Source organism: Vulpes vulpes, chromosome 4, assembly GCF_048418805.1.
Source record: "Vulpes vulpes isolate BD-2025 chromosome 4, VulVul3, whole genome shotgun sequence".
Classification (NCBI taxonomy): Eukaryota; Metazoa; Chordata; class Mammalia; order Carnivora; family Canidae; genus Vulpes; species Vulpes vulpes.
The window spans coordinates 58208766-58269713 of record NC_132783.1 but is presented as its reverse complement, the minus strand read 5'-3'; the positions used below and the strand labels follow the sequence as shown (position 1 = coordinate 58269713).

The window sequence follows — 60948 nt, the reverse complement described above, 5'->3', positions numbered from 1 at the left end:
AAAACTTATATCCTGTTCTATACCCACAATTAGGCAATTTGTGCTTTGCTTAATGGTTGAACCTCAGTACTTGACAAGGCAATATTGACATTATTATGATTATGTGAATATTGTTAAGGGCATAGCCAAGCTTCAGTTTTCTTTATCCATTCACTAAACCCTTACTAATTGCTAGGTGCTTTTCTAATTGCTCTACAATTGCTAACTAACTCAGTCCTATAATAGCCCTATGGTGAAGCACTATATTTAATCTTATTTATTAGTGATGAAACTGCCAGGCAGAGAGGTTAAGCAAGTTGCCAAAGATCACAGAATTAGTTAGCTGGTGAGTCAGGAATTTTTTTTTCTTTGACGCTTCTATTCATTTTTTTTTTTTTACAACAGTTTTTCCCCCTTGTGATGAGAACTTTTAAGACTTACCTTCTAGGGGTGCTTGGGTGGCTCAGTTCGTTAAGCATCTGCTTTCAGCTCAGGTCATGATACTGGGATCCTGGGATCCTGGGATCGAGTCCTGCATCGGGCTCCCTACTTAGCAGAGATTCTGCTTCTCCTTCTTCCTCTGCCACTCTCTTGCTCATGTTCTTTCTCTCTGTCTCTCACTCTCTCTCAAATAAATAAAATCTTAAAAAAAAAAAAGAGAGATTTACTTTCTATTCAACATCCAATCCTTGATACAATATTATATATAGACTATTGTTCCCATGCTGTATATTGTATTACCATGACCTATTTATTTTATAACTGGAAGTTTGTACCTCTTGACCCCCTCATATATTTTATTCATCCCCTGACTCCTCCCACCTCTGGCAACTACCAATCTCTGTGTCCATGAATTTTGTTTTCTTTGTTGGTTTGTTTTGTTTTTGAATTCCAGATATAAGTGAAATCACATCGTATTTCTGTCTCTAATTTGCTTCACTTCACAGAATGTCCTCAAGGTCCATCCATGTTGCAAACAGTAAGATTTCATTCTTTTTTATAGCAGAATAGCATTCCATTGTACATGGATACCACATCATCTTCTTTTTTCCTTTTTTTTTAAGAGTTTTATTTTTAAGTAATCTCTACACCCAACATGGGACTTAAACTTAACAACCCTGAGATCAAGAGTTGCCTGCTCCACAGACTGAGCCAGCCAGGTGCCCCTAGACCACATCTGCTTTATCCATTCAGTCACCGATGGAAACTTCCATTGTTTTCATGACCTTGCTATTGTAAATAATGCTGCAATATACATACAGGTGCATATATATTTCCAAACTGATGTTTTTATTTTATTTGGATAAATACCCAGAAGTGAAATTGCTGGGTCATGTGATGGATTTTTTAAAATAAGTTTGCAGGGATCCCTGGGTGGCGCAGCGGTTTGGCGCCTGCCTTTGGCCCAGGGCGTGATCCTGGAGACCCGGGATCGAATCCCATGTCGGGCTCCTGGTGCATGGAGCCTGCTTCTCCCTCTGCCTTTATCTCTGCCTTGTCTCTGCCTCTCTCTCTATATATGACTATCATAAATAAATAATAAAAAAAATTAAAAAAAATACATTTGCATACTGTGTTTTATCTTTTTTTTTTTTTTGACAGGAAAACATAATACTGCATCAATTTACATTCCTATCAATGGTGCCCAGAGTTTCCTTTTCTCTATACCCTCACCAACACTTTTTTTTTTGTCTTTTTGATAGGAGCCATTCTTCCAGATCTGAGGTGATATCTCACTATAATTTTGATTTGCACTTCCCTGGTGATTAGTGATGCTGAGCATCTTTGGATGCACCTATTCGCCATCTGTATGTCTTCTTTGGAAAAACGTCTATTCAGTTCCTCTGCCCATATATTTTTTAAAGATTTTATTTATTTATTCATAAGAGACACAGAGAGAAGCAGAGATACAGGCATAAAGAGAAGCAGGCTCCACGCAGGAGCCCGATGTGGAACTCAATCCTAGACCCCCAGGATCACGACCTGAGCCTAAAGCAGACGCTCAACCACTGAGGCACCCAGATGCCCCTCCCATATTTTGATTGGATTGTTTCTTTTTGGTTTTGAGTTGTAGGAGTTCTTTATATATTTTGGATATTAACGCCTTAATGGATATGTAATTTTCAGGTAGCTATTCCCATTCCAGTAGATTGCTTTTTAATTTTGTGGATGATTTAGAAACTTCTCACTATGGATGTAGTTCCACGTGTTTATTTTTGCTTTTGTTGCCATTCCTCCTGGAGTCAGATCCAAAGAAATGTTGCTAAGATCAATATTAAGGAACTTACCACCTATATTTCTTTCTAAATAATTTATGGTTCCTGGTCTTACATTCAAGTCTTTAATCTATTTTGAGTAATTTTTGTGTATTATGTAAGACAGTGGTTCAGATTCATTCTTCTGCATGTGGCTGTTTAGTTTTCCCAGCACCATTCATTGAAGAAACTGTCTTTTCCCCACTGTATATTCTTTCCTCCTTTTTCTTAAATTAATTGACTATATATGCATGGGCTTATTTCTGGGCTATTTTATTCCATTCATCTGTCTATTTTTATGCCTATACCATACTATTTTGATTACCATAGCTTTGTAGTAGCTTGAGATCAGAGTGCACTGCCTTCAGCTCTGTTTTTTTCTCAGGATTGCTTTGGCTTTTAAGCATCTTTTGTAGTTCCATACAAACTTTAGAATTGTTTCTTCTATTTCTGTAAAACGTACCATTAGAATTTTGACAGGAATTGCACTGAATCCATAGATCGCTTTAGTAATACGGACTTTTTAACAATATTAATTCTTCCAATCCATGAAGACAGATACTTTCTCATTGATTTGTGTCTTCTTCAGTTTCTTTCATTAATGTCTTATAGTTTTTAGTGTATAGGTCTTTTACCTTCTTGGTTAAATTTATTCATGGGTATTTTATTCTTTTTGATGCAATGTAAAGGGGATTGTTTTCTTAATTTCTCTTTCTGATAGTTTATCTTTAGTGAATAAAAACACAATAGATTTTTGTATACTGATTTTGTATCCTGCAACTTTCCTGAATCTGTTTATTAGTTCTAACAGTTTTCTGGTGATGTCTTTAGGGTTTTCTACATATAAAATCATGTCATTCTCAATAAATGACAGTTCTACTTCTTTCTTTCCAATTTGGATACCTTTTATTACCTTTTTCTGCCTAATTGGTTTGGCTAGGGCTTCTAATACTATGTTGAATAAAAGTGGTCAGAATTGGCATACTTGACCTGATCTTTTTTTTTTTTAATTTAAAGATTTTATTTATTTTAGAGAGAGAAAGAGAGAGTGGGGAGAGGGCAGAGGGGGAGGGAGAGGGAAAGGGAGAGAATCTCAAGCAGACTCCACACTGAACACAGAGCCTGTGACCTCGAGATCATGACCTGAGCCAAAATCAAGAGTCAAATGCTTAATCAGCTGAGCCACTCAGGCATCCCTGTCTTCTACCTAATCCTAAGGAAAAAGCTTTCAGCTTCTCACCATTGAGTATGATGTTGGTTGTGTGCATGTCTTATATCGTCTTTATTATGTTGAGATATGTTCCACCTATATCTACTTCGTTGAGAGTTTTTATCATAAATGGATGTTTTTTCTGCTTCTATTGAGATGATTGTATGACTTCATTTTGTTAAGATGGTGTATCATATTGATTGATTTGTGAATATTGAACCATTTTTGCAACCTTGGAATAAATCCCACTTGATCATGGTGTATGATCTTCTTAATGGATTGTTGAATCCATTGATATTTTGTTGAGCACTTTTGCATTTATGTTCATCAGGAATATTGGCCTGTAATTTTATTTTTTTGTGGTGTCGTCCTTGTCTGGTTTTGGTGTCAGGGTAATGCTGGCCTCATAAAATAAGGTTTGTTTGTTTTTTTTAAAGATTTTATTTATTTATTCATGACAGACATTGAGAGAGAGAGAGAGAGGCAGAGACATAGGCAGAGGGAGAAGCAGGCTCCCTGGAGGGAGCCTAATGTGGGACTCAATCCCAGGATCCCAGGATCACAACTGGAGCCAAAGGCAGATGCTCAACCACTGAGCCATCAGAATGCCCCATAAAATAAATTTTGAAGCATTCTCTCCTCTTTAGTTTTTTTTTTGGGGGGGGGATAATTTGAAGAGGATAATTATTAAATCTTTGAATGTTTGGTATAATTCACCAGTGAAGCTGTTTGGTCCTGAACTTTTGTTTGCTGGGAGATTTTTAATTTCTTATTCAATCTCCTTACTAGTAATTTATCTATTCAGATTTTTTTGTTTCTTCATAATTCAGTTTTGGATGATATTTTTAGGAATTTATCCATTTTTTCTAGGTTCTCCAATTTGTTGGCATACATTTGTTTGTAGTAGTCTCTTATAATGCTTTGCGTTTCTTTGATATCTGTTTTAACTACTTTCTCATCTGCTTTTTAAAAAAATTTGAACAACCGGGGATCCCTGGGTGGCTCAGCAGTTTCACGCCTGCCTTTGGCCCAGGGCGCGATCCTGGAGTCCCGGGATCGAGTCCCATTTTTTTTTTTAATGTTCTCACTTTTATCAAATTTGCATATTGATATATAATAATGTAGTATTTACATATTAAAAGGGTAACATCTGGCAACAAATACAAGAAAGGTAACAGTGGTTTATCTCTGTTGCTGAGATGATGGGTGATTTTTCACTTTCTTCATACATTCACTTATGACCACAGTTTTTTCATTGCACACACAGACTTCCTTGCTTTCAAAGGAAGGCCCAGGGAGCAATCCTGGAGTGCCGGGATCGAGTCCATGCCTGGAGCCTGCTTCTTGCTCTGCCTGTGTCTCTGCCTCTCTCTCTCTCTCTGTCTCTCTCTCTATCATAAATAAATTAAAATTAAAATTAAAAAAAATTGAACACCCTCTTTTTTTCTTAGTCTAGCTAAAGGTTTGCCAATTTTGTTAATCTTTTCAAAGAACCAGCTCTTAATTTCATTGATCTTTTCAATGGTCTTGTTAGTCTCTATTTCAATTATTTTGGCTCTGATCTTTATTATTCACTTGATGATACTAATTTTGGGCTTGGTTCTTCCTTTTCTAATTTCCTTTGGTGTAAATTTAGATCATCTGTTTTTGTTTTTTTTTTCTTGAAAGAGGCCTATATTGCTATTAACTTGCCTTTTAGAACTGTTTTTGCTGCATCCCATACATTTTGATATATTTTATTTCCCTCTTTATTTGTCTCAAAGTATTTTTTATTTTTCTTAATTTCTTTGTTATCCCAATGATTGTTCAGTAGCACGTTGTTTAATCTCTACATATATGTGATTTTTCCAGTTTTCTTCTTATGATTGATTTCTAGTTTCATATACCATTGTGGTTGGAAAAGATGTTTGATAGGACTTCAATCTTCTTAAATTTATTGAGACTTGTTTTGTGGTCTAACATGATCTATCCTGGAGAATGTTCCATGTACACTTGAGAAGAATGTGTATCCTCTGCTTTTGGATGGAATGCTCTGTATATATCTATTAAGTCCCTCTGGTCTAAGGTTCTATTTAAGATCAATGTTTCCTTATTAATTTTCTGTCTGGATGACCTATACATTGATGTAACTGGGGTATTAAAATCCCATACTATTATTGTAATGCTGTCAATTTCTCCTTTTACATCTGTTAGTATTTGCTTTATGTATTTAGCAATACATAAATGTTGGGCGCATTAATATTTACAATTGATCCCTTTATCATTATATAATACTCATCTTTGTCTTTTATTAAAGTCTTTGTTTTAAAGTCTATTTTGTCCAATATCCATGTAGCTACCCCGAGCTTTCTTTTGATTTCTATTTGTATGAGACATCTTTTCCTATCCCTTCACTTTCAGTGTGTGTGTGTCCTTATATTTGAAAGGGGTCTCTTGTGGGAAGCTTAAAGATGAGTCCTGTGCATTACTTTTTTTTAACATTTAATTATTGATGGGTATTTACTTATTACCATTTTGTTAATTGATTTTTGTCTGTTTTATAGATCCTCTCTCTTCCCTTTTTCTTTTATTGTTTCTTCCTTTGTGCTTTGATGGCTTTCTATAATGTTTTGCTTAGATTCCTTTCTCTTTATATTTTGTGTATCTACTATGAGTTTTTGCTTTGTGGTTACCGTAAGGCTCATATATAACAATCTATTTTAAATTGATAGCAGGTTAAGTTTAAACACATTCTAAAAATCTACATTCTAATTTATCCCCTATATTCTTTTTAAAAAATATTTTATTTATTTATTCATGAGAGACACAGAGTGAGAGAGAGAGAGACAGAGACATAGGCAGAGGGAGAAGCAGGCTCCACACAGGGAGCCCAACGTGGGACTTGATCCCTGGACTCCAGGATCACACCCTGAGCCAAAGGCAGATGCTTAACTGCTGAGCCACCCAGGCATCCCTATCCCCTATATTCTGATTTTGATGTCATATTTTACATCTTTTATTTTGTGTATCTCTTTTTTTGAGAGAGAGAGTAAGCTCACACACATGAGGTGGACAAGGGGCAGAGGGAGAGGGAAAAATCTCATGTAGGCTCCACACTCAGTGTAGAGTCCAACGTGGGGCTCAATCTCATGACCCTGAGATTATGACCAGAGCCAAAATCAAGAACTGGGTGCTTAACTAGCTGAGCCACCTAGGTGCCCCTATTTTGTTTTTCTCTTAACTATTATAATTAATTTTACTGCTTTTTCTTTTAATCTTTATATAGCTTTATTAGTGATTAATCTGCTACTTTTACTATATATTTACCTTTACTAGTAAGAGTTTTACTTTCATATTTTTTCTTTTCTTTTTAAAAAGATTTTATTTTATGTAAACATATTTTATGAAACATTGATCCATTCATTTATTTGACACAGAGGGAGAACACAAGCAGAAGGAGTTTCAGAGGGAGAGGGAGAAGCAGACTCCCCACTGAGCAGAGAGCCCAATATAGGGCTTGATCCCAGGAGTCTGGGATCATGATCTGAGCTGAAGGCAGATGCTAAACTGACTGAGCCACCCAGGTGCCCTCATATTTTTTTCTGATTACTAATTACTACCCTCTCTTTTCAGGTTGAAGGAGTCCCTTTAATATTTTTTGTAAAGCTAGTTTAGTGTTGGGGAACTCCTTTAGCTTTCACTTGTCTTGAAAGCCCTTTATCAATTCTGAAGTATAATATTACTGGGTAGAATATTCTTGATTGGTAATTTTTTTCATTTCAGCACTTTGAATATATCATCTATTTTCTTCTGGTCTGCAAAATTTCTGTTGAGAAATCTGCTGATAACCTTATGGGGCTTCCCTTGTATGTAACAAGGTTTCTCCCCCGCCCTTACTGGTTTTAAGATTCTCTCTTAATCCTTAACGTTCAACATTTTAATTATAATTTTAACTATAATGTGTCTTGGTGTGGGTCTCTTTGGGTTCACCTTTTTTGGACTTTGTGGGTTTCCTGGATCTGGATGTCTGTTTCCGTTTTTAGATTGGGGAAGTTTTCAGCCATTATTTCTTCAAATACATTTTCTGCTCTTCCTTTCTCTCTTCTTCTGAAACCTCTATAATGAAAGTGTGATTCTGTTTTTGATATTGTCCTTAGGTCCCTTAAACTATCTTCACTTTTAAAAATTCTTTTTTGTTGTTGTTGTTACTCTAATGATTGAGTTCCACTACTCTGTTTTCTAGCGCACTGATTCTATCTTCTGCTTCATTTTCTCTGCTGTTGAACCTCTGTACTGTATTTTTCAGTTTGGTTATTGTAGTCTTCAGTTCTGTGACTTCTGTTCGGTATTTTTTAAAAAAAGATTTTATTTACTTATTCATGAGCAACACAGAGAGAGGCAGAGGCATAGACAGAGGGAGAAGCAGGCTCCCTGCAAGAAGCCTAATCTGGGACTTGATCCCAGGATCTGGGGATCATGAGCTGAGCCAAAGGCAGACACTCAACCATTGAGCTAGGTGCCCTATTTGGTACTTTCTTATATTTTCTATCTCTTTATTGAAGTTATTGCTGTGTTCATCCATTCTTCTCCTGAGTTTGGTGAGCATTGTTATGACCATTATTTTGAATGCTTTATCAGGTAAATTACTTATTTCTCTTTCATTTTTTTTCCCTAGGATTTAATCTTGTCCTTTCACTTGGAACATATTTCTCTGCTTCCTCATTTTGCTTGACTCTCATGTTTGCTTCTAAGTATTACGCAAAACAGCTCCTCTCCTCATCTTGAAGGGGTGGCCTTTTGTAAGAGATAAATCAGTGTAACCTTGTACTAGCTCTTTGCTGTCTCTCAATCTTTTGTGATTGTTAAGCAGTGTGATTTATTCTTGATAAATTCCAGTTGTTGAGGATGCACTGAGACCTGTGAGTGTTCCAGAGGGAGGGGGGGTCTCAGTCAAAACCTAGTTTCAGGCTGGTTGGAAACTAGACCCTCAAGCAGCAGCTGTTAAGGTATGCAAATACATATAGTCCTGTGAGACTAGTCTCCAGATCAAATGATCTAGAAATGCCCCTTAGTGACAACTGAACAATTTGGCACTCTAGACAAGTAAGCTCCTTTCTAAGAAAAGCTATAATAAAGCCAAGTAAGAGCTCAAAAATGGTATTCCCCTGGCCTGTATTCCCTGAGAGCAGTTCTGTAGCCTCTCTACATGTGGTAAACCTGAAGCCTGCCCCTCAGTTAAAGTTCCAGCTCAAGAACATAGGCCCTTTTCACAGGAAGTCTAGGATTATATATTAGTTTTGTTGATTCTTCACAAATGTATCATTATTATTTTCTCTAAAATGTAGAAAAGCTGTCTGCTTTTGGTCACTTTTTGAGTCTCACATTTTCAAGAGCTCCTGTATATATAAAATTAAATTTGGGACTCTTGGGTGGCTCAACGGTTGAGCGTTTGCCTTTTGCTCAGCACGTGATCTGGGGATTCTGGGATTGAGTCCCACATCAGGCTCCCTGCATGGAGCCTGCTTCTCCCTCTGCCTATGTCTCTACCTCTCTGTCTCTCATGAATAAATAAATAAAATATTTTTAAAAATTAAATTAATTTTGTTTTCCTTCTGTTAATCTATGTCAATTTAATTATTAGGCCAGCCAAGAAGGGAAAAGTTCCTTGCTTCACCCCCAGTCTAATTTATTACTGTATAGTTTTCTTGACTGTGTCTCTCAGAGTTTTGACCCATATATACTCTTGAGGGCTAGAAATATTTTTTAACAATAGCTATCTTTTAACGGTCAGTAATTTGTATCTTTTGCACGCAGTGAAAACTGCAAATTTGTAGGGGAGGATTCTTCTTTTGTTCTGGGAGAAACCATTTTGTTTTCAGTTTTAGAAAGAAAAGGTAGTTTCTTGATTTGAACTAATCATCAAATGGTTTAAAAAACATCTCTTTAATAGGTCTAGAGTACTCAAAAGTACCTAAAGAGTTTGGTTTTAAACATAATAACTTAGTAGTCATATCTGAACCTGAGTACACAAAACAGGAAGTACTTCCCTTCACCAGCCATTCCCGGGTTGGCATCAACTGGACTGAGAAGACTTGGTATGCACTGTATCCTGCGAGTGCATAGATGGGGATAGTGCTGGAGCAGAGACTAAAGGAACATAAAGGGATAATCATTTGGGGGAAAGCATATTGGTTTCTGTTCTCAAATTTAAAACTAGAGATTCGGGATCCCTGGGTGGCGCAGCGGTTTAGCGCTTGCCTTTGGCTCAGGGTGCGATCCTGGGGACCTGGGATCGAATCCCGCATCAGGCTCCCGGTGCATGGAGCCTGCTTCTCCCTCTGCCTGTGTCTCTGCCTCTCTCTCTCTCTGTGACTATCATACATAAAAAAAAAAAAAATTTAAAACTAGAGATTCGTCACCCTCAGGGATTCAGATAATCCATCACTATTTTGTTTTAATCAATAAAAACAAAAAGATGAATAATGAGGTGAGCACTTTTGAGTATCCTAATAATATAAGGCCAGTCTTCCTGCCAGTGTTATCCCCCTGGCCACCACTATCTTTGGGAATATCTGGACTTTGATGAAGTTGTCCAAAGACCAATAGATCAGGTTAGGATGTTAAATATACTGTTTAATAATCTAGAATTTGGTTCCCTGGTGGTGATTTGGGAGACATGGTGAGCAGGGGAAGAGTGCAGCAGGGAGATGATTTTCATAAGATGGCATGAAGAAAAGAGAGAGAGGAAGACATATTTTGAAGGTGTCTGAGTTGAAATAGAAAAGCAGATGGGAAAAAGACTCAAAGAGAAGGATAGGATCGCTGGGCACCTGCTTTTAGTTTTCTCTGTTAAACAGTTCTATATTGAGGTTTATTTCTGAAGACAGGAAGTAGCAGGAATGAATTATTCTTAAGTGTCCTTGCTCATCCTCAAGCTTATGCTATGTGCTGTGTGGTTTTCAGAGCAGGTGCCCCACCACTTGCTGTTTCTGCTGAAGTCACGTGGTCGCCCCCTTGCCCGCGTTCCTAGCTTACAGGTGTGTGATTCTTCTGCCAGGCTCTCTCTGAGGGTTGTGGCTTTATGAGAAGATTTGCCTCCAGATGCAGATATTCAGCCCCCACTCTGACATCTTGTGCAATTTCATTTTCTTCTCTATCACCGACCAAAAATTCTTTCAACAATAAAGGAAACAACTGAAGGGATTACCTTGCTGGCAAAGTCCACAAGGCTGCTAGGCCTCACTGCTCCTGAAGATATCCCTTATTACTTATTGTGTGGTGCTGTGTTGTAAGGACTGAATTATGGAGCATATTTCCTTTCCCCATTCACAGTGTTTGTGACTAAACGCAGGTGAGCCCTTGGAGCCCAGGGTAGGAAGCACTAGAAATCTGTCTTCCCACCTAGACAAGGATTCCATTGGCAGAAAAAGGGCAACATACACAGTGGGAGAACATATTTGCAAATCATATCTGATAAGAGATCAATATCCAGAATATACAGAGAACAACTCAAACTCAACATTAAAAGAATAAACAACATGATTCAAAAATGGACAAAAAGGGATGCCTGGGTGGCTCAGCAGTTGTGTGTCTGCCTTCAGCTCAGTGAGTGATCCCAGAGTCCTGGGATCGAGTTCCACAGCGGGCTCCCTGGATGGAGTTTGCTTCTCCCTCTACCTGTGTCTCTGCCTCTCTCTGTGTGTCTCTCATGAATAAATAAATAAAATCTTTAAAAAAATGGACAAAGAACTTGAAGACATTTCTCCAAAGAAGACATATAAATGGCCAATAAGCCCAGGACAATATGCTCAACATCACTGATCATTAGGAAAAGGCACATCAAAACTTCAATGAGATAATGCATCACACCCATTAGGATGGCTACTATCAAAGAAAGAGAAAGTAGCAAGCGTTGGTGAGTACTTGAAGTTAAAACCCTTGTGTGCTGTTGGTGGCAGTGTGAAATGGTATAGCCACAATGCAAAAATAAAAGGGTAGTTTCTCAAAGAATTAAACAAAGAATTACCATATGATCCAGCACAAAATTCTCTGGGTATATACCCAAAAGATTGAAAGCAGAGTCTTGAAGAGATTTTTGGATATCCATGTTCATATAAGTGTTATTCAAAATAGTTAAAATGTGGAAGCAACACAAGTGTCCACTGACCTGAGAAAGGATATGGAAAATGTGGCATATGCATACAATGGATATTATTCAGCCTTAAAAAGTTAGAAAATTCTGAAATATGTACAATGTGAATGAATCTTGAAGACAGAAAGTAGAATGATGACTCCTAGGGGCTGAGGGACATCGGGATGGGGAGTTAGTTTAATGAGTGCAGAGTTTCATCTTTACAAGATGGATGATGAGGACGGATGATGTGATGGCTATATGACAATCGTGAATGTATTTAAAATCTCTGAGCCCCATATTAAAAGTGGTAAATTTTGTGCTATATATATTTTGTCGTAAGAGAACACTTTGGAGGGCAGCCCAGGTGGCTCAGCAGTTTAGTGCTGCCTTTGGCCCAGGACCTGATCCTGGAGACCGGGATTGAGTCCCACATCGGGCTCCCTGCATGGAGCCTGCTTCTCCCTCTGCCTGTGTCTCTGCCTCTCTCTCTCTCTCTCTGTGTCTCTCATGAATAAATTAATAAAATTTAAAAAAAAGAAAAGAAAACACTTTGGAAAAAGAAGTCGTAAAAGCAGACTTAGAACCTGCTACTGCATGGTAATTTGTGGCAGAATGGGATTTATCTACTACCTATTGATATTGCATGAAAACCAGAGCCAGAACCAAGTAAAGGCAAGGCTTGGGGGACAATTGCACCAGGCTTTAAGATTGCCTCGACAATGACTCCCAGTCAGAAGTGTTTGAGGGGCATTGTCCAGTAGGAAGATGCTGCAACATCACCTTCCCCAGGAGAAGACCCCAAAACTCTAGAGCAGAAAGTAGCTACTGTAAAATAACTGACCTGTGAAACCTGGATCTTCTGTAAAGGGTGGAGGAAAGTAGGTTGATTAACAGAAGGCTGAGATTGTGGGAAATGCAAAGAATTACTTGTTCCATTGTGTTTTGCCCTGCTCCGAAAAATAGAAGAGAGACTGTGTCCCTACAGAGAGAACCAGGTTGCTAGGATGCAGGGGTCAGGGTAGAAATGGAAATAAAAATAAAATGGAGAGGAAGGGGAAGGGCAGGGCAGGGCAGGTAAAGCAATGTCTCCCAGCTCAGAACAACCCCTGGCCCTGTAAACATGGTTCATACTTGAGCTTCTGCACTAGAACTCCTCAGTTACTATCTACAGGGAAAAGTACTGGCTCATGGCAGAGAGACAACCTGCATCAGAAATACCGGTGGGTTTTAAAAATTTGGATTCCGGGATCCTAGAACAGATGTGAATCAGAATCTCTGGATGAGTAGGTTATTATTACAAAGCTTCAGCCATGTTTATGCTCTGAAAACCATGTACCCAATTGAAAACCTTTTCAATTCAATTCAAATTCAGCTGGTATTATAGAATTTATGCCACCATAACTGGTAGTCTGAGTTGGGCAACTGGCCATCACTCCACTGCAACCCCCCAAGAAGGGCTTTATTGAGAACAGGTGGATTACAGGTCTGATGCCAAGAATCACAACACAGAGCTCCTCATAGCATCCGTGTCAGATTGTACTTTCCAGAGACAATTGCAACAATATCTCCTGTACTTTATACTCTCCAAGGATCTTGCCACCATACACTGAAAGTTAGGTTCCATGTCCCCTCTCCCTTGTACCCGGGTGGGCCCTTGCAACTGCCTCAACCAAGAGAGGTCAGCAGAGGTGATACTATATGACCTCTGAAGCTAGGTAATTAAAATGTTGTGCATTTCCATATTGTCCTTTTGAGAAGCTTACCTTGGACACTCTACGACTATACTGTGAGGCAGTCCAGCAGCCTCTTGCCTAATATGGAAAGCAACCCAAGGCTTGAGCCCTGGCTGAGCCACTAACCAAGCGACAACAGCAGGTAGATATGAGTGCATCATCTGAAAAGCTATCCTGCAGCCCAAGGTGAGCCACCCCAGTTCACACAGCATGAGTAGAAATGGGAGATCCTGCCCAGATTGTTGACTCTTGAGTAGAAGAAATGACTATAGTTGTTTAAGCAACGAAGCAGCCACAGTCAACACTGATGCAGGATCCATGGGAGAAAGGATGTGTGAATAATCTTTCCGTGCTCTGAAAGGTGAAATGAATTCTCTTTTGCTATTCTTTGCTTTGTAGGTTTATAAATCACCTACATGTCTCCCTTCGCAGTCCTACCTTCCTCACAGAAGTTGCTGCTTCTTGGCTCTAGCAATTGACTTCTAGCTTGTGCTAGCATTTAAGGAGGGTTTGATTTAATTAAGAGAAATAGCCTGTACAAGGAAGCCTAAGATATTTGGACGGCCCAGGAGAAACATGATGTCGAGAATGGGAGAATGAGTCTAAACACTTCTCAGTTAGATCAAAGATTACAAGAAAATTCCTATTTACCATGACTTTTATGTACAAATGCATACAGAGTATGTTGCAATTTTCCAATAAGCAATCTGGAAAACACTTTTTTTTTTTAACAGCAGAATTCCACTCCTATCCTGCACCTTAGGGGGTGTGGTTCCTAGAACAGAAAGCTGAGATAGAACTAAATTATTCTGTGTGAGAAAGGTATGTGAACTAACCCCATGTTCACTGTAGCATTATTCACAATGGCCAAGACATGGAAACAATCTAAGTGTCCATTAAGGATGAATGGATAAGGAAGATATGGTGTATATATATATATATATATATATATATATATATATATGCAATGAAATATTTCCCAACCGTATGAAAGAAGGCAATTCTGTTATTTAGGACAGCAATGGACGGACCTTGAAGGCATTAAGCTAAGTGAAATAAGTCAGTCAGTAAAAGACAAACACTGCGTGGTATTGCTTATATGTGAAATATGAAACAAACAAACTACCTGAACTCATAGACAGATTGGTAGTTGCTAGAGGTGGGCATGGTGGGATAGGTGAGATGGGTGAAGGGCGTCAAAGGTATACACTTCCAGATATAAAATAAATACGTCATGAGGATGTAACGTACAGCATGGTATTGTATATTGTAAAGCATTGCGTGTTGGAAAGTTACTAAGAGAGTAATCTTAAAAATTCTCAACACAGAAAAAAATTACAACTGTGCAGTGGTAGATGTTAGTTAAGCTTATTGTTGTGATCATTTTTGCAACATATACATGTATCTTATAATATTGTACACCTACAACTCAATTATGTCCCAATTTTTTAAAATGTCATATTAACCTTTGGGGGACGGGTAGAAAGAAAAGTATGTGGAGCTCCTTGGCTGGCCTCTTGCAGATGACTTTAGAGAGGATAGAAATGTCTAATGGCAATTTCAGTTAGAAGATTTGCTATGTGGCTTATGACAGAAATCCTCTCTTTGGTCCATATGATCTATGGTAAATTCTGGTAAATATTCTAGGAATGGATTTACTTGATGGGGCTATAAGAAGTGCCAAATGGCATCCTGGTTCCCAAAGGGAGGCTGATAGTGGATCAAAATACCACCCTTTCTTAGGGTAAGGGATTGCTCAGTGTGGTGGGAAAGTCTAAAATTAGAAAAGCCTTTCACTTGACAACATTTAAAACACTTTTTATTCTGGACGTTCTCAAACATATATAAATATAGTAAAGTGGAATAAAGAATCTTTATGTGTCAACTATACTTCCAAAAAAAAAACCCCAACCCTTTTATCATTAAAAAAAAGAAGACTCTTCACGTACCCATCATTCAGATTTAATATTTTGACAAATTTGGGTTCATTTTTAAAAAATCATATTGTAATTTTTCATAAAGCTGTATCAAAAGACAAGAAATGTTGAAGACATTAATTTTTAAAAAATATTTTATTTATTTGACAGAGAGAGAGAGAGCACAAGCAGGGGGAGCAGCAGGCAGAGGGAGAGGGAGAAGCAGGCTTCCCCCTGAGCAAGGAGCCTGATGTGGGGCTTGATTCCAGGACCTGGGATCATGACCTGAGCTGAAGGCAGATGCTTAACCAACTGAGCCATGCAGGTACCCCAAGGACATTATTTTTTTAATAGCAGTCATCCAGAACAGCACTGGAAATATATTTCTTCTGAAATAAACTAGAAATTAAAAATGTCTTGAAGCCATTGGAAACCACAGGATTAGTTGAATTAGTTTCTAAGATTTGGGGTGAGATAGCACTCAACAGATGTAGTATATCATTCTAGCATTTCTTTCACCACATTGTGAATGTGACCTGTAGAAATCAGGAAAAAAAAAAAGAAGAAAAGAGAGAATAAATGAATGAACAAATTAGGATTTATCAGTTTCGTCTTTCTTTACATTACCTTGTTCAAATATCAAAACTTCCATTCTACTCCTCCCCTACTGCCAAATTGCTACATATTTGCAATCTACATCAAACCATGGCCCCTGGTTCAGCACAATGTATTAGAAAGAGTCACAATCATCAGTTAAGTTTCAGAGGAGTTTCCTAGGTTAGAGCCTCATTATGCTTCCTTGCTTGAAAGCTGCATTGGTTTGTTCTTCCACAATATCTATTAAGTGCCTACTAGGTGTCAGGCATTGTTGCTAGGTGGTTGAGGGAACTGGCAATAGAATGCTCTGTAGATTGGCAAAGTTAGCTTCTGTTAACAAATGTCCATGTATCATCAACCATGCCAAGGTAAGAGTCTCCAAGAGGCAGAGAATACCAAATGATCTTTGTCACTAACTGGATAACTATAACAGTAAACTGTCACATCCTCCTTCCTCTAGGACTACTTTGACATCAGATTCCAAGTCATTGTTAATATGGGCCTTTTAACAAATGTCCTTGCTTGGAGAGACAACAGTCAATTCTCGGGAGGTAGAGTATAAGGAGGAAAAAGAGTGATCTGGACTCTGGATGAGAGTGAATAAAGCACATTAGTTCTTGAGGGAAGCCATTAAAACAATCGGAAGACAAATGCTAGGATACTAAAATGGTATGAAAATGAAACATGAAATGAACTAAAATGAAGAAGGACTTTATTTTGTGAGGTATGTGGCAAAATAGCTAAGAAAGAGACAGATGGGCCAGTGACAATTTATCATACACATGAATGTACCATCCTGAGCAAACATTCCCAAGGACCTGATGGGAGCTAGGATTTTATAGATAATAGCCATTTCCAAGGGAAAACTGAACTTTGATTACAAATTCCACAGGGCTTGGCAATAAGAGATTGAAAGACAGGACAAGTAAACTATTACTCATTTGTCTGAGAGAAACAGGTACTCAGATTAAAAATGTAACTAGGGGGGATCCCTGGGTGGCGCAGTGGTTTAGCGCCTGCCTTTGGCCCAGGGCATGATCCTGGAGACCCGGGACTGAATCCCACGTCGGGCTCCCAGTGCATGGAGCCTGCTTCTCCATCTGCCTATGTCTCTGCCTCTCTCTCTCTCTCTCTCTCTCTCTGTGACTATCATAAATAAATAAAAATTTAAAAAAAATTAAAAAAAATGTAACTAGGGGAGCTAGGAAATAGGTAACTGAGCAGTTACCCAACTTTGACAATACAGCCACCAAAAAGTCAGTAACTCTTCTTCATAGTGGGGGCTTTGGGAATTTTGGATGACTGGGTGAAAGGTCCACACTAACTTTATAGAGATTTAAGTAATTAATTAATTAATTTATTTATTTATCATAGACAGAGAGAGAGGCAGAGACACAGGAGGAGGGAGAAGCAGGCTCCATGCCGGGAGCCTGACATGGGACTCGATCCCGGGACTCCAGGATCGCGCTCTGGGCCAAAGGCAGGCGCTAACCGCTGAGCCACCCAGGGATCCCCACTTTATAGAGATTTAAATAGCTTCCTGTCACTTTGGAGGAAGGATTATTATGTTACTATTCTGGTGTTGTCAAGAACACAGAACTAGGCACATTACATAATCACACTTAGTATAAAACCTCATCTGGTTAGTGTTGGTAGAGCAGACCTAGGAACTAAACTTAGGGAAATGAATGTCTGGTCACACACATAACTTGATTACCAAAAATCATGGTCTAGTTAACATACACATGGTTCATATGTGGCATGTTCATTTGGTACCTCACACAGCCACTCTTCCTGTGGTAGACAACCTAACAAATCTTCAAATTCTTTCCTATCCTTCCAGGTTTAGCCCTTCCAGCCCATGGAGGTTGACTACCAACTGTTGGTGTAGGCTAGCAATTAAAAATGAGTTGTCCTCCATTTTGCAAGGGGTGTTGCATGTATTTGTGAGAGAGGACCAAAGAAATAAAGGATGTTATTGAGAGTTCATTTTGATATATGTGAATCAAACAATTCCCACCAACTTACCAAGTGCCTTTTAGAAAGCATTCATTGCTTTTCTTTTTTCAATATCTCGCTTGAGTTGACAAAGGGTGCATAGAGGGAAACATCCCAGCCATAGGAAATCACTGAAAATAGATCCCTATTAAAAAACAAACAGTGGATCAGCATATAGCCCATAAATATAGTGACACAATTCCTTGTACTTGTATAGCTTTTTAAAACTTTTTAAAAGGTATCTTTTATGCTACTGGTTTATCATGAGAATTCTCATTATACCCATTTTTCTGATGATCAAGTGAAGGTAAATAAGTTGCTCAGATTACATAACAAAGTGGTAGCTGCACTTGGTCTTTCTTTTATCAAGTCAGCGCTCTTACCATAGTATAACACAATTTCAAATGATTTCCTGGTTCAAGATAGCTTTTGTCCTTTAGCATCTCTTCTGAAATGCTTCCCTTTAAAACCAGCTGTAAAATGCACCAGTTTTTCTGTAGTTTGAGAGCAGAGCCAGACCAAGGCCCACATTGTATCCCTCTAGCCATTTTCATTGACATCTCTCAAGTTCTGCAATGGAGGAAGTTTGGAGCAGAGGGGAGATACATAAATTTTGGGGAAAAGAATGAATATTGTTCGGAAAGCCATAGAATAGGGTGCTTTGCAAGGATTTGAGGGCCCTCTAAATAGAAGGGTCCATTTGGATCCTCAATGACCTTCTGGGAAACATACCCTTGAAGGGACTTCTGTTCTGGTTGCAGGAGGCACTGGGTGAACCAGGGAGTTATAGTCTGATAACCCGATTTTATTACAGTGTATCTTGACAGATGGAAATAATTTTGAACTCCATTATTTGACAGGGCTTATTTTTTTAAAATATTAAGTTTGCTTTAATTCCCAGTTTACAGTGTGAGCTCACGGGGTGGGGCAGGGGTGGTGTATAATCAGGAGCTTCTAAAAAGTGAAATTATGAGTGATTTATGTTTTACACACAAAAAATTTTCCCATTGTTACAGTGATTTTGATTGTTATCTAACAGAATAAGCATGTGGGGCAAAAGAGCAAACAAATAGCAGTCTTAAAAAATCTAATGCTGTGATCTCATGATATGGAAGAATGGGTACTAAGCTTGAAAATAATTCAGTACTTGGGATGCCTGGGTGGCTCAGTCAATTAAGTGTCCAACTCTTGGTTTCAGCTCAGGTCAAGATGGAGCCCCATATTGGGCTCCCCACTCAGTGCAGAGTCAGCTTGAGATTCTCTGCCTCTCCCCTCCCTTCCCCCTCTCTAAAAGAAATTAATTAATTAAATAAATATTTGGAGAAGAATAATTTTGTCCCTTGTCTTCTCTTTTTCCTGATAACCTTTACTTATAGTACTTTTTTTTTTTGGTTTTAATTCATTATTACTTTTAATTTTTTTTTTTTATCTTTTAAGCCTTCATTAAACCAGCATTATTAAACACTTATAATATGTCACAAGGAAGAAAGTATTCTTATTTGATGAGGATCTAATTACTTGGCTGTTCCAGCACATCTATGTCTTTTACCCCAGCTAGTTTTCAGGGGGAAAAAATCCCCATTATTATTTGTTGAGAAACCTAGGAAACCTATAGAAAATAAACCCTGATTCTAAGTACGTTACACAGTGTTGATACAGAGAAGAAAAAAATCATTCCTTGTTCACAGTGAGAAGAAATGAGCTATAGGTTTATACCATGCTGAAGTTAACAAAAGACATAATTGTTTTGACCAGAGAACACCCTTTCAAGAAATGGGTGCCAGAAATAAAGATTCTGCACTCATTACTCTGTTTGGTTAAATGAACTGGTGCTTTACTTGTTTGGAAGTTGTCTTGTTATGAGCACTATTTAGGAATCACTGAACAAATAAATGAATGAATTAGGGTACATGGCTGGCTTCCTTCTCAGGAAGGCAAGATATAATGTTGGAAAAACCAGACTGTTGGGAGTTAGGATAACCTTGAGCCCAAATTCCAACATTTACATGTTCTGTGACCTCAAGATATGGTTTCCATATTTACAAAGGGAAGTAACAATTCCTGCACCACAAGAGTTTGCCAGTAGTGAATGAGCAAATATAGGTGAGATAATACCCCAGCTTATGGTAGTACAATCAGTGGTTGTCTCTTTTCTTCCTTCTTCTATCCTGCCTTGCCCAAAGGGATGTATCCATAAAGTGAAGGGCAGATCAGAGAGGCTGCATTGTAGCAGCCCCATAAAAGTTTGCATGGATGTGAAAGGAAAACAAAGCACAGAGCCTGAATGATACAAACCAGTCCTGGGAATTATTTTTAGGTCTGTTCTAAGAAGGAAATAGAGATACACTGCCTATAAATAAACTGCTTCATTGTGTGTCTAGGAAACCTACTATATCTAGAATCTTAGGCCTAGAAATCATCTTGCACAGCTTCCTCATGACAGGTGAGAAAACTGATGCCATCACATGACTTATTAGTCAAAAAGTTAGCTATTTGCTCAGCTGTTCCCAAACACTTATCTCCAGGTTCCAGCTCAGTGCCCCTTCCTAGGTACCATGTTGGGGTCTTGGGCTGCTTTGAGAACCTTACCCTCACACCCTCACACCATATACATAAGTACACATGCATGCACTTTGCATACAATTCAGGAAGTTCAAGGTCCAGGCACAAGGTTAAGAACCCCTGTGTGTTATGCTGCCTTACAGGTAGCATGAATGAAAGCAGCCTTGAGCACTGAGCAAGTCAGGAGGCTGAGCAAGTACACAGGAGAAATGAGGCCAGGGCCCTGAACACACCTCTGCCCTGAGGAAGTGGCTGAGTAATTCTCTGAGAAAAGTACAAAAATAAAAATAGTTGTTTACTGAGCACTTATTGCATGCCAGGTCCTGTGCTATGCCCTTTCCATACATTATTTCACATGACTCTTGCTACATGATCAAAGGGGAGGTGTCATTATAACTATGTATCAGTGAGGGGGTCAAGGCTTAGGGAGATTAATAACTTGCTTCTGTTCCTATGGGGCAGTTTCCAGGAAAAGAATCCATCATATCACTTCTTTATTTAAAATATTTCAATGGCTTCCCTGCTCATTCATGGCAACAGCTAAAGTTCTTACAATGGTTTTCAAAGGCCTAGAGTTTCTAAGTCTCGCTCTAATGTCATCTTTTTCTATGACATCCTACCCCCACCCCCTCATTCATTTGATTCTTGCCTGTCTGGCCCCTTGCAGTTTCTGGAACATTCCAGATATACTCCTTTAAAGCCTTGAGTGACACTCTTTCCTCTGCCTGGCTCTTCCTCAGATGGGTCATCTTCCCATCCTTTTACTTTTGTACCAAGGCCTTCTCTGATAACCCCATTTAAAGTTAAAACTCCCTTTCTAAAATGTGGATGGCTATTGAATTTTGTTGATATTTTTCAGACATCAACTGAGCTGATCATACGGTTTTTCTTTTTTTGAATCTATAAATAGAATATTCTGATATTGAACCATCTTTGCATCCCAGGGGATAAATCTTGCTTAGATAAAAATATATTTTATGATACTGAAAAAAATAATAAAATAACATTAGAATCCTTCAACATTCTCTACTCCTCTTCTTTATTTTTTTCTGTACCACCTTATCAGTATCCTATAAGGTTTTTACTTGGTTACACAGTAGTGATCTTCTCCTATTAGAGTGTAAGCTTTACCATTGACAACCATCATAGTAATAATTGATTCAAGTGAGACGTTTCAATGGATGTTAATCTTAGTGGATCAAGGTTTGATGAGGAATAGGGTATTTTATCTCTCTACAAGGTCCTTACTCATTATAAAGGGGAAAATGGCAACCTTATAGTGAAGAATCCTGGTGGACACTATCTTAACTAGGTAATCAATGTAAACAATCATAATGGGATACGCTGATGTCATGTGCCTCTTGGTATGAAGCACAACAAATATCACATCAGTTCTGTGGAGGATCTGCCAAAATGTAAAACCCAAGTCTAACCATGAGGACATACTTGGCACACCAAATTGGGGGATAAAACAGAATAACTGATCTGTACTTGAAAAAAAAAAAAAAAAGACAAGGAAAGACTGAGAAACTATTTCTACTGTAGGAGATGAAAGAGGAATGACAATTGAACACAATGTGTGATCCCAGGTTGATTTTCTTCTCATCCACAGAATGTCATTGGGTTAATTGGTGAAGTTTAAGTAAGATCCACAGATTAGCTAATACACTGTATCAGTGTTAAATCCCCGATTTTGATCGTTGTATTACGGTCATATAAATGAATGTTCTTGTTATTAAGAAATACATGCTGTAAAAGAGGTAATAAGACATCAAGTTTGTAATTTCCTATTAATGCTTCAGAAAAACAGAATAGGCAAACGGGTAGAGGAAAGAGTAAACAACACAAAGGTGGCAAGACTTTAAAGTATTTGGGGAACGTGGGTGCAGGGTATTCAGGAATTCGTTTTCTTTTTTTGTTGTATTCTTTCTGCGACTTTTAAGTCTGAGAGTTTGTTAAAAGAGAGGTCTCAAAAAAGTAAGAAGAAAAAGGATGTAAGCTACATGCACGCAGACAGGGCTTTCGATTTGCTTTGCTCACTGAGATGTCTCTAGCACCCAGAAGAGCAGCACCCCACATGTTCCGTGCACGCGGCAGACCCCGCTGGACGCATGCCTACCAGTTTAGGACGGAGCCAGGGTCTAGAGGCTCAATGAATGCGCACTGGCTCATGAGGCAGCCGGCCCGCTCGGAAGGGGCCGACCACACAGCCCTTTTCTCCCCACGGCTCCCTAACAGACTGCGGTGCAGGCTGCAGATTGGCAGAGCCGCGCGTGGGCCTGGGGCAAGGCGGCCGGAGCGCTGCGGGCCCTCCAAGGCTCCCCTGCGCGCCTCGCCGCTGGGGCCGAGACACACCTGCCGCGCGCAGGTAAGATGTTCTTACGAACTGTCCCACCTGTGGGCGGCCGCGGCCCTGTGAGCCCCTGCACGGGTGTGGGCCGGGAGCCGAGACAAGGTCGGGGCCGGGGCGCCAAGGCCAGGAGGGCGGTCGCAGCCGGCGCTCAGACCAAGGGAGCCTGGCGCCTCGCGGGGCCACGGGCGACTCACCGGGATGCCGAAGCGCGTGCGGTACAAGGTCCTCATGGCCACGCTCGCTCCGCACAGGCAGCATTCGTTCATGTCAGAGGCGATCTGACACGACAGGCACAGGGGACAGAAAGCCCCACAGAGGCCTGGGTGCGGGGGGGGAGGCGCACAGAAGAGTTAGTGTAAGTCATCATACTTTCAACGAAATCACACCTCTTTCAGACAAGATGCTGGTTCAGAAAATGGCTTTAATGGGCGCTCGGAGAAAACAACGTCATCCTCTGGCTCCTTGGGCCTTGCTTCTAGAGCCATCTGTCCAGGAATTGGGGATAATTCGTGAGTCACTACAGCAGGTCACATTTAATTGCAGAAGCTCATGCCTTGCGAATCTCAGCATGTTCACATTATCTTTCTTCCCTGCGCTTGTTACATTCGGGTCATGCTTGCAGAGGAAGTTTGTGGCGTCAGGATGTCTGAGAAGCCCTCTAAAAACTGTGGGAGGGCACTGAGGGTCAGGAAACACCGAGTGAAGAAATCATCAGGGACAAAGAGAGGAAATAGATTCTAGATGGTTATTCGGGCAAAAGGACTCTATCATCATCATGAGGTTGGAAGCAAGCAGAAATTAAGGGACATTGGTATCAGTTGTTTAAAAAGTTGAGTGCAATTTCACTTTACAGAGTTTCTGTAGGAAAGAGGGCCTAAGAAAATGACAACAAACAGGAAACTGTTCTCAAATATGCTCGGAGTAAAAGTCTATTTTGAAAAGTGCTGGGGTGGAGTTCTGGTATGGCTGTACCCTAGATAAGAGAGTCTGTGGTTTTTTTAACTGATTGTTTTTAAGCAGAAGGCGATATCCGAAGAAACTGCAACTTCCATCATACACACACAAAAAAAGGAGGCTGTTTCTCACAGACAATGTCAAGATGAGCCCCCACAGAGAATGTCTGTAACCCATATGGCAAGAGACTCTGAAATAAGAAAAAATTTCTCACGCAAAAGTGTGTTTTGTAGTGGAAGTGAGTAAAGCTAAAAGCCTGCAGTGCTTCCTGAGATGGAACAGTGAGAAGAGTTGCAAGAATGTCACTGACAGCTGGAAAACACAGAGAGCATTGTCAGAAAAGGTAGAGGTAAGTAGAAGACAAGCTAGAGCAACGTGTCAAGAGCATGGTGATATAAGAGGTGAAAAACTGCAAAAGGCAATTGGTCTGGACGAGGATCACAAACTCAAGGTCATACAGGTAGAATGAGTGAAATAGATTGGAAAAAACACAAAAGAGACAGCAGTGGGCACAAATAAATATGGCAAGCTGTAGAATGAGAATCACTTTTAGTGGGATCAGCTAATGCTAAGCAGCAGCTGAACTCTGCCATATGTAATGAAGGCTCATCTTTCCAGATTTTCCAATTTTTGAAAGAACTTGGCAATCTAGAATGGAAAGTCAGATTTTTATGTGAAATCTGACTTTTATATGTTTCCTAGTATTTTTAAATTGCTATCTGAAGAGATATCATTAAGTATAGGATGAACAAAACACATCTGGTGGTTAAATCCACCCAATGGGCTTGGGAGTTGGACCCAACTTGGGAGTGGGAGTAAAGCAGAAGCTCAGTGACAGGGTAAGTAGACGAGTTCTATTAGGTCAGGAACCTGAACTCCTAGAATCCAGGAGAAGCAATAAGTAGGTACACTTACAAATCCCCAGGTCATCAAAGCAGTCAAACATGCCAGTTTGCCAGTCGCTATTCATCATACTCCCTCCTGTACCATATCCTGGCTGCGAAACAACTGGATTCATTTTTAAGACTAAGTTCCAAAAGGCACTGCCTGTGAAAACAAAACCAAAAAAGTATTAACCCTACCTGTGTTGGTTGGATATCATGTAAATTTTAGTCGAGAGGATGTTTCATCACACTTCTCCTGATTAGGGTTGGCCACACTCAACGAACTAGCAAGACATAGGTAACAGTCTATTATTGATACTTGGTAATTAGAAATTTCAAGGAAGTGGAGTGAGGGTTCATTTTACAGGTTTTCTGGGGGGATTTTGTTGCCCCTTTTGTTCTGATCTTATTTTCTTTTAATCTGCAAGATGATTTTTTTCCTTCTATTTTCAAGACAACCATCCTGAACAATGTCTATTTTGCGTATGAGGTGTTTTATTTAATACTGCTTGTAACGACTCTTACAACACTATTGCATGGACATGATCTCAGTTGCTTCTTGAGAACTTTGTGAGATAGAGTTCTTTACTTCTCCAGAAAGTTGTCATTACACTGATGCCCCTAGCTAATGTCAGTCCTCATTGCCTAATTGCTACTGGTATCCTGATAGCTAAAGTTTTAACAGATGTCCTAGGTTACCTTAAAAAAAAAAAAAGATTAACTTTTTTTGTGAAATTGTCAGGCAAGAATCTGAAAAAAAATGGTGGGAAGACTTTAAGCTTTCACAGAAAAGTCCGATAGTTGCAAAACCACTAAGAAATAGTGTCTCTCAAACAAAGTGGGGTCTATACTTTTCAGATTTCATCCAGGTATCAAATGAAGTCTCCTAAGCTCTACCCAGTCAGAACTCCGGAGCATGTATTTGGTTTCAAAAAGGCTGATGTTAAAACGTTCTTGTTTACTGCTTCATATCTAACCATGTGTTGTGCTCTGGAGCCTTGACCCCTGCTCATGTCAAACACTTCCCTTAATCAGGTGCGAGGAAACATCCAGTCCCATTATCTGTCCACCTGCTCCATGTAGCAAGGGAAGGCCCAAGTCAAAGATGCTCCCAGAGTACATCTCAATCCTGACTGTGCACTAGGCTCATCCCTAGTGCTTAGCTGAAAACACACATACTTTTTTTTTTTTTTTTTTTTTGAAAACACACAGACTTGATTCTGATTCAGTAGCTGGGGTGGACCCTGGCAAGTAAAAGTTTTCAGAGGTGATTGTGATGTAGACAGCTCTGGAGACCACTGCTTACTGGTCATTTCACTCTCTTTCCACCCTTCCCAGTCCTCTTCTTAGCTCCTCCCTTGCCCTGCTCTTTGTTCTGGTTGATTTTGTCTACACTGACATCCGTGGCTATCATCAGTTGATTTCCCCGACAGGTGATTATGGAATAATCATGGGACGATAAGAGCCAAGGCACTTTGACTGCCTTAGAAGTCTACCTCTAATATTTATTATCAAGAACCTGCTTTATGACACAAAGGGAAAACAACCAAATTGAGAAGGCTCCATAATTATTGTCACATCACACTAGGGATTACATTTGAAACTATTGGGCTAGATAAACATTTCACTGGAATCCAAAGATCTTTCTCCTCTCTGATTATTTAGGAGGACTATGACATCTTTTCCACTACCGTCTTATCAGAGTGGGCACATGCTGTGAGCTCAATGTACTATCTGAAAAATAGTCACGAAATTTGAATAAATTGCACAGGTAATGTTGTGTACAATATTGAATGTTACAAATATACTTCTGGCCTGAAGGTTGAATTATCCAATACCTTCAAAATATATACTGGGAAAATCATTACACAAAATGTACAAGTAGCTGTTGCTGCTGCGTGTGTATCATTAAAGAAAAATATGCCAGTAAGACTATATTCTTAATAGAAAATTACTTCTTAGAAGAAACATTGCTTTTGGTGAAAAAATTTGCATAACCAAACAAATCAGTTTAGCTAATGTATCAAGATGGAAAACTATGTTAAAATTCTTTTCAAGACTCCAACCCTAAAAATTATTCCGGGGCAAAGACTATATTTTAACTATTCTTCCAGTGTTTCATTACCCTTTGCAGAGCCCTGGAAACATTTATTTGTGTGGTCAGCAGTTTACAGTAAGTATAAAATTTGCTGTGCTTGGTGTGAAGACAAAAGGCCAGTGAGGAGGCTCAAGAATCAGTTCTGATAGGAATCCTGAAATGGGTATAGGCTGTAATTACTCTACACACAAATCACATCTATCCTACATTGTACTGTTTGTATTAATTCAATTAATTTCTAATCTAACACAGGGACTCTTGCCACTTGTTCTTAAACCCCTAAATTCCTGTTCTTTAAGTAAAATGTTTACAAAACACACTACAGTGTATGTCTGTGTGTATATATTATGTGTCTATTTATAGATTTTGTGCTTCTGTATGTGGATACACTGAGCAGCAGTGGTTCTTACTGTCCTGTGCACAGGACTCAGTATCCTTTTAGAGTGTAGAACCTAGTGTAGAACCTAATTCACTAGGTCCAGAGTAGGGCCAGAGGCTTGTGTTTTGTTTTTTTTTTTTTTTAAGATTTTATTTATTTATTTGAGAAAGAGAGCAAGAGCAGGGGGAAGGGCTGAGAGGGAGGGAGAAGCAGGCTCCCCACTGAGCAGGGAGCCTGATGCAGGGTGATCCCAGGACCCCAGGATCATGACCTGAGCCGAAGACAGATGCTTAACCAACTGAGCCATCCAGGCGCCCCTGCAGTGGCAGTGCTGCTGGCAACTGGCCCGCACTTTGACTACTCAGTGTCTAGATCATGATTAGGAACTGGGTTCAAATTTATTTCCCACCTTCTGCGTGTTCTTGGACAAGTAAACTAACCTATCTGCTCCTCAATTTTGACACCTTTAAAATGATTATAGTACCGCTTTTCTCATGGGTTGTTGTATTACTGTGATGAGACTATGTCAATAGACTTATGCCTTTTAAACACTGTGTTTTCTGTATGGCAGTGAGCTGACATATGCCCCCTTGTGTCTATCTGAGGCTAAATGTTAAGTAATAGGTCATACACCTGACTCAGCATCAGGCAGTGCCTAGGATCACAGCTCCATAAAGCTAACACAGTGTGGTGATAAAATGAGCAATGGGGTAGGAATCTAAAAACTTGGATTTAGTCATTGCTGGTATTTGGCAGGCTCAAGCAAAATCCTGCTATGTGAAGACATTTTGAAAACTGCAAATCACTATATATATGAGAGAAAGAGAGAGTCTAAAAAGAGTCTAAGTGCCAAGAACATGGATGGAAAAACCTGAGTGTGATATGTTGCCAATATGACAATGGTTTACGCTTGCTTTCCAAAGTGTGTTCATGCCTGATCTCTAGTTGACACTTATCTCTGTTTAATATTTCCAGCAGACTAAAGCACTCAGACAATGAAGGCTGATAATATGCTTCCTACTGTAGACATGAAAACTGAGGCAAAGAGATTATATGCTGGGGCTAGGGAAAGGTCATGATCACTAGTCCAACCTCCTTAATTTATAGATGAGGACATGAGGCTTGTCTCAAAGACTGAGTGTTACTCTGTATCCTCTTCCCAGTCTCTTCAGGAAGAAGACATGAAGACACCTCACAGGAAACGTTATAGAAACCCAAAGATGAGAAGGTGGACCAGTCAGCACGATCCAGTGGTTTCCATCATTGATGCTGGCCACAGACTCCAACCAGCTTTCCAATCATTAGCTAATGACCTTGTCCCTCAGTGTCTTCGTCTGTGAAGTGCACAGTATGTGGCTTATAAAACTGTCAGGAGCATTAGATATTTGAAAAGCCTTTAGAGTGATGTCTGGCATGGGATACATTCTTCATGAGTAGTAGTTACATAAAAGTGAGTACTTGGCCCTGGAGGGAGATCAGTAGAATCTCCTCCCCTTCTTTACACTCTCCTGTATATTATGGGATATGGGCATTTCTTCTATAAGGCCACAGATAAAAGGGAAAGAAACAGAAAGTAAGTCACATGCCTACAGTGACAGAGTGGCAAGGCTGGGATTTGAATTCACTTCTTGGGACTCTAAAGCAGTTATGCTTATTTCCACCCAATCTGGGATCGGGAACCTTGGCCAGCTAAAGTGAGCCAGACCTGCTCAGAGAGAAAAGGTAAGCATATCTTAGGTTATCCTTTCCCAGGTGAATTTTGGAACCACAGGGAGGTGGTTTGTGACTAATGTTGCTTTCTTTTAAGTCATGTGTCTGTGTGTCTGTGTGTGCTCATGTGTCTTTCTTTATCCAGGTAGATATTTTTAGTGTTTTGAAAGCAGTCACTCAAAAACGTCCTTTAGAGTTCCACCATACAGGTTCAGCTAACTGGTTCACAACTAGGATTATTTTGCCCCCACCCCACCCCAGGGACATTTGTCAATGCTTTGAGATATTTTTGGTTGTCATGATCAAGGGTGAGGTGCTATTGTCATTCTAGTGGGTGGAAGCTAGAGACTTTGCTAAACATCCTGCAAAGCACAGGACAGCCCCCACAGCAAACAATGTTCTATACCCAAATATCAACAACAGTGCTAAGGTGAGAAACATGGTTAGAAAACTTCAAAAGCCTCATGACACCTGAGCTTTTGGAGGGCTTCTAAAGGTATTTGATTCGGTTTTCTAGGGGTATAGAAACTGAGGCTATAGTAGCCAGACAAGCAGTCCTTGTAAGGAATGGGACCTAACACTTGGCCTCCTAGTCACAATGTTTCAAAGGCTAGAACTCAGGGATCATGACACTACCCAGTTTCCCCATAGATTGGTTCATATCCTATTCTGAAATCCTGCTTATCCTGCCAGTTGCTCCCCTTCCACCACTTGCCTCTTTCTCTTCCTTCTGCTTCTTGTTCCTATGTGGACAGTGTAACTCTCCAGTTCTATTTTTTTCTCTTTCAATAAACTTACTATTTTTAAAACTTTTTAAATTCAATTTGCCAACATAGTGTATAACACCCAGTGTTCATCCCATCCCATCAAATGTCATTAGTGCCTGTCACCCAACTTCTTTTTTTAAAAATTTAAAGTCAATAAATTTTTATTTAAGGAATTTTACATGTGATTCCTTCCACTGCCCATCATTGTAGTTTTTCCAAAGTCAGAATCATAATCTTCAGAATAGCCCTTTTAAAAAGAACTTTTGTTCAATACAGTTGTCACTATCAATCCGGAGTTCTTTCCGTTGGGCTTCTTTGATTTCAAGTGAAATATGAACACACTTCAAAAATTCCCCACCTGTAATCTTTAGAATCCAATTTCTTTATTCTAGGGACACATTTAGGATCAGAGTAGACGGATCTGCCTGTTTCTCAATTCAGACACCTTCTAAACATGAATGAGTTCAAATCATATTCACCCCTAAACTATCACACCCTAGAATTGTACAGATTGTTGGGATATGCCAATATCTAAGATTTTAAAAATGTGACTATTAGGTCTTTCACATCATCTTAGCAGATAGATGTCTTACAGGTCTTTCCCACAGATCTAACACATAGTTCTGTGAATAAAGCAAACCACACATATACTCAATGAGGCATTTCCAACCACGTTGGTCTACAAAAAAAAAAGCCCCATTAGGATATACCTCAACTCTTTCGGTGAACTCCTAACTGAAGTGCTATATACATTCAGTGAAGTGCAGAAATCATAAGCATTACTGATGAATTTAATGGTGAACAGTTCTTGTAATCACAGCCTGATTTAAGAAGTCCATTATCAGCACCACAGAAGCCCTCCTTACTCTTAGAAAGTCCCTCTGCCTCTGCCTGTGTTTGAGCCTTACATATATTGAATTATATGCACTATTTGTCCTTCTGTGTCTGGCTTCTTTTGCTCAAAATTAGGATTGTGAGATGCAACCATGTAGCAATAATTCATTTATTCTCATTGACATATAATAAATCATCATATAGATATAACACAACTTATTCATCCATGCTACCATTGTATTGTTTCCAGCTTGGACTATTAGGAATGGTACAGTAGTGCTATGAACATTATTGTACATATCTTTAGGTGGGCCAGGTATGTATTTCTATTGTGTCTACACCTAGAAATAGAATTGCTGGGTCCTGGGGTTGGTAGATAATGCCGAACAGTATTGTCAAATGGTGGTACCAATTTACATTCCCATTAGTAATGGATGAGAGTTCCATTTGCTTCATGTCCTTGTCAATACCTGGTGATGCCATCATCTTTCTTTTTACCCATAGAGTGCTGCCAGAATCTGGGAAGTGGAAGCCTAGGCTTAAGACTGAGAAAAACAGAAATTATGGTTAAATGATTAAATAGAATTGCCATATTTAGGAAAAAATAAAGAAGGTTGTTAAATTTGAATAAGTAAGTCCCAAGCAATATTTGAGACATACTAATACTAAAACATTTTTCATTCTTTAGTTGAAATTCAAATTTAACTGGGCATCCTGCATTTATCTGGAGGGTTTGGGGAATAACTTTGAAATTAGAAAATATGGTGGCAGTTTCTGCCTCCCAATTTACAGGAATGGAGCTGGCCTGAGGGAGGCCAAAAACAATGGAGATTTCCTAAGTTGTGCAGGAAGCTGTCTCCCATCCCCCAGGGAATGAGCAGAGGCCAAAGGACACTAACGGTGGCCATGATTTATGATTTCTATCTAAATTCTTACAAGAGCATTTCCTCTGGGAATGCAATTGCTTATTTATGGTTAAAGGAAGGAAATTGAAATTTCTTGAGCAGTTTCTACTGCTAGTTTCCATTTTAAGCAATCTTAGGTACATGATGAGATTCTAGCCCCATAACAATCTTTTCTCCTAATTTGAAACCAAATACCTGGAGCAGCATAGCCAGGTGCCCAGGCAGGTGAGCTGAATCCAAAGTCCATACTCTTCCAACCTACCAAGTCCTATCTTCCAGGTCCTATCTTTAGAGGAGTCCCACTGACTGGCCCCAGGGCCTGCATGGGCTCCATTTCTCTCAACCAGTCTCAGCTATGCTGATGGGATACACCAAATGGCTATTACTCTCCTTGGGTTTCCCCAGGCTCCTCATTCCCTCTATTTCCATCCCTCCTTTCTCCTCTGTCCATTTCCTTCTGGCTTTCATCTGCCTACCAGACCATTCCATGGGTTGTAGGCAACCCATTTCTGGAAAAGCAAAGTAAATAAAGTCAATTGGGAAGGCCCCGCTTTGAGTCACTTTGAGCTTCTTCAGCCCCCAACCAGCCTCCAGCAGGCCTGTCTTTTAGAGCAGGGATTGAGTCTGAATCTAGAACCAGTTGTCCCACTACGTTGCATCGCAAGCAGAATTCTGCAATCTCTGCAACACATGGGGACTCTGCCTCTGTACATGTTGTGTATAGACCAGAAAATGCCATTCCAAAATATGCCTTTATGGCATAAGAGTTATTCTGAATCCATTATTTTGAGAAACAGCACACATAGGAGAAGCTCTGAAAACAGAGTCAAACTTATCCTTTAAAGTAATTTACATTTATAAGGGAAAAATCTCCATTTGTAAGTGTCCCCCTCTCCTATCAGGAGTAGAGGGATGACTTTATACCACAAGAGACTCATCAATGGAAAAAGTATGGACTTAAATCTGCATGACAAGCCTTTATTTTCCTGCTCCCTTTCTCATAACTGGCTTCCCCCACATTTTCTGTCCAGTGCCTTTAGCTAAAGCTGGTTTAAGCCTGAATTTGTTTTTGTTTTCATTTGTTTTTATTGAAGTTCGATTTGCCAACATATAGTATAACACCTAGTGCTCTTCACATCAAGTGCCATCCTTAAGTCTGAATTCTAAGCCACTTCTGAGAGTTACTCATTTTCCTGCATACCTCCCATGTATATGAGATATATGTGTAAACTTTTTTTGTTTGTTTTTCTTTGTTTTCTTGTTTTTCTCTCCTTAATCTGTCTTTTCTTTCAGGGCCCCTAGTCAAGAATTTGGAAGGATAGAGGTTAACATATTTTTCCTCTTCTACAAAGTCATTTCTGAAATTTTAGCCAAACCAGGAAATTTAAAAATGATTATTTATGCATGGTTGAAAAGATAAATTTTTTAAAAAAAGGTTTGTTTATTCATGAGAGACACACAGAGAGAGACAGAGACATAGGCAGAGGGAGATGTAGGCTCCATGCAGGGAGTCTGATGTGGGACTTGATCCCAGGACCCCAGGATCACACCCTGAGCTGAAGGCAGATGCTCAACCAATTGAGTCACCCAGGTGCCCCCCAAAAATGACATTTCTTAATCTAAACTAAATAATATCTGAAACAAAAAGCCTCTGGTCACTGCCCAGGGTGATGGAATAGTGGGAGCTGGGCATTCTGCCCTATTTACTGAAGCCCCCATGTTAGGCCTTAGCTGAGAATATAGCTCTTCTCTTTACAGACTTGGACTGGGGAAAAGATGTTCCTCACTTACCAGTATCTGGCTTCTAGTCTTCCCTCCCTCCCCAGATACACTCAGATCCTGCTCCTCCCAAAGAATTCCCTCTTGAGCTTCTCCCCACCCAGAAGCATCACAGCAAGCCTGCTGTTAGTCCTGGGTCTGATCTGTATCTGGAGACAGTTATCTGGATCACCTACAGAATGCAGTATTGCCTGTATCATAATAGGATCCTTGACTAATATACCACCAATCACATTATTTTTGAAATTTTAGCCAAAACAATAAAAACTCCATTACATGTACGTTTAAAAACAATTGTGCATCATTGAAGTGATGGCAATTCCTAATTGAAGGTAAATCATTTCTATCACCAAAAGCCACTCCAAAACATTTTCCCTTTGGTTAAAAATGGTGCTCATGCTTGGTAATCCTTAAATTCATAGCCCTCTCTGGAGTATTTGTATATTTGATAGTGCTCAACTGGGAATTTTTCTGACACCGGGGGAGTCCTTTATCCTACTTTTGTCAAGGAAGTAAAGGTTTGTGCTCACTAAAACATTTAACTGAGGCAAGGATTGGTGACAAAAACCATAGAATACACTGGATCCTCCCAGGTCTCTTTTCACTCTGCCATCAACTAATTCATTCAGCTTTTTTGCTACTTTTGTCTTAAAATTTGTTAATCTGCTGTCAGGCATACATGGCTCTAGGGGAAGAATGCCTTTTCACTCCTAAACAGTTTTAGGGTGCCCAAGGACTCACCCTATTTTTTCAGTCCTTTGGTTGCCATTTTTTTCTCTTATCCAGTCAGGCCACAATGCTCACCAGTTTGCAGGCATTCCCTCCATCCTGTTCCTGCTGTGAGCTCCTGTCCCTTGTTTTCCTATTTACCTGTTTTAATATCTCTGCTAAAATGCCACCTCCTCCATGAAGCCATTCCTAATCCTCCAAGTTGGATTTGCCTGCTCCTGTTCAACCTTGCACATCACTCTCATGATGGGCTGGAGAGCCTGTTGGATGAGGGAGTCAGCATGCTGGGTGCTAGCCACACTTTTATCTTTTCTTTAAATGCCAATAGCAGTTTTTGCCTTTCCTCTAAATGCTAATAGCAGTATCTCCACTTTCTTCTCCCAAGGGTCATTGGGAAAGCCCTCAGAAGTGACATTAACTTCAGATATGAGATTCAGAGATGTGCAGACTGAGCACTTATATTTTTCTTTGTTTTCTTTTTTTCATTTGCAGGTTTTTCTGAGAGTGTAAGTGGGTTTCAGTCATCTGGGTCCCCCAAAGACAGTGACTTGCACATAGCCTAGAAAATACTAAGTAAGTATTGGGCTTCAGGATATATTACCCTAAAATATGGCAGCTTAGCATGTTGAATGTATTAAGGAGGCTGAGAAAATGGCAAAAGCTTGAAGGTCATTTTGACCTCTTCTTCTTGTCCTTCTTCCCTAAAAGCTGTAGATAAATCTGTCATGTGAAAGGTACTTTCCCAGTACCAGGAACTGCTCTTGACATCCAGTGGATGGAGGCCAAGGATGCACCCATTCTTCCTTCCAAATCCCCCACTTAATCCCCCATTCCTGCCAACAATAAAGTATTTGGCCCAACAGTGTCAAGACTGAGAAACTTACTCATACCCTCATCTTGTTCTTAAGAAGATTTGAGCAGCTCACAAACTTACATATATAACAAGATACAAAAAGAAAAAAAGGAAATTTGTCACAGGGAAAATAAAGTCTGAGCAAATTTAGCATCTCCTTTAAGGTTCCCATACAGTGCTGGACATGGGCTGCATATGAGGTTCTGGGCTTCCTGCCAGGCAAAGCAGAGGGCATGCAAACATTTAGGAAATTGACTATGTCTATAAAATAAAAACATATTGATACCTAGAGAAATTTCTCATCAAGGTCCTCAAAAAAAAAAGGAGATGATATATGACATGTGGTGGTCCAAGTCTTTAACAGTATCTCTAAACGGAACTGTGACTTTCACGAACATATTTCCTAATATACGGTTAAATCACAATGCTGGAGCAGAATCACTGAAGGCAATCTATGAGCAGCTAAAATGATCCCAGCGAACTGCTTATCTCTGATCATCTGGATGATCCAGGATTAAAAAATCAGATTTAAAATGTAGATTGTTCAGAGAGACACGTGGATGTATATTCTTGGGCAACCCTCCATGAGTAATATTTTCACCAGCTAGGACTTGATAAAAATTGGGCAGCAATGGGTCTGAATTAGAAGTCTTTGGTGAGGATCCCTGGGTGGCGCAGCGGTTTGGCGCCTGCCTTTGGCCCAGGGCATGATCCTGGAGACCCGGGATCGAATCCCACATCGGGCTCCTGGTGCATGGAGCCTGCTTCTCTCTCTGCTTATGTCTCTGCCTCTCTCTCTCTCTCTCTGTGACTATCATAAATAAATTTAAGAAGTCTTTGGTGAGAACCAGAGTTTAGATTCTCCATGAGGGCTGCTTATTATGCATAAGAACAGATATGCGGCAGAAAAGGGATATAAAGCAAATGTATTGTTATAAAAATTAAATGATGCAGTCAGGCCACACATCTGAATAGAAGGCACCCTAGTGTAGGACGGAGGGAGCTAACGGCTATCCTAACTCAACATGGAGATAAGATAAAGGTATATCTGTAAGAAAGCCTATGTTTTCCTCAGATACAAGTTCTGGGCCTGCTTTACCAAGTAACCGATAGTGAAGTTGAGAAAGGAAGAATGGCCAACACAGGCTACAACTGTCATTTAGATGATCATTTAAAAGAAGCAGATAGTGTTACGCTAAGAGATACCTCTTCTGCATGTACTTATGATTTGCATGTGATCATAGGAGGGATCAAAGTCCCAAAGTTGTACACCATAGAACCTGGAAAATGCTTATATCAGGTGTTAGCAAAGCCTACCCCCTGTGACAATAGAAGAAGGCAGTAAAACACCCTTGGAGTCCAATTTTAAATAACTAACTTCCTGGTCAGTGCTATGGAGATCAAAGAATTGCAACGTGGAATCATAGCATAAAGAGTTGACCTTTTAAAAACACCAACCACTTGGGTCCACTGTGATTCTGACCCATTAGTCTGGGCGAGAGGATTAGTGACTTTGGAGCGGATATGTTTAATGCTTCCCAGGTGACTCCAAGGTGTGGTGAGGGTTGAAAATCAGTGTATTAAAGAAAGCCTAGCCAAAATGATAATTTGAGTATTGAAATAGTGGAGCCTTAAGACTTGTACACAAAAATAAAACACATTTCCTCTCAATTCAAATTTCCCCTACCACTTAAATTTTGACTGCAAACACGCATAATTATAAAAATGTAGCCAAAATAGAATGTTCAATGAAGACACCCTAAAAAGCACAAAAACATCAAAAGAAAAAAATATCTGTTAATCCACCATACAAAGTTAACCTTATTGAAACTTGTGACATACATCCTTACCTGTAGTCCAATAAAAAAAAAAAAATTGTGGATAGGACCATGTTTTTTAAGGAATATTCTCCTAAATATGGCAGTAAATCCATTTCTCCAACAGTGTAGAGAAGGCTGCTCCCCTTGCTGTTTCTGACACTCGGGGAGCAAGCGTTCATCTCTTTGAGAAGTGGCATTCAATCATTGTGCTCCAGCTCAGAATCATTATCTGATTAGTTAATGACTCTGGAGTTGGTGTAAAAAAGACAGAGAGGGTCTTTCTCTCTAAGAAAGAATTTAATTGGAGTTGTTCCAGCTCATCCCACAATTTATTTCTGTCTGTAGAATTAAAGGTTGAAATATTACTGAGTGAATCAATCTTTGAGTTAACTTAAAAGTCCCAATTCATATGCAAATATCCTGAAATCCCTCACCTAAACCCAGATCCCTCACTTAGGCAATGGTCTATTTCCCCAGACTCCTGTCTTGCCTTTATTCTTTCTCTCCTCATATCCTTTCTAGAACTCGTCTCCAGTAGGAGCTCAGCAGAGAGGAATCCCAAAAGAAGAGGGTATCACCACCTCCTGGACTTGCACAGGGCTTGGCTCTCCCATGCTTAGCCTATCTGGTATCTGGTCACACCCACAGTGCAGCAGTCCCATAGATATCTCAGATTTAATATTTTGGCTACAAGAACTGGAAGACCTATGAAGCATAGCATTGTATTTTAAATATTGCTGTGACTCATATCTGAATCGGAATTACTTGCCCTTTTTACTAATGTGGGCCAAAGCTCCGAAGTCACTACAGCCAATAGCCATATCCATTTCAGTACAGAACATCTCCACCAGACTTTATTTATTTATTTATTTAGTTAGTTAGTTAGTTAGTTAGTTAGTTAGTTTTGGGTAAACAATCAAGTTTGTTACGTGATGTTAAATTTTGTTTTACTTTAATTAAGTGGAAGAGTCTCCCTCACCCTTATATTCCCCATTGTAATGGAAGTAAAGAGGGCTAAGATAGTGCTGGTCCTTAGCCATAAAGTCAACTATAAAAACTTGCAGGCTATTGAGTTTGGGTGGTATCTTAAATTTAAAACTTGACCGGGGTGGTGGGGGAGGGGGCGGGTAGGGCTGGGGCGGCACCTGGGTGGCTCAGTGGTTGAAGATCTGCCTTGGGCTCAGAGTGTGATAGTGTGATCCCAGGGTTTTGGCAGGGAGCCTGTTTCTCCCTCTGCCTATGTCTTTGCCTCTCTCTCTGTGTCTCTCATGAATAAATAAATAAATCTTTAAAAGATAAATAAATAGAACGTGACCAGGACCCATCCAATACTTTATCAGAAAACAGCAAAACCGTTTTGAGTGCTCTACTTGGTATAAATAGATCTCAAAACTTCCATGAAAATACAGTTACTGGTGACCATGAAACATTTACATGTTGACAAATTTAGTTCAGGCAAAAGGCAGCAGACTATACAAACACTTGATTATACTTTTTTTTTTTTCTCAAAATCTTCCAGATATACTTTTCTAGAGCATGGTCTATACACCAAGAGCATCATCCATTAATTTCACACACATTTGTCTCCATTTTCACTCCCCCAAGTTAAACTCAAGTGAGCTTCAATGCAATCTTCAGTGCTAATTTCTCAATAAAACTGATGGCTACATGGGATGCCAGTTCAGGCTGCTGGGCTTCCTCCACATTTTGCTAACACATTGAAGTGCTCTTAAGGTCAGTTACCTCCCAGGAGGTAAACTAAGCATATCCTTAGGGCATCAATAAAGCTAGGGCAATAAAGTAAATAAATGAGAGAAAATTTTAGAAAAATATTTAGTCTTCCTGCTGAAATGAATGCAAATCCTTGAGGGAAATATTCATAATTATATTGGCCTTGACACTGATTTGCATATGAAAGGGTGTAGACCGGCAGTACACCATAGGTACGTTTTCCAGTACATTTAAGATGTCTAAAGACGCCCATCAGGTCAGCTGTTTCCAGGTCCTTCTCCCCTACTGGAGTCAGGGTCACAGCTCCGCTGGTGCTGGCCATTCAACTTTTAATTCCACCACAGTGCCTGGATGCTCAATGGGTATTTTTTTTTTTTTAATGAACAAACAAATTCATGAATATAGAAACTGTTAAGTTTCATACACATGATTGTAAAGTCTCTAGACTAGACATCTAGATGTCAGAAATACCACCTCCCGACCCCCACCTCCCTGTAACAGCCATTTTTAAGAAATGTGCTAGCCTTAGGGGTCTGGACAAAAGAGGGAGGGAAAAAAAGCTTCTTTTTTCCTCTTCCGTTAAATCATGTAGGTGAGAAAAGCTAATCATTCCCTCAACAAGGAAAATACTGAAAGCCGACTTGGTATTATTGGTGATAATAACAATGTAACAAATTGGGAAAGGTAACAAGTGGCCAGATCACTTGTTTTTGTTTTATAAAAACAGAGACATTTAGCATTAATTCTAACAATAAGATAATAATAATAAGCTTCAAGGTGACTGAAAGTAGAAATCGTGCCTCCCTATCAGCAAAACTAATTCCAACAGCAAATCCTGAAACCAATGGTAAAGTAAGACACTTTCTAGAAGCAACTTAATATTTAAAATATTCTGTTTAAACACATCAGTCTTCATGGTAATGCAAAGATTTCTTCTTTAATGATCAAGAACATTTTTTCCCTCTTAAAAATGCATCTCTAGTAGCACATTTTAAAGAAACAGGCTACAATTTACCTCGGCTCTTAAGAATCACTACTGCCAAGTTGAATTTAAAAGACAACTGCATGCTGCAGACTTACGGGTTTAAAAAAAAAAACAAAAAACAACCCAAAAAACTCAATGAGGCAAATGATGAATATGTACCACTCAATTCTGCCCTGGCCTGTATTAATTACATGGTAAGATTTTACTGGTTCTATCGTTTATTTTTTAAATATTTTTTTTTCTTTCGAAAGAAGATGGGAAAGACAAAAGGTTACACAACGGAAAGGTATTATTTTGTATTGCAGTAATACTCACCCCACTCTGGTTAACTACAGAGGCCAGCAGCCCAGGCCAAGCAGGAGAAGCCCCAGGGGTACGACTGCTTGGCTGGAGGCTGCAGCCTTGCGCTGCAGTAGCTGGCAAGGGTGGGGTTAGGGGTGGGGAAAGTCAGGAGGTGGGACAGGAGGAAAGAAAGCTAGTTGTCTCTACTGCCTTGGCGGCCACTGTTTTTCTATTTCAGAAAATGCACAATGCATTTTATCTCACTATATTTATTTTCTGTGATACTTGCCTGACAAACCTCGTGCCCTTAGACAGCGAGATTTATTTATGATTAGGCAGAAACACGTTTTATGAAGGTCCAAATTTTGTTTATTTACTTAGGGTTTCTCTACTTTTTCTACTCCCTAAGGCACTTAAGGGGTATGGTATGTGTTTAAAAGTAAGCGTTGGGCAGCTGGTCTGAGGTCTCAGAAATGCTAAAGAGATAGGCCACGTTCCTTCTGGCCAGGTTGTTGGGACTTAGGTTCCAAGCTAAGGGGCTGGGTGGCTCGGACAAGAGGAGTTAGTGAAGGGTAAGGGGACAGAGTGCGGATGTGGCCAGTGGCATTTCAATACCACTCACCTGGTGCCAGTGTGGAGAGTGGGTTCTCACAGGTGAGACCGACATCAAGGAGCTCACTGTGGGAGCAATTCTACAAGTGAGTGAAGGGTGCAGAGGGCCTGAGCAGGGTTAGAAAGCAAGAGGAGGGATTTAACAGAAACTCGGGACAGGAAACGGCAGTTCTTCGAAATTGGGCAGGGGAATGGAAAGGGAACTGCCTCACTTATCAAATCGTTAGACAGGCACATAGATACACGATACTGCGTCTAAAACCTCAATTGCTTCCAGACTGCCCACTAAAAAGGAGTTAGCTTAGCAGAGGTTAAAATGTCCTTCATTCCTATCAGTGTGGCCCTAGCAAGTTGTATTTTCTTTCATAGGGTTTGAACAGAAGAGCTGAATGCCTCACATCCCTCAGACTGCTTTCTGTTCCCCCAGGTGAGACATGTGTACAGAGGAAGCTGGTGGGGGAGGCACCCGGTAAGCGGAAAGGGGTTCTTGAGTGCTCACCTCTCTCCCAGGAACACTTGCCTAGACTATTCACATGCACATGTACCATTAAGTGGAAAATTCACTATCAGTAGGATACATGCTTCTGTTTTTTAAAGATACATTTATTGGGACGCCTGAGTGGCTCAGTGGTTGAGTGTCTGCCTTTGGCTCAGGGCGTGATCCTGATCCCAGGATTGAGTCCCACATCAGGCTCCTTGTGACAAACCTGCTTCTCCCTCTGCCTGTGTCTCTGCCTCTCTCTGTGTGTCTCTCATGAATAAATAAAATCTTTAAAATAAATAAAATAAAAATGTGTTTATTTATTTATTTGAGAGAGAGAGAAGGGGGAAGGCAGAGGGAGAGGGAGACAAGGACTCCTCGCTGAGCAGGGAGCCCAATGCAGGAGCTTCATCCTAGGACCCTGAGATTGTTATGAGCTGAAATCAAGAGTCGGACGCTTCACCGATTGAGCCCCCCAGGCATCCGTATAATAAATGCCGTCTTATTTCAGGTCCCTAGCGTGTGAGCAATAACCACTGTGTACATAGGCCACTTCCCTGTCCTGGAAGAGCTCACGGCCTGGAAAGTGAGACAACTGAACAGTCTGTATAGAAAATATCATTAGCATCTTACAGAGTAAGAGGTCACCAGTTCTAGGCCACTAACTGGGTGGCTCTTGGGCAAATCTCTTAATCAAAAAGACTGTGATTTATTTAGGAACTGGTATGTGCCCAGCACAAAAGTGTTTCATTTCAATCGTTTCATATATTAGTATATGTTTTCACCACTTGATAGTCACAGCAAGAGATGTGCCTCTATTTGGCTTCATTCTAATAAAGAAGAAAGACAAAAGAAAAACACATGGAAACACAAATAAGACCTAAGTATGGATGCCTGAGTGGCTCAGCGGTTGGGTGCCTGCCTTCGGCTCAGGCCATGATCCCGGGATCCGGGATCGAGTTCCACATTGAGCTCCCTGTAGGAGCCTGCTTCTCTGCCTGTGTCTCTGCCTCTCTCTCTCTCAGTCTGTGTCTCTCGTGAATAAAAAATAAATCTTTAAAAACAAACAGATAAAAACAAATAAGACCTAAGTAAACCTATAAATGGACACAATAGTTGCACATTGTTCTAAGAGTCTCAAAGAAAATTGTCAAGGGGCTGAGATTCTGAATAATGGGGTAGTAAGAAGGAAGCTTACCTTGGACAGGGCGGGCAGGAAGGGCCTCCTTGAGGCAGAGCCAAAGGAAGAGCAGTGGCTGGCTGAGTGGAGGGGGTGGTAGGAGAATCCTGGTAGATGGCAAAAGTCCCCCTGTGTACTCAGTGGATTTTAAGGAACTAAGAGGGGGTGACCGCAGAACAAGCAATAAACATTCTATTGGACAACGTGCGAAGCCAAGGAATAGAGATGGAGATAGTTTTACAGGACTATTCAGGAAAGTCTCCATGGAATGCTGTATTTTCAAGACAGATTGGCAGCCTGGATTGTTTGTATGCATGCATGTGTGTACCTATGTGTGAATTCATGCTGGGAAAACCACCAGGCCATTTGTTAGTCTTTTCATGATTGATTAAGGGAAGTGGCATGGCCACAACCTCGCTTCTGTTGCTTCTCTCTCTGCAAAAGGGCTCAGCAAACTTTGGGGCTGAGGATAGGTAGATTTAGTGATAGATGACCAGTTCCCTGAGAAACATAGTCAGGGCGGCTGTGTGTGACGTCTGACATGAGTGAACTGCATTAGGGCCATTGCCATTTTCAAGGTCATTGCCATTTAGTCAAAAGGGACTAAATAACCACTGGTCTGGGCCATGTGGAGGACTGCTTGCAATGAATTCCATAGGTCCTGCTCCTGGGGTTAGCCACCCAGCAAATATTTATCCAGACAGTATGGCAGAGTGGCGCTAAGTGTGGCCTCTGGAGCTAGAATCACCAAGGCTGTGTGGCCTTGGACTAGTTAGTCACCGTCTCTGAGCTTCTGATTCCTCACAGGGCTATTTTCAGGATTCAAAAGTGAACATGTCCTCACAGTCTCTAAGTATGTAGCTGGTATTCACAAACACTGATTTTCTTTCTTCAACCCTGAGTTAGGGAAGTGGAGAAAAGGCATCATAATGAGAACAAATTGAGGAAGGAGGCCATGCAGACTTGCCACATAGCATGTGTGCAGTGAGGGAGAGGGGGCAATCTAAGCTGCTGGCCTGGCACTTTGCTTAGTAGTTGTATAATTTAAGGTTTTCTGACTTAGTCACAGAATATTAAACAAAAAAGGGATTCATTGCCTAATGTCTGAAAAATCCTGGGCATGACCAGCTTTGGGACCAACTTGTTGCAGGGCTCACCCCTGTGAAGGGCCTGGTCTGTCCTCCCACTGCCTCCCCTCTTCTTCATGCTGACTACACTTCTGCTCAGAATTCACATGCCCTGGACTGTTGTCCTCCCAGGTCCTGGGGCACAAGAAATTGACAATAGTTAACATCCATATCTGCACACTGTATTATAAGTACTGTTCTCATTTTTTTTTTTTAAGTTGGCTCCACACACAACGTGGGGCTTGAACTCACAACGCTGAGATAAAAGGTCACGTGCTCTATAGATTGAGCCAGCCAGGTACCCCCTCTTCTAATTTTTTTAAAAAGATTTATTTATTTATTTATTTATTTATTTATTTATTTATTTATTTATGATAGACATAGAGAGAGAGAGAGAGGCAGAGACACAGGCAGAGGGAGAAGCAGGCTCCATGCCGGGAGCCCAACACGGGACTCGATCCCACTCCAGGACCACGTCCTGGGCCAAAGGCAGGCACTAAACCGCTGAGCCACCCAGGGATCCCTTAATTTTTTTTTACATAAATTGATAATTGTAATCTTCACAAGAATGAGGTAGGTAGGAAAACTGAGGCAGATTAAGTAACTAGCCTGAAGTTGCAAATGAGAGACAGAGGAAGGATTTGAGCCAGCGGTCTGGTTTCCAAGTCTGAGCTCTAAAGAGCCTCTTCTGAAAAACAGCCACTATCTCTTTGGACCTATTTGTACTAAAGTTGTTGTGTTTGGGTCTCTAAGTCTAGTAGAAGGTGATGTCTACTTGTCCTGTGGCAATCACTTGCCCATCCTGAAGTGGGCACAAGAAAACACCATGCAGAGCTCCTAGGCTGGGCAAGGGGAGGGACTGGCCGCCAAAGGGGATCTGGATACTCCATTCAGAACAGACAAGTGAGGGGCATCTGGGCTGCTCAGTGGTTGAGCGGCTGCCTTGGCTCAGGTCATGACCCCGGGGTCCCAGGATTGAGTCCTGCATCAGGCTCCCTGAAGAGAGCCTGCCTCTCCATCTGCCTGTGTCTCTGCCTCTCTCTCTGTGTCTCTCATGAATAAATAAATAAAATCTTTAAGAAAAAAAAGAACAAACAAGTGAAACAAGAGCTTTCCATCATGACCAAGATGGAAAAGAAAGAAGAAAAAAGGGTTTTAGGGAGGAAATGATGAACTCAGTGGGCTAAGGTTTAAAGTCCTAGAAAAGCATTCATGCAAAGATATGGCCCATTGGACATATTGATTCATACTTCAAATATGATTATGATAAAATGGTGAGCAAAGAGACACTGGACCAATGAAGACAAATGAAAGCGGGAGCGGTAACATTAATCTCAGACAAAGTAGAACTTCAGGCTAATAGCACTTAGAGTGTAGGGAACATTTGTCTGGAGTTATAAAAGGCACAAATAATAAAGAAGATAAAACAGTCAAGGGAGACATCAAAGAACATAAGCAGCTAAATACATAAAGGCAGGAAGGAGACCTTGTAAAATTAATGAGAGATTTCAAAATACCTTGCTCCCAGTCATCCAGAATTCATCATCAAAATAATCATTCAACTCAACAAGTAACACAATGTTTTAACAGTCAAAACTTTATTCAGATGAACCAAATAATATAATCAAATAACTTGAGATAACACATATAAGGATTTCTTACCTGCCACACATAAAGACAAATTTTTCATAAAAATGAAAAATTAAAGGTACATGATGAATATGATCTAAAAGCCTTAAATAGTTGGAAGTGAAGGCACAAATTCCGAGGCAAGTCTTGGATTAAAGAGAAAAGAAATGGGAATCCATTCATTCTCTAGAAACCAATGAAAAGCAAACTACTTTTTCTTGAGACCTAAGGGATCCTGAAAGTAATACTAAAAGGAACATTCAGAGTTTCAAGATGCCTTAGCGATTTAAAAGTAAAACCAAAAAATAAAAGAACTAAATATTCATCTTAAAATGTCAAAAAAGTCAATCAGGAAATTGGATTAATTTCAATTAATAAATAAAGGTAAAAGTTGAAATTAACGGTATACATAGAAAAATAATAGGATAAAAATAGTAAGAAGATAACTCAGTCAAACTCTACTGAAAATGACTCCAAAAGTTTACTGAATAGACTCCTCCTTCAGATCTTTGCCTCCGTGGCCTTCTGTCTCCCTAGGCATGGCCCCGGGTTCCCTGTGGAGAGCTGTTACTGCAAGTCCAGACCTGGTGGTGATGACTTGATCCACACCTGTGGAAAAACACAATTTGATGGAGGAAATCTGAAGCTTGAATTCCCTTTATTAAACAATTCATGAATCTGGCAGTAACCCACCTAGTAAGTAGAGCAATGCTCTGAGGAGTTGTAAAAAAAAAAGGAAGGTTTTAATAACCTCCCAGGGAAAAGAAAAGATAGAATTATTTCAGTCATGGTCCCTTTCATCTATTCTTCTTCTTTTTTTTTTTTTTTTAAGATTTTATTTATTTATTCATGAAAGACACAGAGACATAGGCAGAGGGAGAAGCAGGCTCCCCATGGGGAGCCCTAAGCGGAACTCGATCCCAGGACCCCCGAATCATGCCCTGAGCTGATGGCAGATGCTCAACCACTGAGCCACCCAGGCATCCCCCTTTCATCTATTCTGTTAGTATTACTTGAAGGGGGCAAGAACAGGGATTTCATCATGTGGATTACTTCAGCTTCCTCTATGGGATCTGGAGGGTGTATCTGACAGATTGCCTCTTTGGGGCTTACCAGAACATTCCTTATGGAGCAGTTAAAATTACACTTCCAGTGGACTTTGAAACTGCAGTCATGCTGAACACTTAGCCTCAGTTTGGTGACTTGGTCTGGCATAAGTGACTCTATCTTGGGCCTGTGGTTTTCTTTTTAACAACCCCAACAGAGCAGCCTGTACATCTGTTTTGCTTCCTACTAGGAGTATGTTGCTTGGTGCACTGCAGTCCCTCCAGAAATATTGAGAAAGGAGAAAGGCAAGAGAGCAAAGACAGCTGGAAGGATAGAGTCCAAGAACGCAGAAGAAAAAGAGGAAACCATACCTGGAGACGATGCAGTATAAAGTTTCTATAAAGGAAGCCAGGGCAATGATGCCGAATGCTTTAAGAAGCAAAAATGAGTGAGGGATTACTTGTCTTATTTTCCACCACAAAGTTCTTTTATAATCCCAACGCTAAAATGTTGACCACTTCACTGATTTTGGCTGATGTCCACAGAGTATCTACAAGGTACTTTCAAGCTCGTAATCACATGTGGTACTTAGAAATGCCCTAGAGGATAGTATTTTTATCATCCTTATAATGATAGAGATAGATGGAGAAATAAAGGCTCAGAAAGGCTGGGTAACTCTTCCAGAGTCACAAAGCTGGGAAAGTCAAGGGGTTCGGATGAAATGCGGTGCTCTTTTAGATGTTCCCACATATGTTGATTGCAGCTATAGAAGGTTGTCAGCGGCCTGGTCGTCAAACACGTATTTGTCAAGCACTTCCTGAGCTAGGAGGCATCCAGTACACTGTAGTGAATGTGATCCAAGACAGCCAGTCCTCTCCTGAGCTGACTCTGGGGCGGGGAGTCAGGAGATCACAAGCCACCACACACGCTAGGAGCAAACAGGTGCTTTGCTAGAATAATACACAGGAACTTCACGTCAGCTGCGGCGAGGGTGGGGGAGTGGAAGGCGTCACACACTTTATTTTCCTCTGAAAACTAATTTTCAGGACCGTGTCCTTAACTATGTTGGCTGCAGCCAGACACATTCAAGCTTGTTTTGTTCTGCAGGAGGGTTCAGTTACCGCACAGGTGGGTTCAGTAGAATTGCGAGTAGAAAGTCAGATCCCCACCCAGACCAGCTGAAACTGGTTTCAGTGTTTTCACAGTCTGGGAAACACACTGTGAAGTGCGTCTGTTTGAATACACTCAGGGTGAGGGTGAAGCAAAAATTAGAATTAGCGGGGATCCCTGGGTGGCGCATCGGTTTAGCGCTGCCTTCGGCCCAGGGTGTGATCCTGGAGAACCGAGATCGAGTCCCACGTTGGGCTCCCTGCGTGGAGCCTGCTTCTCCCTCTGCCTGTGTCTCTGTCTCTGTGTCTGTCTCTCTCTGTCTCTGTGTCTCTCATGAATAAATAAAATCTTTAAAAAAAATTAGAATTAGCCCCTGGGTGGAGAAGTGACACAGGGCCCATCACCTATGCTGTTAGCATTACTGTAAGCAAGGGCAGGGCATCTCTCTCATCTGTATGAGGAAAAAAGTGCTGTGTGACTTGGTGCAAATCTTGAAAAACTGACTTCTCTCTACATTCCTCTCTTTCCCCAGATTGACACGTAGAAAAAGTTGACAGGAAAGTACTCACAAGACACAGTTGCAAAAGTTCACACTAACACCGGAAGGAATTCATTTCTTTTTAAAACAAAAAGGGAATGTATTTCTTTGTCCCCTGGTTCAAATCACACTGCACACACTTAGTAGATGAATTGTAGGTCTGACAAGACAGAAATCATAGTTGCCACAACTGTGATAGACATTTAGTGAGGCCAGAGTGTTAGGGTGTCAGTGGAGAGTCGCCGATCGTTCCTTCGCTGACTTACTGAACGTTGAGTACGCAGTCACCGCGTGCCTGCTCTGTGCCACACGCGGTTGTAGGTGCTGGGGAAGCAGAAGGGAACGAAACAGGGAAAACTCTTGCCCCTGTAAAGCTCATAGCCTGGAATAATAATGTCGGGAAGGGAATGGGAAGTGTAGGAGGGGGGCTGTGAGTGTTTGAACGAGTAGTCGGGGCAGTGGCATTTGAGCAGATATCTGAAGGAGTTTTGCAGTGAGTCATTCTGAAACCCAGGAGGAACCTTCTGGGAAATGAAACTGCACAGCATGAGGCATGAACATGTTTGGCACTTTCCAGGAAGAGTAGAGAGGTCAGGGTGGCTTGAGGAATGACACAAGCAGGAGATGACTGGGTTTGGCTCATGTAAGGATTTCATAGGCCATTGTAAAGACCTTTACTCTGGGTCAGAGGGGGAAGGTGTAAGAGAATTTTGATGAAAGGATATTAATGCTGGTAATAGTTAACCTGCACATAGCATTTCCTAGATGCTGGACACTGCTCTAAGCACGTTATATGCTCATTTACTTACATAAGTACTTTATGTATTTATATAAGTGTGCTCATTTATTTCCTATATCAACCCTGTAGGTATCGTTCTCATTTATACAGGTAAGGAAACTATGACTCTAAATAAAGTGAAGTAACTTATCCAAAGTCACATAACCGGTAAGTAATAAAAGCATAATTCCAACCCAGGCAGTCTGGCTCATTTCCTCTTTCCCAGGCCATGCAGTGAGACTACTCTGCTCCGCCTGCCTTGCAGCGAGGCTGTGGCCACGTGACTGAACTGTGGCCAATGGAACGTGAGGGGTCCTGACCGCACTACCTCCAGCTCCCACATTCAGTGTGGCGTGCCCTTACCCGTCTTCCTGCTGAATACAGAGAACTTCAAGGTCCTAGTGGAAGGTAGAGTCACAAGATGAAACGAGCCTGGGTTTTTAAATGACCACGTGGCAGCCTTCCCACAGAATTTCAAATAACTGTCCTTTGAAATTCGCAGTAGACTTCTATTGTGTAAGCCACTGGGAATCAGGCCTTGTTTTAAAAGTCTCGAATTTATGCCCCCCACAACGAAATGCACACAGATTATTAAGGGAGACAGGCTTGTGAATGACGGCAACGCAGTCCTCTAACACAGGCATTACAAGAGAAGTGTGCTGCTCAGAGGAAGGAGTTCTAACACTCTCTAGGGAAGTGGAGGGTATCACTACCTGGTGACATCTGAGTAGGCTGATGAAGGGTGGCTAGGAGTTTGGGTGAGGAAGTGTGGGGAATAGTGGTGGGGCCAATTCAGTGACAGCTTGTGCAATGGGTTGAGGAGTCTGGGGAGGATGAGATGTTCGGTCCCCCAGTTTATCTCATTTCATGCTAATTCCTGTTTTCCATCCTCCTGTCCCTGATTCTTCATGTCTTCAGGCCTCTGACCTGAGGAGGCAAACATACCCCAGTCGTTCGTTACGTTAAACATTTATTCTAATACTTGTCAAAATGGCAAGGAGGACTTTATTCAGGACTCTTGTGACACCTGTCAGGGAAAGAGAAGACAGGAGAAAGAGATGGGGCTAAACTCCGGATACAGCAAAGGCAGCTGGGGACTTATAGCCAATGAGCAGACCGAAGAGGTCAGTGCATGGAAAAATGCTAAGAGAAGGCATTAAGGGTGGGGGGATTCCTGTTGAAGACTGGCCAGACTACTCTGATCCCCATCTCTTATGTTACAATTCTGAGCAACTCAGACTGAAGGTGTGAGCAGAAAGAATTAAGGGTCCCCGGCAAAAGAAAGACAAGCCATAGCTTTCTTGACATAAGATAATTCATTTAGACCCCCAGCCATCCTGTGAAAGAATATAAGAACAAATAGTAGATAACCTAATCATATCAGGGCCAAAAAAGTCAGCGGTAAAATTCTTAGTATTGGTTCCAAGTAAAGATCAATCTGACACATGTTCTTAAGTCATCTTTACAGGATCTAAACCCATTTGAGCACTCACATACTAGATCAGCTGCGGAGAAGTGATAATGCTGTATTCCCCATTGCTCAAGCCCCTTCATGAATATGTATGCACCCTTAACTTAAAATTTCTTTAATTTTGTTGTTCAGGGAGACTCTGCTTTGGGAAGTAACCCTGGTGTTATCTTTTACTTGTTGCAAATAAAACCCTTCATTTTCCCATTCTTTGACTTGGTTGTATCTTTCAGCTCAGCATCCACCAAGAGGTGGAGCCAGTTTTGGGTGACAGAGGTGCCCCTGTAGCATTGCCAGATAAAGATACCAGAAGCGGGAACCCTGGGTGGCGCAGCGGTTTGGTGCCTGCCTTTGGCCCAGGGCGTGATCCTGGAGACCCGGGATTGAATCCCATGTCCGGCTCCCGGGGCATGGAGCCTGCTTCTCCCTCTGCCTGTGTCTCTGCCTCTCTCTCTCTCTCTCTCTCTCTCTCTCTCTCGGTGACTATCATAAATAAATAAAAATTAAAAAAAAAAAAAAAGATACCAGAAGCCTAGTTAAATTTGAATTTCAGATACATGATGAATACATTTTTAGCATAAGTATACCTCAAATATTGCATGAGATATACTAAAAAATTTTTATTGTTTATCTGAAATTCAAACTTAACTAGATGTCCTGTATTTTTATTTGCTAAATCTGGCAAATCTACATCCGAAATGAGGGCAGATAGAAGTACATAGGAAATGGAATTGGGAAGATGAATAGAATGAGGGACTGAGAGACTTGTGTGAAAGTACCTAGACCCATTACTCTCCTCATCTGACAAAATCCAAAGCCTAAGGCCCACTATGGTGCAACTTTCTCTGAGCTACTCCAAGGAGAAAAGATAAGGAATACATAAAGTCTTTCCACTACATTGTCCAGAGTGGTCTTATGAGAATGAAAATCTGATTACTTCCCTGTTTTAATCACCTTTGATTTTTCAGGGGTTTGTAATCTATGGCCTCCAGGCAAAATCCATCTGCCTTCTTGTTTTTGTAAATTAAGTTTTAGCAGAACACAGCCCTGCTCATTCACTTATGTTTATTTGTGTCTGCTTTTGCGCCACAGTGGCAGAGTTGAGTGGCTGCAACAGAAATTGTCTAGCCTGCAGAGCCTATAATATTTATGACATAGCATTTATTGTTCAAAACTCCCAAATGTCCTTCTTCCTCCTCTTTTATGCCTAGTGAAATCCTGCCCTAAATGTGAGATTTCTCTCTACTTATACTCTAGGAACCCTACTTCTCTGTGCTCCCATAGTATTTATACCACTTCAGTATTACAAAAAATTTTTTGTAACTAGAGGTTTGGTATCTGTCCTCTCTACCGGCAATGGTTTCCTTGGATGCCAGGAGTCATATCTGGTTTTCCTTTGTAGCTCCTTGAGCTCTTAGCACAGGGCAAGTACATAGTAGGTATTTGTTGAATGACTGGGAAGGATAGCTGCAATGGGAAGAGTCTGGGGTGTTAGATCCAGAAAGACCTATTTTGAGCTCCATTCTCTTCCTCTTACTGTCTACTGATTTAACAGTGATTGAGCAAGTTACTTTTTTGTTTTTGTTTTTCTTTTTCTGGTGGGGGGGTCTGAGCAAGTTACTTAACTGAACCTCAGTTCTCAGCTATAAGATGGGGATAGTAATACTAGTGAGGCTTCAATGTGACAACTCATATTATGTACTTGGTATATTATTTCCTCTCTTTCTTTCTCCTTTGAATGAAGGAAGGGAGTAGAGAAAGGGGAGCAGTGGTTTCTAAGAAAGGGGTAGGTAGAGTAAGTAATAAGGAGATCAAATGGACTATCTCTCCATCTGTGGCTAGTTCTCTCTCACCTTGGGGACAGGATTAGGTACAGACACATCTGTGCTATGCTTTGGGGTTAATCACTGCACTACAAATCATAGCTCTGTCTAACAGAACCGCAGATGGACACAAGGCCTCACATGGAGATAATGATCAAGATGCTCAAGAAGCATCATGGTCTTCACAGCTGGTTCTAATGACCCTTCTCCAAATTGGGCATTTCACAGCCTGGGTCTTCCAGGTCCATGCTATGCAAGAAAAGAGTTCTTCCCTGTTTGCTCCTGGTCTTCAAATCATTTGGATAGAAATATACCCCCAGCCCCAAATTAGGAAGTTAGCTCTTGAATTAATTGGTCAAAGAATAAATCACAAGGGAAATTAGAAAATATTTTGAGAGAAATGAAAACAAAAACATAACATACCCAAACTGGGATGCAGCAAAACACAACTAAGAGGTAAGTTCCACAGTGAAAAATGCCTATATTTTAAAAAAAGAAAGATCTCAAATCAAAAACCTAATTTTATACTTCAAGGAAGTAGAAAAAGAATAAATTAAACCAAAGTTAATTGGAACGAATAATAAAAATTAAAGCAGAAATAAACAAAATAGAGAATAGAAAAACAATAGAAAAAAAATCAACCAAGAGGTTTTTTTTGTTTTTGTTTTTTTTTAAAGAGTTAATTTTCTTAACTGGAGTAAGAAAAAGAAAGACTCAAGTCAGAAAAATCAGAATGAAAGGGGAGACATTACAACTGATATCACAGAAATAAAAAGGATCATAAGGAACTAAGACTACTACCAATAATTATATGCTAACAAATTTGATAACCTAAAAGCAATGGATAAATTTCTATCAGCATACAACCAACCAAGACGGAGTCATGAAGAGTTAAAAAAACTGAACAGACCCATAATTAGTAAGGGGATTGAATCAGTAATAAAAAACCTTCCAACTATGAAAAACTCAAGACTAAATGGCTACACTGGAGAATTCTACCAAATATTTAGAGAAGATTAATACCAGTCTTTTTCAAATTCTTCCTCAAAGTTAAAGAAATGGGAACATGTCTGAATTTTATGAATCCGGCATTACTCTGAGATTAAAATTAGACAAAAATACTAAAAGTACAGACTAATATCCCTGATGCATATTGATGTAGAAATATTCAACAAAATACTAGCAAACTGAATTCAACAACACATTAAAAGGATTAGGCACTATGACCAAGTTAGATTTATCTTTAGAATGCAAAGATGGTTTAACATACAAAAATTAGTCAAGGTAATATATCATATAAGCAGAATGAAGGAAAAAACCCCACATGTTTGCCTCAATTGATGTAAAAAATATTTAATAAAATTCAATGCTCTTTCATTTACTCAACAAATTAAGATTAGAAGGAAATTACCTGAACGTAATAAAGGCTATATGTGAAAAGCCTATAGCTAACATCATAGTCAATGGTGAAAAGACTGAAAGCTTTCTAAGATCAGGAACAACACAAGGATGCCCATTCTTGCCACTTCTATTCAACATAGTGCTGGATGAGTACTTAGGAGAGTAATTAGGCAAGAAAAAGAAATAAAACACATTCAAACTGGAAAGGAAGTAGTAAAATCATCACTATTCAAGATGACATGATCTTATATGTAGAAAACCGTAAAGACACCACCAAAAAACTTAGATCTGAGAAACCAATTCAGCAAAGTTACAGGATACAAAGTTAACATGCAGAAATTAGTTGCATTTCTATATACTAACAATGAATAACCTGAAAAGGATATTAAGAAAATGATACCATTTACAAAAGCATCAAAAGTAATAAAATACTTAGAAATCAACTTAACCAAGGAGTCAGAAGACTTGTACACTGAAAACTACTAAACATTGCTGAAAGAAATTTAAAAAGACACAAATAAATGGAAAGACATCTACATTCATGGATCAGAAGACTTAATATTGTTTAAATGTTAATACTACCCAAAGTGAGCCACAGAATCAATGCAATCCCTATAAAAATAGCAATGGCACTTTTCTTTTTTTCAGAAATAGGAAAATCTATCCCAAAATTCATATGGAATATCAAAGCACCCTGAATAACTAAGACAACCCTGAAAAAGAAAAACAAAGCTGTAGGCCTTACACTTTTGTATTTCAAGACACATCTGTGGTAATCAAAGCAGTGTGGGACTGCATAGACACAGACATATAGACCAGTAGAACAGAATAGACATCCCAGAAATAAACCCTCATATATGTGGTTAACTCATCTTTAACATGAATTTTTAACAAGACATCACAATGGGGAAAAGATAGTCTTTTCAACAAATGGTGCTGGAAAACTGGATATCCACAGGGGAAAAAAATGAAGTTGGACCCTTAGCTTACACGATATACAAAAATTAACTCAAAGTGGATTAAAAACCTAAATGTAAGACCTGAATGTATAAAATTCCTAGAAGAAAACATGTCATACATTACATCATTGTATTCTGGAATGATTTCTTGATAAGATGTCAAAAGCAAGGCAACCAAAGTAAAAATAGACAAATATGAATACATCAAGCTTTAAAACTTCTGGGCAGCAAAGGAAATAATCAACAAACTACAAAGGCAACATAGAATTGGGAGAAAATATTTACAAAGCACATATCTGATAAGGAGGTAATATCCAAGATACATAAAGAACTCCTACAACTCAACGACAAAAAAACAAAAAACAAAAAACAAAACAAACAAAAAAACAATCTGAGTCAAAAATGGACAAAAGACCTGAATAGACATTTATCCAAAGAAGACATATAAATGGCCAACAGATATATGAAAAGATGCTCAACATCACTAACAACAGGGAAATGCAAATGTAAACCACAACAAGATATTACTTCACAACTAATAGGATGTCAAAACAATAAAAAATAGCGAGGATATGGAGAAACTGGAACACTTGCACAGTGTTGGTGGGAATGTAAATTGGTGTAGCCACCCTGGAATACAGCGTGGAGTCACCCTAACAAATAAAAAAAATAGAATTACCATATGATCCAACTATTCCACTTCTGGGTATGTATATGTATTTAAAAAAAAACACCCTAAAAACAGGATCTCAAAGAGATTTGCACATCTATGTTCATTGTAGATTATTCACAATAGTCAAGATGTCCTCTGATGGATGAATGCATAAAAATGTGGCATAATACATAAATTGAAGTATTTTTCAGTCTTAAAAAATAAGGAAATCCTGGGGCGCCTGGGTGGCTCAGTTGGTTAATGTCTGACTCTTAATTTTGGCTTAGGTCATGATCTCAGTGTCCTGGACTTGAGCCCTGCATTAAGCTCCTCACTGTGTAGAGAATCTGCTTAAGGCTTCTCTCTCTCTCTGTGTCCTTCCCCCTGCTCATGCTCTCTGTCTCTAAAATAAATAAATTAATTAATTAAAAAAAAAAAAAGGAAATCCTGTCATATGATGCAACGGATGAGAAGACATGATGACAAGTGAAATAAGCCAGTCACAAAAAAGACAAATGCGGGGTGATGCCCTTTATACGAAATATCTAATGTGGTGAAGTCCACAGAGACAGAAAGAATGGGGCTTGTGGGGCCGGGGAAGAAAGGAATGGGGAGTTATTGTTTAATGGGTAGAGAGTGTCAGTTTGGGAAGATGAAAAAGTCCTGGAGGTGGGTAGTGATGCTGACAGCACAGCAATGTGGACTTAAAGCCACTAAACTGTACAACTGAAAATGGGGAGGATGGTGAATTATATGCTATGTATATTTTCCTATTACACTCACACGAAGATACTCCTGAATGTCATCTCCACAGATCCTGATTCTGTAAATCCGGGGCCCTGAAGTCTGCATTTTGAACAAGCAGCTGAGGTGACTTGGAGAGGGGTAAACAAGCAGTTGGACGTACAGGGAGCTGGGCAGTTGCTCACAATGTGGGAACCCTGTCCAGAGCCCTGGATGACTGAGACACTTCCTGCTGCTCTGCTGGACCACTCGGTTTTTACTGTGCTGATAACTCGCCTCTGAACACCACCTAGGCGTGAGGCGCTATGCTAGAGTACGGGTGGGAACACAGAATCCAGTTTTAATCTCAGGGGACGTGGTCAAAGTATAGAACCAAAAAGCCCAAAGGGACCCTTTAGGACTTCTAACACTTCAACACTCCCTTTCCTCTTCTGACCAGTGGGGCAGTGACACCTGTTTCACAGGGCGGTTTTACAGGCAAAACCAGATAAAGGATGTGAATGTGTTTGTGGTTTTTTTTTTTTTCTTTTAATCTCTGTAATCCATTATTCAGTATTTACCTACAGGGTGAGTGCTGGAATCTTGGCTCCATAAAATGCCGGGGCAGAAGTTCTCAATCCTAAGTACATATTTAACACTACCAGGGAGTTAAAAAAAAAAAAAAATCTCTGTTGATTTCCTCCCCTCTGAGATTCTCATTCAGGTGGTCTGGGGAGGGGCCTGACCATGAGCATTTTTTTAAAAAAGCTCTCCGTTTTTTCAACTGACAGGGTTAAGAACCACCGCACTATGGAACATACAGGAGAGAATGGTGTATTCAAACTGGTATGATGAGAAATGGAAAAGGTTATGTTTGCACCAGACCGTCGAAGGATATGTCAAATCTGGGGAATAATGGTTTGGACCAGGCAATATGTACACCTAATATCAAATCCAAAAGTCCAAAAGTATCTATGCTGACAGATGTATCTTCCCCTCCCTCTCCGCCCTCTCCTCCGTTCTGTCTGGAGCAAACATGTCTTACCAGTTCTTGTTTCTGCTGCTGGAGATACACTTTCAGTTGCTATTAAGAAATTTGTCAGTTTGGTAAAGGGAAAGGAGAAAAAAGGAACAGGTGTCATTTTCTCTTGCACCAACTTCCACGAGGCTCAGAGCGGCAACGACATAGGAATGGCTTGAATGAGGAAGTTCATCTACTAAAAAAAAACGAAAAGTTGATTTTCAGAATGAGCCTTTTCACTTTCGGACGATGGGGTGTTACTATTTCTTTCTTCCTATCTAGTGTGTTCTGAGTAGCTCGATTTCTAAAATTGCTCTTTTTATTTTGAGGAAACTGTAGATTCACACGCAGTTGTGAGAACCGATCCAGAGAGCCGGTGTCCCTGTGGCCTGTGGGCCTTAATTTAATTCTGGTGCGAATCAAGCTTCAGATCCAGCTCTCCGAACACCAGGCCTGGAAACACTGTGCCTGGGGCCTGGGAGTGAGCCAGCCGCCGGGAAGGGGCGAGGAGGGGGGAACACGGTGTTTCAGCTCGCCCCCTTGCTGGGAAAGCAAAACCAACATGTGAATGGGCTTACTCGTGGGTGTCAGGTGCTGCCCCGCCGCTGCCCCGCTGTCTGTCTGTCTGTCCGTGTGTGCGCTGTGAGGCCGGTGAGGGACGCCCCCAACAGAGGCCAAGTGCAGCGGAGCCCAACGGGCAATTTCCACCTGTGTCCAGGCCCGGGTCAGGAAGCGAGCCCTGCTCTGGCGAATCCCATCCTTCTGACTTCCAGACGCACGGGACAAAGAGCTGTAGGCAGCAAGCCATTCCTGACTCCTTTCCACAGGTTCTGATCTGTTACTGGATTCCTAAGGACTGCACCCCCTCTGTTAAAAGAGGCATAAGCTAATCCGCAATGATAACCAGGTGGCCCCAGTCTTTCCCGGCCTCTTCCGTTCTGAGCTGCGCTGGCAGGAAGGGACGCCTAATCGGAAAGCTTGTAAGAGGGCTGATGTTCCCTGTCTGTCGTGTTCTGCAGGGCAGCGCTTTTCCTGATTGAAAATGCAAATTGCCAGGGTCGAGGTTCTGTCAGCGGTAGGAGATTCCTGGAGTCCTAGGCCCCCTTCCTGTGGCTGATCCTGGCCCAGCGTCCGGGTCTTTGCTGACATCATTTGCCTGAATATTTCCAGGTGCAATAATACTTCGTATTTTATATGGTCCTTTCGGGTGAGGTACAGACACGTGGGGCCCCATCACATACATTCCTTAAGATACTTAAGGTAACAGGGGGAAAGAGTGGAACCCAACCATTACTAAACACGATCCCTGGGTTTTGTAACTATGTGACATAGGAAACCATGCATATGTGTGAAATTCAGGCACATTTTTTTCTGTTTGGATAAAGGCTGCCGTTTATTGAGTGCTTAATATAGTCTGGCTTTTATATGTGTGGTCTCATTTGATCCCCCAACAGGTCTGGGAGACAGGCTGTTAGCATCTCCACGTTGTTGTTATAGCTGCTTGTGCTATACCAAGGTGAAGTGATTGTTGAGGGTCCATGTGGCTGATAGGTGAGGCCAGGTTTCAATCCAGGTCTGTCTGGTACTAGAACAGAGACTCTTAACCTATTTGTGCTACATATAGTTAGAGAAGCCTTTGGACCTCTTCTTAGAATAATGTTTTCAAATTCCAAAAAAACAAAATACAAAGAATTACAAAGAAAAGAGCAATTGTATTGAAACATAGTTACCATTTGTGATATGCAGTTTTGGGGGTGACCCTCAGGGATCCTGCTTTGGGTGTCCCTGCCCTTGACTTATTCCTTCCTCATGGGTTTGAGCTGGACCGAGAAGAATGACTCATTTCTAATGATAAAATAGGACAGAAAAAGGGGGATGTAACCTCTGAGATTACTTTATAAAAACACTCTGGCTACTTGGGTGGTTTTTCTTGCTCTCCCTCAGATTACTTGTAGTACAGAAAGCCAACTGTCCTATCCCGTGGCAGCTCTGTGGAGAGGTCCACGTGACAAGGAACTCAGGCTTGCCTATGACCACATGCATGAGCTTGGAAGCAGATTCTTCCCCCATCCTGCCTCAAGACCAAGACCCTGGCTGATACCTTGAGTATGTCCTCATGAGAGAACCTAACGCAGACAGAACCACCTGGCTAAGCTGCACCAGAATTCCTGACCACAGATACTGTGAAATGATCAGTGTTTGTTGTTTTCGATCACTACTTTTGAAGTGACTTGTTATGCATCAATAAATGGTTAATACATCAACATATTAAGATAGAGCAAATTTGGGATATATGTATGGTATTAGTGATGAAAGTGTTTCCAATATAGGCAAAATTAAGATTGTATGCTTTACTTATTTGTTACTATTATTATTATTTTTAACGATTTTATTTTATTTACTCGTGAGAGACACAGAGAGGGAGAGGCAGAGACACAGGCAGAGAGAGAAGCAGGCTCCACACAGGGAGCCCAATGCGGGACTCAATACTGGAACTCCAGGATCACGCCCTGGGCCGAAGGCAGGCGCTAAGCTGCTGAGCCACCTGGGCGTCCCAGATTGTATGTTTTATAAGACACATCAATGAAGGCTGCGGTTCTTTAGCTTGAATAAGGACACTAAAAAGTGGAACAAACTTTGACGTGTGTAATAACCACATTTTCTAGTTTCTGCACTGATGCAGTGACATGTGGGGCCTGGCCCAGCCTGGAGAGATTGTCCCTCCTGACCCAGCCACTTCCTAGAGGTGGTAAATGACATGCCTTTCCTGTGCAGACCAATGAATCCAGAGCCCATACCCTCTCACACGCCACTATCTCTATCCACTGGCCCTGATCACCCCAGGCCAGGTACCAGACAACTAGGGACAGAGACCACTGAATTTACTAAACTTACCCATCCTAAACCTTCTCACCTTGCCTCACCTGGTCCTTCCCCTGGAAACCATAGAAGACTCTTGTCTGTGTTTTCCCTTTACTTGCTCTGCCTCCTGACAGTCTCCAGTGCTTCCCTTGTGACCCTACTCCCCAAGCCCATGGTATGATGTATGCCTTCTCTTGGGAACTGTGAGTGTAACTGTTAATGGACTGAATGTGCGTGTCCTCCAAAATTCAAATGGAGAAGCCCTAACCCCCAGGGTGCCTGTGTTTGGAGATGGTACCCCTAATATAGATATGTACTTGAAAGCCAACACCTCTCAGACTTTTGCACTGATGTACCATTAAGGACAAAGAATTGGAAAAGCATCCCTGGGAGGTTAGAAGAAATAGGCCAAAGCAGCCTATTTGAACTCCGTAAGTGCAAAATGTCTTTGAAGTTTCATGTTTGATTTAAAAAATATGTGTAGACACTACATTTTACTCCAGTCTACAGTTATTTCATTTAAAATGTTTTTATTTGCCTACTGCCACATAAAGCCATTCCTGTAAGATCTGCCCCTTCCTGAACACATACTCCTGACCCTTCTACTGCATATCTCTGGGAACACAGTTTTCCTAATTTGAGAGTAGGACCTTGAGTTATGTATGATAAAATGGAGATGTCTACATATAAAAATTCTCAATACATCCTTTGTTATTTTCATAAAGAAAATAAAGAACTCCTCTAGGAAATTTTTTAAAAGATTTTATTTATTTATTCATGATAAATACAGAGAGAGGCAGAAGAGACATGGGCAGAGGGAGAACCAGGTTCCCTGCAGAAAGTCTGATGTGAGACTCGATCCCAGGATCTCGAGATCATGACCCAAGCCAAAGGCAGATGCTCAACCACTGAGCCACCCAGGTGCCCTCTAGGAATTTATCTATCAATCGATCGATATATTTGTTACATATGTATATATCTATATATGCCCATATATAATATAGTATACATAGTAATATTATATTGATTCCTGAGCTAAGTGAACACTATTTGACTATCATAATAAAAAGTTTACATTATGTTACACACAAGGTAAATAGTGTCCTGTACAGAATGTTCCCTTAATATGGTTTATGGTGGTTTTAAGATAAGTCCACTAATTCTTTGATATGCTTCCATTTAAAAGGTGGAGCCCAATTCACCTTTCTTTGAATGTGGGCCAGACTTAGTGACTTGCTTTTAACAGATGGAATGTTCTGGAAGGGCTAGTATGTGACTAGGCTAAGTCATAAGAGCCACCGCTGTTTCTATCCAGGTCTCTGGATTATGTGCTCAAGGGGAATTAAGTTGCCACGTTGTGGGGATGCTCTAGCAGCCTGAGGAAAAGCCCTAATGGAGATGCTCTTGTCAACAACTAGCACCAATGGGTGAGGTACAGGAATGAGTCATCTTTAAAAGTGGCTCAACAGGCCCCAGTCAGGTCTTCAGATGACTGCAGGCTCAGCCAACACGTTGATTGCGAGAGATTTTGTAGCTGTTTAAAGAGAACAAGAAAGATCTCCATGAAATAATATATGGAATAATTTCCAGGTTATATTGTCATATGAAAAAAAGCAAGTTCAGGTGGGTGCATCTATTATGCTACATCTTGTGAAGGAGGGGAGATTACGTAATGCATGCATACATGTGTAACACACTGTTGTGTTAGTCTAAGTCTGTGGTGCTCTGAGCACCGTATTACCCGTTGTAAGCCTTCATAGACACTTCCCTGACTATAGCCAATGTTGTGGCTGAACCAGTCCTTTATGGGTTTTAGGAATGCAAGATGCACCTTGGCAACAGCCATCGGAGAATTTTGAATAACAAGGTTTATTACTCACAGGTCCTGGAGGGTATTCGGCATGCCTGGGGCTGCACAACAAGTTTGCAGGTGAAGGAAAGGGAAGGAAGTAGGGACTGGGGCTCTGCCTTTATTAAGGTCCAAGGGTGTATGCCTGGAGTTCATGGGTTCACTCTTTACTGACAAGGTTAAAGCATAAAGAACCAGGAATTAGGAAGCAGGAAGGGAGAAGCAGGGTCACTCAAGTGTCAGTTATCTAGGATACCGTGGG

General features: G+C 40.6%; 1 protein-coding gene and 1 non-coding gene across 3 annotated transcripts; both read right to left on the bottom strand.

The window, feature by feature from the left end:
• Positions 1 to 15343: 15343 nt before the first annotated feature.
• LOC112919619 (placenta-specific gene 8 protein-like) lies at positions 15344 to 41830 on the bottom strand. Of its 2 annotated transcripts, none has more exons than XM_072755774.1 (5): positions 41718 to 41830; positions 24586 to 24717; positions 22911 to 23035; positions 17832 to 17946; positions 15344 to 15742 (listed from the first exon to the last, which is right to left on the bottom strand). In XM_072755774.1, exons 2-4 carry the CDS (start codon positions 24686 to 24688, stop codon positions 17842 to 17844), a joined length of 333 nt encoding a protein of 110 aa, XP_072611875.1. In that variant the 5' UTR covers positions 24689 to 24717; positions 41718 to 41830; the 3' UTR covers positions 15344 to 15742; positions 17832 to 17841. The 2 variants fall into 2 exon arrangements, with proteins under 2 accessions (XP_072611875.1, XP_025853852.1); XM_025998067.2 differs by lacking the exon at positions 41718 to 41830 and adding an exon at positions 39460 to 39575.
• LOC112919779 (small nucleolar RNA SNORA18) lies at positions 30091 to 30224 on the bottom strand. The gene has a single exon (XR_003234972.2). It is a non-coding gene; the product is annotated as a small nucleolar RNA SNORA18 (small nucleolar RNA).
• Positions 41831 to 60948: the final 19118 nt, after the last annotated feature.

What these genes read in the sequence shown, in the direction of transcription:
- LOC112919619 (XM_072755774.1), bottom strand. Translation starts at nt 24,688, where the DNA reads ATGAATCCAGTTGTTTCGCAGCCAGGATATGGTACAGGAGGGAGTATG. An exon ending in CTTTGATGACCTGGGGATTT is followed by an intron (nt 23,036 to 24,585) that starts GTAAGTGTACCT and finishes CCCCGCACCCAG; the next exon opens with GCCTCTGTGGGGCTTTCTGT. An exon ending in GCACGCGCTTCGGCATCCCG is followed by an intron (nt 17,947 to 22,910) that starts GTGAGTCGCCCG and finishes GTTTTTTAATAG; the next exon opens with GGATCTATTTTCAGTGATTT.